At 36.9% G+C, this 72,089-nt stretch overlaps 4 protein-coding genes across 6 annotated transcripts; 2 read left to right on the top strand and 2 right to left on the bottom strand.

Annotated features, from left to right (window-relative positions):
- Positions 1–376: 376 nt before the first annotated feature.
- Positions 377–2,528, bottom strand: LOC121050945. 2 transcript variants are annotated; one of them, XR_005804507.1, is made up of 3 exons: positions 2,387–2,528; positions 757–1,589; positions 377–616 (listed from the first exon to the last, which is right to left on the bottom strand). XR_005804507.1 is itself a non-coding variant. In XM_040512546.1 (2 exons), exons 1-2 carry the CDS (start codon positions 1,205–1,207, stop codon positions 582–584), a joined length of 486 nt encoding a protein of 161 aa, XP_040368480.1. In that variant the 5' UTR covers positions 1,208–1,978; the 3' UTR covers positions 377–581. The 2 variants fall into 2 exon arrangements, 1 of the variants encoding a protein (XP_040368480.1); XM_040512546.1 differs by lacking the exon at positions 2,387–2,528 and having other exon boundaries at positions 757–1,978.
- A 23,968-nt stretch (positions 2,529–26,496) lies between these two features.
- On the top strand, positions 26,497–36,803 carry LOC112194688 (protein TIC 40, chloroplastic). Of its 2 annotated transcripts, none has more exons than XM_024334911.2 (14): positions 26,497–26,833; positions 28,097–28,211; positions 28,314–28,371; positions 28,475–28,492; positions 29,305–29,596; positions 30,971–31,077; positions 31,162–31,225; positions 32,268–32,346; positions 32,714–32,754; positions 32,960–33,005; positions 34,151–34,245; positions 35,276–35,379; positions 35,903–35,950; positions 36,460–36,803. In XM_024334911.2, exons 1-14 carry the CDS (start codon positions 26,653–26,655, stop codon positions 36,517–36,519), a joined length of 1,308 nt encoding a protein of 435 aa, XP_024190679.1. In that variant the 5' UTR covers positions 26,497–26,652; the 3' UTR covers positions 36,520–36,803. The 2 variants fall into 2 exon arrangements, with proteins under 2 accessions (XP_024190679.1, XP_040364255.1); XM_040508321.1 differs by having other exon boundaries at positions 35,882–35,950.
- A 525-nt stretch (positions 36,804–37,328) lies between these two features.
- LOC112194695 (exosome complex component RRP41-like) lies at positions 37,329–41,055 on the bottom strand. The gene is made up of 7 exons (XM_024334916.2): positions 40,788–41,055; positions 40,015–40,093; positions 39,728–39,830; positions 39,514–39,634; positions 38,724–38,812; positions 37,909–38,058; positions 37,329–37,600 (listed from the first exon to the last, which is right to left on the bottom strand). Exons 1-7 carry the CDS (start codon positions 40,927–40,929, stop codon positions 37,511–37,513), a joined length of 774 nt encoding a protein of 257 aa, XP_024190684.1. The 5' UTR covers positions 40,930–41,055; the 3' UTR covers positions 37,329–37,510.
- Positions 41,056–55,259: 14,204 nt separating this feature from the next.
- Positions 55,260–60,923, top strand: LOC112182362 (cinnamoyl-CoA reductase 1). Its single transcript, XM_024320846.2, has 5 exons — positions 55,260–55,483; positions 56,374–56,528; positions 56,990–57,175; positions 59,301–59,653; positions 60,723–60,923. The coding sequence occupies exons 1-5, from the start codon at positions 55,342–55,344 to the stop codon at positions 60,898–60,900; spliced, it is 1,014 nt and encodes a 337-aa protein (XP_024176614.2). The 5' UTR covers positions 55,260–55,341; the 3' UTR covers positions 60,901–60,923.
- Positions 60,924–72,089: the final 11,166 nt, after the last annotated feature.

Below are 72,089 nucleotides of genomic sequence, written 5' to 3'. Positions count from 1 at the left end.
CACAAATTGTTTTGACAGAAAAAGGACCACATATATCTGTATGAATAATTTCTAAAAGATGAGAACTCCGAGTGGATCCTTGCTTTCTTAACTTGGCAAATTTTCCTTTGATGCAACCAAGACAAATATTTAAATCAGAAAAATCTAAATCTTTAATAAGGTCTTGTCTTTGAAGTTGCTGAATTCTTTCTTTTGAAATATGACCAAGTCTTTTGTGCCAAAGAAACAAAGATTTTGGTTGTTGAAACTGCCCCTTTTTTGAAATAGATGGAGATTTAAAACCTGAATTTTCAACAACCATGGTTTCTGTAGAAAAAGTACAATTTAAACACCAATGATCATATAAAAGATACGCAGCTCCCAATAAATGATTGTCTTTATAAAATTTTATTTCATCATCAATGACAAAAGTAAAACCAGAATCTCTACGAAGTTTGACAACCGAAATTAAATTTATCCTCATAGAGGGAATAAAAGCAACATCCTTTAAATCAAAAGAAAATCCTGACTCTAATTTTATCCTAACAGTGCCTATGAAATCCACTTGAACTTTGTTTCCATTGCCCACGAACACTTGCAGCTCATCCCTTCTTGGTTTCCTCTTTGTTTTGTAACCCTGTAAAGAGTTGGTAATATAAATTGGTGAGCCGCTATCGATCCAAAAGGAGATAGTGGGAATGGAAACTAAGTTGGTTTCAAAAATAGTAAAAACAGAAATTTTATTTGATTCAAAAACAGTGAAAGCCAAAGAATTACCTTGTTTTGCAAGCCATTTTTTGTAGCGAGAGCAATCTCGCTTCATGTGTCCATCTTTCTTACAAAAGTAGCAGAGAAAAGGTTCAGATTTTGGGTTGGAAGATCCGTTAGAATTGGAAGAACTAGGCTTTGAAGGAGTAAACATTTTCTTTTGCACACCCCCTTGAGGCCCAAGATATGGCTGCTTCTTTTTTCCCTTTTGCTGCTGCTCTTGTTTCCCTTTTTGCACAAAATTAACAGATTTTCCCTTCTCCCGACGAAGACATTCCTCCTCTTGAACACAATTTGAAATAAGCTCATCAGATGTCCAGCTTTCTTTTTGGGTGTTGTAGGAAACAGTCATTTGACTAAAAGAGGGTGGTAGTGTATTTAGGATGTGAGCCACCATCACCTTCTTAGAGATGCCAAAATCTAGAGAATTAAGCTTGGCACCTAGCTCTAAAACACCCATGATGTACTCTCTGATATTTCTATTGCCATCATACTGTGATGAATTAAACTTAGATAGCAAAGCAACCCCTTCAGCCTTCTCAGACTCCTTATATTACCAATAGCATCAAGATAGTCAACAACATACTCACAATCCTCAATGCTACCACGTACGACCTCTGTCATGGATCTTTTCATAACCAGTAGAGATAACCGGTTAGACCTCTCCCACTTTTCATATGTAGCTCGTTGTTGGTTTGTCCCGGTGGCATGTGTGCTCTCTGGTTTAGGAGTCCTAAGTGCTATATCCAAATCTGCTAGTCCTAGCGAAATAATTATGTCCTCCTTCCACTTCTTAAAATTTGAACCACTTAATGGTTCAACAGAGAGAACATTGCTAGGAACTGAATTTAAACATGTAAAACAACATGAGAAAATATATATAAAACATGCTTAAATCAAGAACAATAAAACAAGTATAATTGTTCAAACCCCATTTTTCTTTAGTTTACATATTATATTTGATCCCAAAGATGCCATACAATATGTCTTTATTTTCTTTTCATACCGCAGGAATTATTAGAATGCATATCTATGAACATGTCTTGCTCACAACCAAGATGTAAGGAGACATCGCTTTATTGCACCCTAAAAGTACCCCAGCATGCTGATTTTAACGTATAATCAAATAAACAAAATCCAAGGCTCTATTTATCAATCATAATCGTTAAAACCACAAATCGACCAAATTCTTTAAGGTCCCAAGCATACTTAAACTTTTGATCAAGGTCAATTGTTTAATTTCTTTTCTTGATATGGACTCATGGTCTAACAAAACTCAACCAGTATTATGTAAGAAAATTTAAACTGATCGGTTTATGAGTTTTGTTTTTGTTATGTACCTGCATGGTTAGTGTTCTTTAGTTCGTATAGACATAAAGGTCTTCACACCAATTGTACAATCACAGCAGGCAATAGTTCATCACTTCCAGAATAAACGAAAAAAAAAAATTTCTTTAATCTGCACAAAATCCTCAATTCTTTACAATCAAGCATGCAATAAGCATCAAGAAACAATATAAACAACTACCCATAAGCAAACGATGAATCAAGGTTACCCGAATTTGAAAAACTCACCAACTCTAGAAACTCCAAATTTTGAGAATTCTCAAAAAATTAAACCATAAGATGCTAAACATACCTCAATGGAATCGTGATGCAAAGAGTAGTAAAAACCCAGAAGGATTCGCATCAATTTAGTTTCTAACTCCATGAAAAGAAGCTTGAAAATTGCAAAAATGGAGGAAAAAAAAATTCTCCAGGTGCTGTCGTCCACGTAGGGAAGAGAGAGAAATTCTCTTACCAATGAAAAATAAACGACGTTGTTTTGTGTAAAGGGTTCTGACCTCCTTTTTTTTTGTTTTTTTGTTCTTTTCTTTAAAAACAAGATCCAGCAAAAAATAAAATTAAAATTGAACTGTTCAATTTTGAAAACCTAAGATTTAATCAAAACAACCTTCACGATTTCTAGATGCATATGACCCGCTCTGATACCACATGTAGTCTTTATTCTGAATTATCCTTATACATATGCACACATAGAAACATATTATACCATAAGTTTTGATTAACCAAATAGCATACTAACCTTGTCCGGATGCCATTGCTTCGGTTGATGTCGTTGTAGAACACACGATCTTCTAGTCTCTCCAGTCTCCTTATGCTATATCTTAATGGGGCAGAATGTTTAGCGTATCGACTGTGAGCCTAGGGACCCTGTATTTATATGGTTATATGTCTTAAAGTCCTAACCCATCGAGGATACCATAAGACACAACTTTACGACTAAGCAACCTTAATAGCATATCTTTAGGATTACATAAATCCTTTATTTGTTAAGTCTCCAACCAATATATTATATCACATAAACAATATATCGTAACCGGATAATCATTATTATATTCTCAACTATTTAATCATTGACTAATTGGTTTCCTTAGTATCATTACAATACATGATGTGTCCAATAAAGATATCTTGTATATATATATATATATATATATATAACACTAGCAATGATCTCAAATTCACATTTTTGTTTTATATAAGTATAAACTAGATATTCAAGTTAAAGACTTGCAGTGATAACTGTCCATGTATCATCGATCATGTCACATACTCGCTCCCTTACAGATGATAAATTTACATATTCTGAATGTGTTGTTTATGAAATTCTTAGAACCATAAGTTATACGGTATAGTTTTGAATCTCAAGCAAAGAAGACTCACACAACATAAACATTAAAGTTTTTATTTTTATTTCTGAAGGAGCTAAATTAAAGTTATGTAAATCGACTCCAGATTTCTATGTAACTCCATAATCTGAAAATAATCCATTGCAACAATATGATCAAAATCACTGTTTCAGTTGTCTCGAGTGGGGTCTGATCCAGCTAAACACGGGGTGTCTTAGTCTGCCACTATCGCTATCATTCTCGCTTATCTACAGAACAGACAAAGATCAGAGGGAAGACCGAGTGTGCCGGCCTTCGATCAACGCTATGATGCCTAAGCCAGTCTCGTTTTAAGATAATGATAATGGAAAGCGATAGTAAACAGTTACCTCTTTGGGTTGTTGGAGATGACCTTAATGTAGCAGATTTGTGGGAGCTTGGTTCCGTTTCTTTTTGTGTGGGATGCTCGGGGTTCCCGATATCGCCCCCGAGGGGTATTGGGACTCTCAGCTGGGAGCTTTCCTTGCTTATGAATTGGCGATAAGAGTCTTGTGCTTCCGATACTTGTGCCTAGGAGATATGTGTATACCAACAATCACGAAAGAAATATTTCATACCGATTCAAAATTAAGCATCCAAGCTACCAGCATGGATGCAAACTTCCACAAACCTGCATTCAGTATTTTATATGAACATCCTGTTAGGTAACGGCGTTATAGATTTATATTCCCAAGATGCTCGGACTTAAAATTTTTGCCAAATTCCTACATGTTACATGATCATGCACAAAATCGAAAGTAGATTAATTCCTCAATTTACACATAATCTCATCTAACATGCCCTCAAGTATGTGAGAAAAAATTGATTGGGTCATTTCAAGAATGTTGGGACGCTAGACGATGAAGAGAAAACAAATATACATGGAAACGATTAGCGGTTGTAAATAATTTCAAAAGGAATTACATTAGTGGTTATGTGATTATTAGTTCTTTCAATGATTGAAAGTCCTTATAATGATGGGGGTGTTAATTATATTACATTTAGTTGAGATAAAAGTGTGAAAATTATTGTAATTGATAAAATAATTTAAATAGTCAAAATATTGTTTTGGTCAAAGTCAAATACTAAAGATCGTTTGAAAATAAATATTCAAATCAAAGAGTCTCTCTCTAACTCCATCTCTATGAGTGAGACATGGACTCTTCGCTGACATTAGCCAAATATCTTCTGAATAAGGACAAAAGGATTACAACAGTACAACTAGGATCAGAAATTCGATCTCCACCTACAGCGAAGCAGGAGTGGTGCGGTCTTCTAGACTTCCTCCTCCTCCTCCTCTCTGTCTCTGTCTCTGTCTGTCTGTCTGTCTGTCTGTCTCTCTCTCTCTCTCTCTCTCTCTCTCTCTCTCTCTCTCTCTCTCTCTCTCTCTGTGCAATTGGATCTATTCTCTCTCTCCATGGGAAAATCATCTGTCTCTGAATGTCGTCAATGGCCTTGAGGTCGGCTTCGAGGATGAACTGGACCACGAACAAGAAGACGTTGCCTTAGGCCTGGGCACGGTCCCAGCCCGAGGGTCAATATGCTGAGCTCGGGACCGAGCCCAAAGTTTTCGGGTCGGTCTCAGATGAAGTTTTCCGGCAGTCGGGACCGGAGAGAGCCTGGACCGATGTTTTCCAGGTCGGGTTTCTCGGGTTTTCGGGCCTTTTGCACCATCTCAAGATTTGAAAAATCCGGTGAAGATCCACCACCGATCCGGTTAGAAACAGATCAACCGATGAAGGAACTTGAAGAATTTGAGGAGATCAAGGAATTTGACGAAGAAATCCGGCCAAAAACACATTCGTCGTGGTTTAGATGGAGGAATTTGAGGAGGTCGACTGGTTGAGGTTGTCGCTGTAGTGGCAACAGTAGCCGACTAGCCGTGCTCTGGAGAAAGGCATAGTTGACGAACCTCGTTGAAGGAGACGGGGCTGAGGAAGCGAGAGGGAGAATAAGTGGGTCATGATGGTGTTGATATATGTGGGTTGCCGGAGGTGGGTATATCTGGGAAGAGAAGAATTGAAGAGAAGAAGAAAGAAGGAAGAAAATCTGGAGGAGAAAACGTGTGGAGAGAGGAGGAAAAGAGAGAAGGGCCCAACGTGGAGAGAGAAGGAGGAGACTAATAAAATATATTTATTAATTGAAGGAGAGGACGTGTGGAGAGAGGGGGAGGAAAAGAGGGAACGTGGAGAGAGAAGGAGGAAGACTAAAAAAAAATATAAAAAAATATTTATTAATTGAAAGAAGGCTCAACGTGGAGCCTATAAGAGAAAGGCATGTGGCATAATGACATATATAACATATTCGGGCTTTTATCCGGGCTTTCATGGTGGTGTATTCTCAGGCCCGGGACCGGCCCGTTTTATTCTTAAACGGTCCGGGCCTCAAATTTTTGTGTTTTTTTTCCTTAAAGCCCGGCCCGAACCCGGCGGTCCGGGCCGGTCCAGGCCGATTTTTCGGGTTTTCGGGTCAAAACGCCCAGCCCTACGTTGCCTTGTGATTGGGCTGCCTTGCCGGCACTATGAGGATTTTTTTATAAAAAAAAAAAATTGCAGCGCCTAGGCAGCCGCTTAAGAACAAGACTCCTAAAACCATTTACTAGCCCATAATTGGAACGGTGACCTGACGCCCAGCGCCTAGGTGCCGCCTAGGCCGTTTTTTAGAACCATGAGCAGCTCTAACCAGCGCAGCAGATGAATGACTTGTCTCTGGATCATAACCTTTAAAGTGCATATGCATCCTATCAACCACCTTGAAAAACAGCATTGCTTAGGCGGGTGAAAAAATTTGGTTCTAATTTGGCCATGGTAAATGAATGATAAGAACCCCAAATTTGAGAAAAGAAATGAATGAAAGAGAGAGAAAAAGGTTTTCAATGATCCCGATACGAATGAAAGACCTAATATCAAAAAGGGAATGAAATGAGACTTGGCCAAAGAGATCAGGATGAATGACAACAGTTAATGAGCAAGTGTTGATCTATGATTCGAGAGACTTAGCTAGCTAACTAATAAACGACTACGTCTAATGGTTATATAATACAAAATGAGAATAAAAGAATGTGACTTTTTTTTTTTTTCATTTACCTTTTGTAAAAGAGGATTAAAGGGTTTCACTCCTGCCCCCATGGTGACTCGAACTCATGACTTCGTACATAGGTAGTGGGTGCTCTAACCACTGAGCTAACACCACTTCGTCAAAAGAATGTGACTTTATTTTAACCGACATTCATATGTTATAAAGATTTTGAAAACAAATATATAGAAGAAAAGATTTTAGAAGACGACCACTATTTGCCATTGATTGCATTCATCCACATAGGGTTTCGCAAAATAGGTTAATTTAGGTTTGAAAAATATGGATCTGCGGCATAGTTCTTTGCTAGAATGAATTTGTCTTTGTTAAAAATTAGAGCATAGTTCTTGAACTTGTCCTTAAGTGCAAATTGACATACAAATTCGAGTAAATGACATAGCCAATATGAACTATGACAAATCCAAACGTAAAAGTCAAGAACATAAGCGAATGTGTTGCCTGATCACAATCACAGGAAGAGAATAAACATCCAAGTGTTTAAAAACTAGAAAATAATAATTTTACAAAGGCCAGTAAAGCCCTATCAGTAGCCTAGCTTTCATCATTTGAATTAAGTGAATCCACCATCTCCTTAGCATCCATTTTAGCATCACATGAGACTAGCCACCATTTCTAGCCAAATTGAGTCCCAAAGAAGCAGCACAAAGCTTCATTGTGTTAGAATTACACTAATCTAATGTTGTAAATCTATCTTGGAAAGAGCACATGTAAACAATGTTATATGTGTGAACTATATTTAGGATTGCAGTAGTAAACGCAGAGTATATTAAAATTGCAGAAGCATATCTATCCTAATATTTGAGTGAACTATTTTAGGAGTGCTATAGTAGTCATATCCCAATATAGGAATGAAACATCATATCTATCATGATATCTGCAATGTATATAAACTGTGCAATAGATGAAGGCATCTTACATGATGCACTCGAATCATTTATCTTCGTCTTCTCCTAACTTCACCTCCAGTGTTCTCTTAGTATGATGACACTAATTTACGAGAACAGATAGTGTATCACAAGGGACCAAAACGTTATATATATATATATGACTTTTTGCAACTATCTTAATTTGATTTTAAATCAATTCAAATAATTTAACCCTGCAAAATGTAGTTGTCAGTATAGAATAAGTAGAGATCGTTCAAGCTAGGGATTCCTGTAATTGCATAAATAAACAAAGAATTAATATAAGTATGAAGTATTAAATTTAAGAAAAATGTACAAAATTACATGAGATCGAAATTAGAGGTTTTTAAGATTAAAGTCGAAAATTAAAATAAATAAAATTAAAAATGTAAAAACACATATATAAGGGTGGAACGCAAGGAACAAATATCAAAACCATATCTATATGAAAGAAATCCAATTACAAATCCTATAGTTGATTTTCTATGTCATGAGAAAGATGTTGACCATGTGAAACGTTAAAAAACAAATGATTTCCCATTTTTTACTTTCCTTGAATAATTAATCTAACTAAAAACACCTAAATTAATCATATTGAACATGCAATTATAGTCTAGAAAGCTAGCTACTCAAGAACACATTCAACGCATAACGAACAAAGAAAGAATGTCAACTAAAGTGCACAACCTAGTATGAAAAAGTTAATCTATTTGCAATTCTCCTTAATTGATTTCGACTTTTGTCCAAAACCTTTACTACTTATGATTTAGGTTCACAAAATTATTAGGTGAATTGTTAAACTAAATCTAGCACTAATTACATGCATATATCCTAAGTTGGCCACCAAAGAACACATACATATAAAAATTTTCTGTAAAGCAAAATCAATGAAGCAAGCCCACATAAGCAATATAGAAACCACAAATTATTATTCAAACATATAAACGGGCTTTGAACTTTGCCCATAACACCATGTTAACTAGAATCCATAGTTTTACGAAATAAAACAAAAGAAACAACAGAAAAGGATGAAATACACTGTGAAAGATGAATAACAAAGCCTTGAGACGAAGAACTTGAAGATCCTTGAAAGAAAACAATCTTTTAGGGACGACACAAGGGTGGATGGAGGCTAGGATCTTGATGTATTGCATGACTTCTTCTCCTCCTTCCTTGAAGATGCAGAACTAGAAGACTAGAAAATGGAATCTGATTTTTGGTGTATGAAAGAATGAAACAATTGGTGTTGAAGTGGTATGTGAAACATCTCAATGATGCTCCTATTTATAGGAGGATGACAACTTAGTCTCCAAGTCTTCAAAATTCTTCTTTTTTATTTTATAGGATTTATTTGATTTAGCCACACAACATTAGCCAACGAGATAATTCCACATCATCCTTCCTGTGTCATCCAACCAATAAGAAGCCTTCAAATTAGCACCTTGATTCTAGGGAAATTATTTTTACATTAATTACATGATTATTTGCTGATTTATCTCCTCAATTTCAGCCAAGGATGGAGTGTGGAGCTCAAGGAATGTATCTGGACCTGCTTTCAACCTTATTGTTTGATGTAATTCCTTGAATTTTTCCAGGATAAATTCAAAACTTCACCTTCTTGAATCTTCTTTTATTATCACGGCAAATCATGTATTTGTCCCCCCAAAAAATACTCCTTTTCACATCCCAAAAGCCCTAAAGTAATTAGGTTACTTCAATTGCTGAAAATCCCAAAATATTCTAGAAGAATCTTGAGCTTTTTTGAGTAATCTTGAAGCCACATGGTCTCCTAATGCTCTCAGATTTCCTAGCCTTATCAGGACTCTCATGTGAAATGTTCTTGAACCTTCCAGAATCTTCTTTTGCTTTCCTAGTCGGACTAGGATTTCCTGGCTGGACCAGGAAAACTTCATTTCTTCATTTCAGCTCATTTCTGCATCCTTGTGCCTTGCCTTTGTCATCTCCAACTTCTCATATCCTTCTCATGTGTCTTTAAGCTCATTTCCTTGTCATTTTCTCCGATGTACCTAGAAAATATAAACGAAATTAAAAATGATTAAGTAAAAGAAATAACTAAGTAAAATATGGAGAGTTAGATATTAAAACATTGCATTAAAATGCTCCTATCATTTACTATAGAGAGAAGAAGTTAGAGGTGCTCTCCTGATTTTGTTTTTTTGTGTTACTTTTATCGTTTATTAATTTTGAATGTATTCAAATTGTTGTTATTATTTAAAAAATTTCTTTGCGTGGAATTTATTAATTCACATAAGCATAAAAGGTGAAGCTAAGTGCATATACACTGGTTGGTGTATTTGCTGACCCATTGACCAGCAATCAATAAAAAGATAATGCAGCAATCATAATTGGCTAATACCAATTCATGGGTCCCACCAGTCATACCAATTCACTGACAAAAAATTGGTTTTAGCCTGACCTATTCAGTGGGCTCCACAACATGTGGCTGCTGCCAAGAGTAATGACCATTTAGGCCCAGTTTGGGATTGATTCTGGACCTGCTTCTGCTTTTGGGTTTATGTTATGCTGTTTGGTAAATTGTCTAGGAAGTGCTTTTGGTTCAATTTGCTTCTCCTAGAATCTGAAATTGAGAAGCACCCAAGTACCAGCTTTGGGAAGTTGCTTCTGTCAAAACACGGAGTGAACAGTATTGATTAAATGAAAGTTTCTCCTTTTTCCTATTATGTCCTCATCTTTTCTATAGGGTTTCGTTTCTTCCTTCTCTCGTCCCAGATCTCTCTTCCCAGCCTCCTCCTCAAAACCATCGATCTATTTTGTTAAGAGCATATCTCTTCCCAGCCTCTTCCTCAAAACCATCGATCTCAAAACCATTGGTTTCTATAGAAATCGATCTCTCAAGAGGATTCAAAACCCAATTCGGTCGCTCCTCCACCACACGCCCCAAACCCAAAGCAAACCATCTATCGATCTCTCAAGAGGATTCAAAACCCAACTTCGTCACTCCTCCTCCACACGCCCCAAACCCAAAGCATTCCCGGATCGATCTCTCTGTCTCTTCAAAACCCAACTCCTCATGGATGGTTTTTGGGACATGAGTGCAAGAGATCGAGGTAGGAACTTTTCATATGATAAATTAGTATGATTTGATTCTTGAAAGAGAATGTTTGTTATGACCATCAGTAATTAGTTGTTTGATAGAGATCTGATTGTTAATTCTTGAAAGAGAATGTTTGTGATGATTATCAATAATTAGTTGTTTGATAGGATTGAGGTTAATTATAGTCAATAGACATACTTCAAATGCTGATTGATTGATTTAGTTTATGTAATTCATGATGGCCAGAGTTTTGTCTTAAACCAAAAAGTCACGTCTGACCGATAAAAAGACTTAACTCACTGTAAGTCCTCTTGGTCCTAGAATCACCGATACCACTATGAGCCAATTGAAATTATGGGATGGAGCCAATTGAAAATGGGTTTGTTCCTAGAATCCCATATGGAGACAATCTGTGGGTTTTCTTAAAGCATCAGCTGTGAGTCATTCTCTACTCATTGAAATACACCAAATTTGTGGGAATTTGAATGTTCAAGTGAATTGCATTGTAAGCTTCATCCACTATGCATAGTTTAAATCTGTCACTAATTTTTTTAGTGAAATCATCTGCAGCGAAAGCTGTATGTACATGATCAGTTTCTATGATATGCATGGACACAAATCAGACTCGCTCATGATCATAGTTTTTTTACACTGCAATACTTGTCTGGTTTAATTTCCATTGACCACTTACTTTTCTGTGGCTTGATACAGATATTGTGAAGGTGCTGGGTGTATTTATCATTCCGTTCATAAAAACTGTTCAACAGGTACTTCTTTTAAGTTCCACATGCACACATATATGTAGTAGAGACTCTTGTGTCTCTTTGTGCGAGTTCAGTTTTTCTAAGAAACACGTGCATAATAATCTCCATATTGAACATGATTGTGCAGGGTGCAGCAACCACATGATTTGTGGCACTCCATCCACAAGTTAAGGGAGTAAGCGGCGAATATTTTGCAGACTGTAACATTGCCAAACCGAGCAATCAGGCCAAAGATGCAGATTTGGCTTCCAAACTTTGGGATTTTAGCTTGAGCATGACTAATCTCAAGTAGTATATATATGTATAAGGTCTTAATGTTAACTTGTTGCACTGTTTCTCATTGAATCAAATTGTAAAGAAACTATTGCTTCTCTTCCCATGTAATTGTTGTGCGTTGAACATGAATGAAAATAGAACATATATATGTTTTGTTGTTGTATGTTCTTCACAATTTACCTGTTCTGTGTAATTAAAAGTTCAAAACCTCTGAATGAATTTCCAAATCCAGCCTATCAAGTAGTCTTCCTCAGGTCAACACTCATAGTAAGGAGGAGAAACTTCTGATTGCTTCCTTGCTTGCTTAATTGTTGGAAGAGCAGTGAAATTGTTAGCCCCTTCGCCAATGGCAGCTAAGGCCTTGGCAATCAGGGAGGCAATTTACCTAGCAAGCTCCTTTTCCAATGTAGACATGGTTCAAGGAGGATAATAAACATGAAGGAGATGATTCGGGAAGACAAGAAATGGAGGTGTTAAGAAATATAATTGCACAAAGTCTAATGAATGCGTCTACTTAATTAGTATTTAGTTGCAATTTTCAAGTGACTTCAATATATTTTGTGTAATGGTTCCCGTTGAACTATGGTCGGGAAATTAATCCAAATATTCTTGATTTATTTTGTATAATATTAAAACATAATATGCATATTGAAGGGTTTAAAGTAAATCTTTTATTCGGTCCAAGCAAAGGTACAAGGATAATATATGAGAATTTTTTTATTTGGTATGGTTACATAATCAAAAAACAAAATTATGCATTTTAGTAGCATATCTTAGCATATATGACCATTTTGGTAATTATACTCAGCTAAAGCACTTTTGCCTTCAACTTACCAAACACCTAGAAATTGTTTTTTGCTCTCATAGCACTTTTAAAAACAGTTTACCAAACACCTCAGCTGCTTCCTCTCACAGCAAGTTCAGAAGTGCTTCCTCTTACAGCACAGCTGTGATGCCCTGGAAATTCATAATTATTTTCCGAGGAATTTCTGGAATCTAATTTATGGTTGTTGGACGGTTTTGTGGCTCGTGGACGGAGCGGAAGTGTTTCGGACGAATTAATTATTTGAAAAGTATGACTTTAGGGGGGGTTCAAGGTTGACTTTTGATACGTTGAGATTCTCCAAAAACTTTCTTCACGAAAGTTGTAGAGCGCGTCGATACGAGTTTGTGGATATGTGGAATGCGTAAATCGGAGTTCGTATGAGAAAGTTATGAGCGTTTGAAAAAGTTGGAAAGTTACTATATATAGGGGTTTCCCTTTCGGGAAAGTTACTATTTTCATTATTTCCAATTCTGGAAATACCTCTTTCTCTCTCCTCTCTCGGCTGCACCTTCAGTATCGAAGATTTCAGACTGACCCAACCCGAACCCGGTATTCCGACCCGGTCGGAACTTGCATCTCCGGCGACCTCTTCTGGTGAAACCAGCCTAGAACGACTCGCCTCCTTGCTCCGGTCGTCTCTGTGGTGGCCTCTTACGGCGATTCTCCTTCACTATGGCGCTGCAAGGCGGCACAGGTTGTGGAAATCGGACCCGACCGGAAATCGTAGCTCCGGCGACGGCACGGCTTCAAGTTTCCTTCCTTGGCTTCGTGGGGGTCGTCTGAGTTGATCTATGGTGTTTGTTTTGATCGGTTTACGTGGAAATCGGTTCAACTCAGTTGGGATTACTGTTCACAGCTTGTGAGGTAGTTTTCGATCCCTTAAACTTGTTTTCTGACTTCGAGCCAGTTATGAAAGTTCACAAGCATGCTTAGATGAAGAACTTTGATGTTGGGAGTTTTGTGAAATATTGAGTTTTGGCCGGCGACGGTGCGCCACCGTCTGTGGCGGCGTTCCGGCGGTGTTCTGGCCACTTAAGGAACTGTTTTTGGTATTATATATGTTCTACTCGTTGTTGCGAGCGTTTCGATATATAACATGCAAGTTTTGGAGTTCGTTTGCAATTGTTATGATTTTTGCAGTTTTATACCGATTGATTTATTCTATCCGTGAGGATTTGAGCGTCCGATCGACTTGTGGTTTGGTCACATCGATCGTGGACGTATTCCGGAGACTTTGGGAGGTCTCGGAAGTGGTTTTGCCTCGATTGGAGCCACTTTGGGGATTTTAGTTCAAAACAGGGGTTTCGGACTTAAATCGTTTGTGAATTATTACTAAGTGGAAACCGTTTGTGATTAGGTACTTAACGAAGTATTTGGACGGCTATTTTGTGGGTTGGTAGCATTGTTCTGTATTGAAGATGCAGCAGAAGTTTCGAGGTGAGTAATCTCACGAAGCTCATTCACGAACGGGTTGACCTTATTGTTTTGAGAGTTATTTAGTTAACTGCAAACTATAGTTGGTATTAGTGGCCTTCCTGAGTGAATGACCACTTATATATATATATATATATATATATTTACGTGGAATATGTATATTCTTGTGGGTTGATGAGTGAATTGAAGCAATAGGTATTGATGGGTTTCATTCTATTGTTTTGGGGCTTGACTTTTCGGGAAACATTTTGTGGGAATTGGGAATTTCTATTGTTTTGAAAAGTGTCAAGATTTGGTGTGAGTTGCTTTGATGTGATTTGAATGTTTTGATCTAACGACCGGGGGTCGGAAGATCTGAGAGTCATAGGTTGTGATTTCTCCTTTCAGTTTGATTTAACGTTTTGATCCGACGACCGGTGGTCTGAGGATGTGAGAGTCACAGGTTGTGATTTCTCCTTTTGGTTTGATTTAATGTTTTGATCTGATGACCGGGGAGGTCTGATGATTGGAGGTCACGGGGTGACATCTCCTTTTGTGTGAGTTGAGTAACTTTTGGGTCCTGAGTGACCATTTTGAAAGGTTTTGATCTGACGACCGGGGAGGTCTGAGGATTTGGGGTTGCTGGGAGTAACCTCAGGCATATATATCGGGACTTCACGCCTTTGGCCGGGTTTGTGGATACTATCAGTTAGAGCTCTAGTCTGTTGCCATAGTACATCATGGGGGGTAGCGGGGAGCTATCTGATGCTCATGAGTACGTGTTTTTAAAAGGGAGTTTCGGGGATTCTTTCTTTTAAATGTCCAGGGAGGACTTGTTTATCATATTTAATTGTCAGAGTTTCAATTATTATGATTTTGTCACGGGGTGACTTGTGTTGATTTGGGAATGTGTTTTTAAAAGGGAGTTTCGGGAATTCTTTCTTTTAATTGTCCTAGGAGGACTTGTGTATCATATTTAATTGTCAGAGTTTCAATTTATATGATTTGGTCACGGTGTGACCTTTATTGTGATTTTTGGGAAATACATATTGAATTGTCAGAGTTTTCAATTAATATGGCTTTGTCACAGGGTGACTTGTATTCGTTTCTTTTGGGAAAAGAATGTGCTGTTTTGGGAAAACAGGGTGTGTGTTTCTTTTATGAGTTGATGAGCTTTCTCGTTAGGCGAGTTGTGCATGTGTGGTTTTGAGTTACTCATACGGGCTTGCAAAAGCTTACCGGGTTTGTTGTGTGGCAACCCGGTACACCATTCAAACGGTGTAGGGGTTAATCCTGCAGGTTAGGGTAATCGTGGCTGAAACCGAGGCAGCGAGCTAGCAGTTTTACGGTAGGAAGCCAATTTTGTGACATTACCATTATTTGGACTTCCGTTGTAGTGAGCTCTGAGGAGCATTTACGTTTTATCTTGTTGTTGACAATTTAATTCGTAAGCTTGTGTAATATATAACTCTTTGGGGCGAGTGTATATTAACTTTGAGGGTTCAGGGATCAATATGTGTGTAAGTTTAAGGGAAAAAGATTTCAGGTATTTTGTATTGATGACTGAACGTTCACGCATGTATAATTATGGGATTATATATATATCGATTTTCATGTGTGTAAAATCAGGGGCGTGACAACAGCAATCCCAAACTAAGCCTTAATCTCCAACAGTCATTCAATTGCAACAGTTGGATCTTCAATCTGATGGCTGCAATTAATGACAACGGTAACTATTTTTTTTTTGGATTAAATAATTGTTACTCCTCAAACTTTTCCCTGAAAAACAGTTTAGTCCCTCGCCTTTCAAATAAAACTGGATAGTCCTTATTCTTTCTAATTCTCATACAATAGATCCAAAACATGTCTAAAATGACTATTCTACCCCCAATATCCCTTTTAAATTTTTTTCTCTCTTTTTCTAATTTTTCTCTTTTTTTTTTCTCTCTGGTTCTCTCTCTCTCTCTCTCTCCAAGCTCGTATCCGACCTCGAGTTTATCCACTTGATCCACCGCACTTACTACCACTCTGCAGCACTTGGTGGGCCCCCTCCACCCCTTATGGAAGCTCCGCCGCCACAATTCCATCTCTACCTCCGTCGTCGTCCCCACTAAGCTCAGCCACCTCTCCTCCTCCTCATCCTCCACCACTCCCACCAATAAGCCCTGGCAAAATTGCAGCTTCCCAACCTAAAACGGCTCTGTGACGCCACGCCATCTGCCGCTGGAGCTAGACCTGGAGCTTATGTCCCTCAAAAGCTCGAGTCCTACACTTCCCTCAAGGACCTCCTCCCCTCCTCCTCCTTTTTCGTCATCGTCCAGTCCCTGATGTCCAACTTAACCACCAACTCCGGCTACGAGATCTCCAACCTGTGTCCTCTACTTGCGGCCCACACTTGCTCCACCTCCTCTGGCTCAAGTGCCCCTGCCTCTCCTTCATCACCCCTACCTCCTCTCCTTTCTCTCCCATTTAATTCCATGTCCTCGATTTAATGGCCTCCGACTGCATACCTGACGACTCCTACTGTCCCTCCCAGGCCCAAAACCGGACTCCGACTCCGACTCTTCCCCCGGCCCAGCTGTTCAACCTCTACTTCAGCCAGGACCACAGCTACTTTGCCACCGGCATCGACCTCGGCTTCCGCATCTACAACTACGACCCCTTCCGTGAGATATTCTGCCACGACTTCGGCCCACGCGGCTCCATCGGATTGGTCCAGATGCTCTTCCACTGCAACATCCTCACCATCGTCGGCGACGGCCCCGACCCCCTCTACTCCCCCAACAAGGTTATGATTTGGGACGGCCACCAGTCCCGCTGCATCAGCGAGCTCTCCTTCTGCTCCGAGGTCAAAGCCGTCAAGCTCCTCCTTGACTGCATCGTCGTCGTTCTGGTCCAAAAGATCTTCCTCTACAATTTCGCCGATTTGAAGCTTCTCCAGGTAAAGCGCCGCCATCATTTTGGGAATTTATGGTGAAGAGAAGAAGCTAGAAAGAGATGGGAAATTATAGAGAATAGTGAGGAGGACAAGATCGATCTGTGGATAGGGAGAGAGAGAAAAGCAGAAAAAATAAATCAAAAAGAGAGAGAAAAAATAAAAAAAGGAACTTGGGGGTAGAATAGTCATTTTAGACCTGTTGTGTGAGAATTAGAAAGAATAAGGATTATCCAGTTTAATTTGAAAGGCGAAGGACTAAATTGTTTTTCAGGGAAAAACTTGAGGAGTAACAAGTATTTAATCCTTTTTTTTTCTTTTTTCTTTTTACATAAAAAATTACCTGGAGGATAAAAAAATCTAAATTAATATTTTTTCTAAAGCTCATCTTAATTTCTCACACCAAAGTTTTTAAACATTTACCCTCTCCTCATCTTCTTCCTCCATCATTTAGTTCTTCATTTCCTTCTATTGTTATCCAACAATGGGAGATCAGGGTTCTAATTGGTAAGTTGATGAAGAAATTCAATTATGCGATTTGTGGGCACGTACGACTGTATGCCCCATCACCGGCAAAGCTATAACCACCACTGAGTTATGGGAAAAAGTTCACGCCAATTACATGAATAATTGGGTAGGTCCACCGAGCATCCAAACTCCTCAAGCTCTCTAATCTCATTTTCAAGGGTTGAAAAAAAAATGCACAAAGATTGGCACAATGCACAAATGACTTCATGTAACTGTATAGCAAGTGGCACCAATCAAATAAATGAGGTTCACATTTTTCCGCCAGTACTATTAATTTTTATATTATGGTTATTATTATTATTATTATTTATGTTTTTAAGTTATATTTTTCCTTACAAATGTTGGATTTATATTGTTTCATTCTCCTTCTTTAGGAAAATCAAACTCAAAGGATCTTCATGAAAAAAATATCCCAAGCCCTTTGATAAATTTGGATGTTGGAATGTAATTAAGCACCACCTGTGTTTCAAAGATCCACCATCAAATCCTCAACCACCGGAGTCATATTCGACAGCTAGTGCTTCTCAAAATGAGTTGTGATGACCTGGATTTTCGTTATTAAATTTTGGTAGTTAATAATGGACCAATTGTATGAATATTTGGTATTGTGCTTTATTCGTAAGTTGTATGTGAGGTGGAATGGTTTTCGTACGTATAAATATTCGAATTTCACAATTTAGGGGGTCGTGTGAAGTTTGACTTTTTATATGTTGGGATTCTTCGAAAACTTCCTCATGAAAGTTGTAGAGTGTGTCGATACGAGTTTGTGGACATGTGGAACGCGAGAATCAGAGTTCCTATGAGAAAGTTATGGCCATTGGAAAGAATTTCCATTTCGGTATAAATAGAAGTTTGAAACTTACTATTTTCATTTCTTCCATTTCCGGAAGCTCACTTTTCTCTCTCTTCTCTCTCGGTCGACACCTTCATTATCGAAGTAATCCGACTGACCCGACCCGGCTTTTCCGGCGACCTGCAGCGGTCTCCGGCGACGAAACTTTCCAGATAGGATCGTCTCCTCCATCTGGTCGTCCCTGTGGTGTCCTCTAGCACCGATTCTCGGTGGTGGCGGCGGTAGAAGGCGGCGTAGTTAGGTGTTTTCGGACCCGATCGGTTCTCCGATCTCCGACATCGGCGGGACTTCAAGTTGAGCTTGGGGAGCTCAGAGCAGCCTCCTTGATCGATCATTGGTGGTTGTTTGGATCGATTCACGTAAAACTTGGTTCAACTCAGTTTGGATTACTGTTCACAGCTTGTGAGGTAGTTTTCGACCCTTTATGCTTGTTTTCTGACTTCGAGCTAGTTATAAAAGTTCACAAGCATGCTTAGATGAAGAACTTTGATGTTGGGAGTTTTGTGAAATATTGAGTTTTGTCCGGCAGCGGTGCGCCACTGCCTGTGGCTGCATTCCGGCGGTGTTCCGGCCATGTATGGGGCTGTTTCTAGTATTATATGTTTTCTACTCGTCGATACGAGCGTTTTGATATATAATACGCATATTTTGAAGTTCGTATGAAATTGTTATGATTTTTACGATTTCATACCGGTTGATTTATTTGATCCGTGAGGATTCGAGCATCCGATCGACTTGTGGTTTGGTCATATCGATCGTGGACGTATTCCAAAGACTTTGGGAGGTCTCGGATGTGGTTTTGCCTCGATTGGTGCCACTTTGGGGGATTTTAGTTCAAAACAGGGGTTTCAGACTTAAATCGGTTGTGAATTGTTATTGAGTGGAAACCGTATGTGATTAGGTACTTGACGAAGTATTTTGGATGGTTGTTTTGGGGATTGGCTGCTTTGTTCTTGGTTGAAGACACAGCGGGAGTTTCGAGGTGAGTAATCTCACAAGGTTCATTAATGAACGGAATACCTTTATTTTGAGAGTTATTTAGTAACTGGAAAATATAGTTGGTATTAGTAGGCATTCCTGAGCGGATGACTACGTATATATATATATTTACGTGAAATATATATGTTTTGGTGGTTTGTGGATTGAGGAAAACAATAGGCATGAATTGATGCATTTTATTGTATTGTTTTGTGGCTTTTGGAAAACAAATGATTGTGGAAATGATTGATTTCGATTTGTTTTGAAAAGCGTTGAGATATGGGTATGAAAACAATATCCATGAAATGATGCTTTTTATTGTTTTGTGGCTTTTCGGAAAACAATGATTATGGAAATGTTGATTTCGATTGTTTTCAAAAGCGTTGAAATTTGTTTAATGATTTTGAGTCCAATGCGACTGCTTAATGATTTGCTCCAAGGGACTGTGCGGCCCGAGGACTGAAGGTCTATGACCTTGGGCAGAATATCAGGTAATCACGTCTTTGCCGGACGAGTGGTTACGTTTCAGTTAGAGCTCTAGTCTGTTTGCCATATAGGTAATTCATGGGGTAACGGGAATTGGTTATTGATAACTCATGACATTATGTGTTTTTAGGGAATAGGATGTGAGTTGTTTCCTTATTAACGATTTGGTACGATTGATAGAAATCAAGGTGTGAGTTGCTTTCTATGTTATATTGATAGAATTCAAGTGTGAGTTGCTTTCTATGGTACGATTTGGTACGATTGATAGAAATAAAAAAGTGAGTTGTTTTCTATGCTTCGATTTGAAAGAAACTAAGGTTTAAGTTGCTTTCTTTTATTTCGATTTTGAAGGAAATTAAAGTGTGAGTTGTTCTCCTTTATTTCATGCTTTAAAAGAATAAAATGTGATTGGTTTCTCAATTGAAACGTGCGGGGTTCATCCCGTGATTCTGGTGTGAGTTGTTTTGAGTTACTCATACGGGCTTGCAAAAGCTTACCTGGTTTGTTGTGTGATAACCCGGTGCACCATTCAAACGGTGTAAGGGTTAATCCTGCAGGTCAGGATAATCGTGGCTGAAGTTGGGGTTGCATACTTGCAGCTAAACGGTAGGAAGCAAATTTTGTGACTTTACCGTTATTTAGACTTCCATTGTAGTAAGCTCTGAGGAGTATTTACATTTTATCTTGTTGTTGACAATTTAATTCGTAAGCTTATGTAATATATGACTTTGTGGTGTGGGTCAATATTGACATAGTAGGTTTAGTGCATCAATATGTGTGTAGTTAAAGCGAAAAAGTTTCCAGGTATTTTGTATTGATGGCAGAACAATCGCGCATGTATCATTATGGGATTATATATCCATTTTTATTTGTGTTAAAAATCAGGGGCGTGACATGAGTCTCCAATTAACTTGATGATGATATAGTTTTGGAGACTCCCTGAAGCTACGAGCCAAGACCTATGGGACAAAAGAGATCCAAAAAAGGAAAGAAGGGGCAAGATGCCGCAGAAAGTATTGTCCTTGCCATCAAAGCCATGGCCGAATCAACCCAAGCTTCTGTTGACCTAGTGAAGAGAAGAAACGAGGAAATGACTACTCACACATAGAAAGTATTTGAATTTGAAAAGGTGAAAGAAGATGCAAAAATTATGGCCATGGATATTAATTCCATGACCCTACAATCAAAGGTTTGGTGAAAAAAGAGGAACAGTGATATAGTGAAAAACTGAAAATAATGTGCGATGATGGTGGTAGCGGTTGCTACATATCCCAATTCGACTAATTTTATTTTGTAGATACTAAATAATAAAATGTTTATTAGGAAATTAAGTTTCTATTTATGTAATCTAAATTTCACTTCTTTAATTTTGATTTCATGAAATAAAAATTTTATGCTTTGAATAAATTAATAAATAAACATGACAAGAATAATAATGATAACAAATATGAAATTCCAATCACAGTAATGTTATTGATGTCAAACCAAACCATATCATCAAACATAAATAAACATCGATTAAAATTACAAATAATATAAAACATATATTAATTAAAATTACAAACCACCATTTATTCAGGTCTAGCTAAGTCCTAAATCGTGGTGATTCATACTCAATTACCATCCATGTTCCAATTGTACTTCACCAAATCATCTTGTAGGCATTTATGGAGGTAGGCTGACTCTACCTGAAATTCACGATCCATGAATGCAGGAAGGTTCTGTCCATATCTCCCCATCGGTTTGAAAGGAATACGTTCTCTAGTATCGGGATCCACAGGCCGATTATAGACTGTTGCCATTGCTGGATTCATTAGATCATCTTCTTGAGACTTGACAAATTCTTCCTCAACAAACTCATCATCCACAATCATGTTATGAAGAATGATACAACTTAGCATGATGGTTCAAATATCCCTAATTTAAACAATGTACCTAGCACCGTGAAGGAGTATGGCTCATCGAGATTGGATGATACTAAAACACCTTTCTACATCTTTGCGATAAGCCTGTTGTTATTTTGAAAATTGTTTCTCCTCTTTTGTTCTGGGGTTCGATATTGTTTTGGCAAAAGGCAACTACCACTAGTATATTCCATTAGCGAAGTAGTAATCATTGGGTGTACTTTTTGTTATTGACCTCAAATTCAACCAGAGAAGCAGTTTCACGTATGACACACTTGAACATATTGGATGCACCAAGAATGTATGTGTGTTGAACACACTTGAACATATTGAGGTCATTTTGAGCTCCAGGGGTTCCGATGAACACGTGCCATATATGTGTGTTGTAAGACGCCACTGCTTCAAGAATGATAATTGGTCTACCCTTTTGACTTGTGAAAGCTCTAGCCCAGCCGGTTGGGCAGTTCTTCGACTCCCAATGCATGTAGTCGATATTCTCAATCATGCCTGAAAAACTGTGGTGTTGTCCTATGTTGAGAAGCTTATATAAGTCAACGAGATTAGGAGGACAAAGGAACCACCCAGCGTAAAGAAACTCGATTTGTCTACAAAATTTCTCAAGACTTTCAATGTTGTAGAGGCCCCCATTCTAGCAATTTCATCACATTGATTAGCAATTGCACCATATGCAAGCATTCTTATGCACCTATCATTTTTGTTAGGGAAACAATCTCATTTTGCCAATAGCATCTGCTTTTTGCACCCAGAAACTATCGAGGTTGCAAAGGTCCTCCATTATACATTAGAAGATATGTTTTTGCATTACGTGTCGCTTCCGAAAGCCTGCTTCATCTTACATGGACATTCGACAAAATAATCCTCCAGAAGAAATTGATCTCAGACTTCTTTATGTCTTTTAACATTTAGGGCACCACTAGGTCGTGAATTACACCCTCTAGGTGTCTCTGATAATTGATTTTGCACCACCATTGCATCTGCTTGAGAGTTTGTAGCTTGAATCCGGTCGAGCTCTTCCATATTTTCATGCTCCTATCTAACAACCATTTGTTCAATTCTTCTATCAGAAAGAGGAGAAATGAGATGGATGATAAGATTTCAAAAGAAATATAGGTGTAGAATGAGAGGAATGTGTGAGTAAATCATGAAGTCTGAAGCTTATTTATTACCAATCTTGAAAGATAAAAAATTAGGATATTTACACATGTTAGATATATATAGGTCAAAAATCTTATCAGATACCCTAGATATATTTTTAGAAGATAACGATGTCCATAGTAGACATGTGTCAATGAAGAATCGGCGATTATCTTATCAGAAATCAAATTTTTTTTATGTAAGATAAAGATATCTTTATCTAAAATCGACACATAGCAAATAAAGATTGGTCGATAATCTTATCAAGTGTCATAATTTTTTTTCTTCTTCTAAGGATGATGATATCTATACTTGATATAGAATTTGATTTGGTATGAAAAATTATTCATTATTTTTTAAAAAATTAATCTTGTATGGTTAATCCCATTATTAACTAATTAATTAATTAATTAATTAATCAAATTATAAGTTTAACGTTATTTTGCCCAGTTCATTTGGTCTAGTGACATAGTTTCCCCTTCGTAAATGGGAGGTTGTGAGTTCAACTCACGAAAGACTAGTTATAGCATTTGAGTTGTTTATCTAATAAAAAAAAAGAAAAAGTTTAACATTATTTTGAATTAATGAATTTGAAATGTGAATGGTAGAGTGACACTCAAATTGCCCTTTTATTTTATTTTATTTTATTATTTTTTTAATAAGGGGTTTGGAACCCAGTCAAGCTAGGAAACTCATCCCCATGACTAAATTATTATTAATATGAATTTGTCGCATCGAGGGGGACATAGTATCAATACCTCGAGCACTCATAGAAATATTACATAAATCTTCATAGAGGACATCCTGAATAAATCCTTGTAAGACCTCAGAAATTCGTTATTAATTTCCTGGAATTAATAAAGTGTTCGTTAGTAGGATTTTGGGGATTGAGGGTGAAGCGGAAGTGTTTTGGACGAATAATTACTCGAAACGTTTTATTTTTGAGGAGTCAAAGGGTTGATTTTTTTATTCGTTGAGTTTCTCCAAAATCTTCCTTCATGAAAGTCGTAGAGTAGATCGATATGAGTTAGTGGACATGTGAAATGCGAAAATCGGAGTTCGTACAAGAAAGATATGGGCGACGGAATTTTTTTTTTTTTTGGAAATTTTCCTATAAATATGAAATTTCAGAATTTTTTTTCATAATTCCAAAAATTTCAGAATTTGGAAATTTTTTTTTTTCTCTCTTGGATAAAACCCTCACTATCCAAGTTTTTCGACTGACCCGATCCGTACCCGGCCGACCCGACCCTACTTTTTCTGCCAATTCCAGCCACCTCCGGTGACAGGACCAGCCAAGAACGACTCAGACTAGCCTCGCCGTCTTCCTTATGGTGGTAGCGTGCTTCATATCTCACCCACGACAACACATCAAGGCGGCGAAGGTAGAGGCAGTCGGACCCGACCGAAACTTCCTCATGCGGCAATGGCAGCGGCTCAAACCAGTCTTGTTAGGTACGTGCAAGCTTCCTCTTTCAATCCATGGTAGTGGTTGTGGACGATTTTCACTAGAAAATAGTCAACTCGAAGTGAACAATAAACTCCGGCTTGCGGGCTTGATCCCAGTCGATCTCGGTCAAACTAGCCAAAATCTCAGGTATTAAAGTTGATTCTCGTAGTATAAACTCCATTTTGGACAGTTGGATTGTTGTGATTTTGAGTTTGGCCACCGGTGGTGTTCCGGCCAGGTCGGGGGCAGTTTCTGGTTTTATTTATCATCTACTCATCGATACGAGCATTTCGATATATAATACGTAATTTTCGGCGTTCAGATGAATTTGTTAGGGTTTTTACTGTTTTTGATTGTCTCGGTTTTCGATTTGTGAGGATACGGCCTCCGATTGACTTATAGCTTTGTTATATTAACCGTAGAAGTGTTCAGGAGACTTTGGGTGGTCTCGGATGAAGTTTCTCCTCGATTGGTGTCACTTTCGGATTTTAGATTGTTTCGGGAGTTTCGGAATTTAATTATTTTGGTGATTCGTGTACTGAATAGAGGCTGTATTTTCCTTAGGTGCTTAACAGAGTACGTTCTGTAATTACCTAAGTAGTGTGAAGAAGCGGCAGGAATTTTGAGGTAAGTAAATCTCACGAAGTTCATTTATGAATAAAATTACTTTATTAGTCGGAATTATTTGTTTAATTGGTAAATCATTTTCATAGATAATATTTGCTTTAAATTATATGGACTTGATCATCTACGGTTCATAGGTAAGTAAAAATGAAATTTTATTATAAAATAATTTTTTACGGGTTTTGTAATTGTGAACTATAGTTGGTATTAGTGGCATCCCTGAGTGAATGACTCTGTGTGTGTGTGTGTGTATATATATTTTTTTTTTGGAAGAATATCATGTCTATATATATTAATCCTCAGGCCAGAAAGGACCATTACATATCCTCCCTCTACTATCTCTGGGGAGATAAAGAATTTGTGGAAAACCACAGCGATACATAGATTATGTCCAATCATTTGACGGTACCCATGCTCACTTATTTAAGCAAGCCTACAGACTATGAAATAACATAGTAAATAAGCAAGCCTAAAAATAAAACTTATAGTTGCCCTAAAAACAAAAGCAATAGAGTTCCCTAAAACAAAGGGAATTATTGTAACTAGACTTACTAAAACATAAAAAGGACTAGGGCAGAAACTGCAGCCCAAGAGGGCAGCCCCATGACAAGAGGCCCAAACTCAGGCCCAGCAAAGATTGGCTTGACCCAGCCCAAACTTCATCTTCCACTCCACTAGCCAGAAGTACAATTATGGTGCAGTTCCATCAGTCCCTCTGCCGCGACCTAAAGCTGTCCCGCCTACGCCCCCGTGACCTTCATCGCCTCGTCTCAAGCCGCCCCGCCCCAAGCCGCCAACACCTCAAGCAGCAACGCCATCTCGATACACACTGCGAGCCGCGTCTCCACGAACCAGCTTCACCACACCGTCGTGCCCTCCGATCCATCATCCTTAAGCCTTGCCCAGATCTGGAAGACGCGCAAGTACACACAACCACTGCAAGGAAGATGGCATCTGAGACTTGTTGCCAAACCCATCCAGCCCAAAACCCGATTCAACCCCTCTCCAAGGAGCCCTCAGGCATGTAGTATTCAAATTTCCGTCCGGCAGCAGCTCCTGACCGACGAGGCGGACCAAACGCAGACCATGAGCGCCGTCGGACAAGAAGAAAGTTGCAAGCTTTAGATGCCGAGAGATCTGAGTTTCGTGGAGCAAAACCCTTATTTGCAACCCTTATTTTTACCCATGATGACTATACGTGTGTGTGTGTGTGTGTGTGTGTATCTTGGTGGAATTGTGTGTTCAGTTTACAATTGTTGTGCAAAACACACAGGCCTCATCCTCCAGATGAATTTTCTTGCTAAGCGCCTCCTTCACTCCAAATCTTTTTCCAAAGTAGATGCAAATCATTATTAGTAGAAGAGGACGATGGCTGGGAGACTTGAGCCACAAAATTCCTAGCAACATGATAGCCATTATTGACACTAAATATTCCAGATTTATCAAATGCCTTTTATTGGTGCATTGTGTATACTAGAGGCAATTGCCAATTTTGGATGAACCGTGAATTGGTAGTACCAATTTAGTTAGTAGATTAGCAATTATCCTTTAAAAAAAAAACACAAAAAAGAATTACCCTTACTCTATGGATATATAGTTGCTCTAAAATGCCATCTAGTCACATATGGTAGACCTTTGAGTAAATTGTATGATATCCTAAGCTTTAGGAACTTTTCTAAAACTTTTTAAAACTTTTTATTTATTTATTTTTTCATACTAACGAACTGTGTAAATATATCGATATCGTCACCGCTACAAAAGACAAAAGAACAAAAGAGAAAACCCAAAGAAAAAACAGAGGGGGGATTTGGGTTTAGCCATTAAGGTTCTTCTTGTTCGGAAAACCCTACTAGTGTACTGGAAGCCTTAGGTTTAACACTAGCCGATACAATTACAGAGCTCCTTTGCTGAAGGCGGTGGTGGTCATGATGTCACTCTCTCTTCCTCACTCACTCCCTCGCTCTCCTCCTCTCCAGTTAAACCCGCCCAGAATCGTTCCCTCGTCTCATCGCTTCACTCTTTTCCGATGCTCCGCCAGTCTCAGAGCCTCTCTCAATTCCCAAAATTCCAGAGTCAGTGTTCGACTCCCTGCCGCGAATCAACCAGGTACTTTTGGCTTCTGCGTACTTAGTTTTTGCTATCGGATAGATAATTGCTACTGCACTATGCGTTGCATTGGGTTCCAATAGTCAATAGTGTGTGTGTGTGTGTGTGTGAAGTGAATTCTATAGGTTTCTGAATGCGCAACTACAACCTTGGGAGAAGTCAATTCCATAATCTTTCCATAGTAAATCAATCACTTTCGAATTAGCAAAATAAGAACTTGGGTCTTTTTTTTTTTTTTTTTTGAATTGCTAATGAACTGGGAAGAAAAAGCTCTTCAAGATTAGCTATAAGATAATAGTATTGGTGGCTCCGCCGGAGACTTTCAGCTTTAGTTTAGTTTTTGGCTTTTTTTTTTTTTTTGCTTTTCATGAGTAGAAGCAGAGATTTTGTTAGAACAAAAGAAGTATTTAAAGAAGGTGGATAAGGAATCCAAATGCTAACATAAACAACTACAAAATCTCAGAGACTAACAAAGAATGGGAATAGACTGAAAAACAGTAGTAACCATTGCCCATGGAGCAGGCTGAAATTGCACCCAATCCCAAAACTCTTGCATTCCCATCACATAGAATATTAGTCGATTGTGCTCCGTCAATGTAACCCGTTAAGCTGCTATCAATAGGCAGCCCCACATGGTTTTGGCTTTCTTTCCTTTTTTAAAGCCTGGAAAGACAGAACACGCCAGAGTCAATTTCCCTAACCAGCTTCACGCGACAGTTGGTAAGAAAACAGGAAGTAGATAAAGAATTCATCTACACTTCTCCCCAGCTTTACATAGAAATATAGAATACACCAATGAGGTGAAAAGCAAACAAAGGCCGCCTCTATTGAACATGACCACAGATTTTGACCCTCCCAGTAGCGAGTAACCAATCCAAAATCCTATGTTATGAAGTGTCCTTTGAGTTCCGGATCTGAGAAGAAGGTTACGAAGTAGAAAGATTTTCTTTAAGCATCAGGTCCTTTTTTATTCCCCCTACTTTTGAAGGAATAAAGATGACCCTCTTGCACATTCATTCTTTGATGCTGAACCTGGCTGCTTGATCTTAACAAGAGATGATCTTAGCTTACTGATATGTATTCTTGATGTAGTTAATACTTAATAACAAGATTTACTATTTTAGGTATTAGAAACTTTTGGAATTTTTAATCCATCTGTAATACTGGTTCATGAGGATAATCATTCTTTAACCTGTAATTTTAGAAGTACTTTTTTGTACATATTTACTGACATGGTTCTTTTGTTGTATGTTTTTAATACAGTTGCAACAAAGTTACAAGTGGAACGTTTTGCAAGCATTTCTTCCTCGAACAGTCAAGAAACATCTTCTGTTGGTGTCAACCCACAATTCTCAGTACCTCCCCCACCCTCCAATACGTAATCATTTCTTCTTAATTTTCTCAGATATTTTGTGTTTAACCCTTGTGCCCAAACAGTCATAACCTAATAATCTTTTCACCTGTTTGTTCGTTTGTTTAGAGGATCACCTCTATTTTGGATTGGCGTTGGTGTTGCGTTTTCTGCAGTATTTTCATGGGTGAGGACAACAATTATTTGCATGTTTTCTGTTTGATAAGTTATACATTCATTAGACCAACTCATCTGTACTGTATTTTTGACAAGTTGATTTGTAATAACAGGCTGCTGGAAGGTTAAAGGTGCGTGTTTCCCTCCTACAAATTATGGATCTACTATTGCATTTTTTGAACTTTTAAGCTTTTGGTGTTGGGAAAAGTCACTATTAGAGTTGCCTTTAACATGTTTAACAATTGTGATAAGATTGAAGGCCCTTGTTTTGTCCTTTTTGATAATTGTACAACTTCAACTCTTAACATGAAGCAATTGAACCATATCACCGATCACTCCCAATTACATGTAGCCTATGTTTTGGGTGATGACATTTGCCTTCAAAGTTCTAGATATAGACAGTAAGACAAAATTTTCACTAATTTCAGTGTTAATCGAACTTACACACACACACTATCTATTTGGCCTCCTATTTGATTTGTGCTTTGGTGATTAGAAAGGACTTTGTTTTACTTGGGACATATTTCTCCTGGTTTAATTATGTCACTTGCCTGTTAGAATATGCTTACTACTTGGGAAAGCATTCACTAGATGAGGGACTTCTACTGATTTTATTATGCTAGTTAGGGGCATCTAAATGGCTTTTAGATAGGCGGAGCAGGTTAGTTCTTCATGTATTCCTCTTCAAGTATTCATTTCCTAGATCTTGAAACACTCAGAGTGGAAATCTTAGTGGCTTGTCCGTTCAAAGAGTACTGATGATTTTACAAAAAATTGACATGGTAAAACAGATATAGAAATGCTATGGCCCAATTTGCGAATTAGGTCACCTGCGATCCAAACAAGACTGGTCCATTTCATTTAACTTCTAAATCCAAACAATACTGGTCTATTTTCATTTTTATTATGTTTCTTCCCTGAACAATCGTGAATCAATTTTCAGAATTATGCAATGCAACAAGCTTTTAAGACTGTGATGGGCCAGATGAATTCACAAAATGACCAGTTCAGTAATGCTGCATTTTCTCCGGGATCACCTTTTCCATTTCCAGCAGCTCCAGGATCGCCGTCTGCCTCACCATTTTCAGCATCTGCTCAACCTTCTTTCACAGATGTATCTGCAACCAGAGTAGATGAATCACCACCAGCCTCATCAGCCTCGTCAGCCACTCCTTCCACACCTGCTACTGATGTCAAAGACGAAGAAAAACCAAAGAAAGAACAGAAAAGTTATGGTATGAATTATCATTCTAACCAGTCTCTACTTTATGTTGCATACATAATTTTGTATAGCTCAGTTTCTCAATCTTAGATTGTTTCTATTATAGCTAAATATCATTGTCTCTTCCATGGAAGGTTTCAAGTCTGATAATGGTTCTTATGCCCTTTAATGTGTGTTCTATTACTTATTATTTAAACATGAAAACTATTATAAAAGAATTCACTTTTTCTTGGGCTCCTAATCCATCATATGAAATTCTCTTTTCATATGTTACTATATTGGGTTAATGGTTAGTACGATTGAATCTTATTATAAGATGGTAATTGCTTTTAACTTTCCCAAACAGCCATAAAAGAGTGAATTCTCTTCTATAGAACTTTGAAGCTTTTGTTCTCTTCTAACCGATGAGGATTTTGCAAGAAGCAATAAATTTCCTTTTTTTTATATGAGAAAACCAATATGACCAAAATGATGTGAAAATGGAGATCAATGATCGACTGACTCCGTACTTTGTCTTTTAGTTGTTTTTACATATTTTGTTGACTGTTGGGTAATACTTCTGCATTGTCATTGGTTTCAGTGGACTTGTTGTCTTAGTCTATTTTAAGAAACATTTTCAAAGGAAGTTCTCTTAAAGTATATATTTACTTTTTTTCCTAATTTCTTTTCTCATGCAAAAGTGTCGAGAATAATTTTGAAATTGAAAACAATGTTATTCAGTTTTCCAAACTGCTTTCTGATAAAGAGGTACTACTTTTGATGTCCTCTCACAATTCTGTTGTCATTATCATGAATTTATTAGAAAAAGTTTTACTATCTTTATGTTTTGACTGCATGCCTTTTGATCATGATCAGTCAACTAGTAGCCCATACATGGACCTCATATAGTTTTAAAGAGAGAAGTCCTGAGCTGATTTTGAGGTAGCCTGCTGTTTGTGGGGGATGTAATGTAAAAAGTATGGTTGACAGAGATCAGGGATTGCTATTTAAGTATTTGTGATGTGATGTTTGATTTAAAATCTTTGTGAGAATGATATCGTGGGCTTTGCATTGAAACATAAGTTTTATGAGTTTTGTGAAGTTGCGAGCCTCACCAAGCTTATTTTCCTGCTTGTTTGCATTCGTGTTTGTGTTTCTGCGTACACGTGTATGTCGGTGCTTCTGCCTTGGCTGCATGCAAGCGTGATGGCTTATGATATTAATTTTCTTACAGTGAATCTTTCAGAATATTGCCAATTTCTTAATCTTTTACTGCATTATTGGATTGGATATTTTCATTACAAATGATGGCCATCAATATTGCAATAAACTGTTCACAAGCTACCTTGTTTGGAATTGAAATTATTACTTTCAAAAGAACTGAGAGAATTGCTGCTTCTGCTTACAGCTTTTGTAGATGTTACTCCAGAAGAAACTGTGCAGCAGAGTCCTTTTGAAAGTAGCTTACGAGATACTGAAATAGGTTCATCTAAGGAAGCCAAGAATAATGTGGAAGTAAGTATCTCCTAGTTATATTTCTCAAGATGATGCAGTTTTCAAATAATATCCCGATTTTAATAGTTGGCAAATGTTATAAAGGGTTCTCAGAATGGAGCTGCTTTTAAGCAGGGGACAGATGCTCCCATGGGGTCTCAAAATACTGGTAAGTAACTTTGGCAGTTCCTTGAAATTTTGTGAGCTTTGCTTCTAGATCTAAAAGTCAAGCTTCTGGTAACATTTTGTGACAAAGACCATTTATCTAAAACTGCTGACCTGCTGATGTTTAACTTCAGCCTGCTCTGCTTGGGGTAGTGGTTCTGAGCTTCCTAGATATATATACTCTGCCCTAGTCCAGTCAATTAGGCCATGATAGGACAGGGTTCTGTGCTTCCTTATTTATTTGTGTGTATAAATAAAAGACTCATGCATCTCTCAGAAAGATAATTGATTGTATTCATATTTGCTTTGAGCAGAGCCTGCCTGGCCTGATATTAAAGACTAGGCCAGGCTTCAAGATACAGGCAAATATATACGCTAAGACAACAGGATAGATAATGAAAAGAAAATAGTTAATAGTTACTATCAGCTGCTACTTGTAAAAGGTTGGTAACTTAGATTAAGGAGCCTACATACAAGGTCTTATTACTCACTCCTAACTCGTATGGAAATAATATTCTAGCCTGAGAATTCATATCTAATGCATCAATATATTTGGAGGTAATATATAATTAGGATGTGATGAACTTGCAACAACTTGACAATGTGAAACTTTGCAAATTAAGACATTACACATCAGAAAGGTATAATTTTGGGCATATTTATTAATCGTCCACATGGAGCCCTTTTATTACTTGGGTTGCATTTACAATTTTGAGGCAGGGATTTCATGTTGGGTGGAAAAATGAGATATCATTCAATATTGTTTGTGAATTAACATGATATGTATTAAGTCATGTTTTTCCAGTTCTTAGTCAACTATTTTGTAAATAGATGCAACAAGTCCTCATTGCATAACTGTGTAAGTTTATTCAGTGTGATTTGAGTTGCTTGTCACTTGGTGTATCATAGTCTGTTGCTTTCAACGTGTCAAATGTGGCTATGGTTAAATTGCTGTGGATCATAAATACCTCTCTGTTTTTCTAAATTTTGCATCTTTAGAATATATACCAGGCAGTTTAATTGTGGTTTCATTTCTTAATGGATAGGAAAAGAAAATTCTGTTCTATCAGTGGAAGCATTGGAGAAAATGTTGGAAGATCCGACTGTACAGAAGATGGTTTACCCGTAATATATCTTCTATTATTTACCTTTTGTCATCTCTTTGTGCTATCTTATTGAAATGAATGATTTTGCCTAAACATGCTGTTATGGTTCAAGATGAAAAATTAGCTATATCATTATTATGATTTACAGTTGACACATTAAGATAGAATTTATATTTTTTTGTAAGTTGTAGATTATAAGACAATAAAAGTAATTAGAGATTGCATAAAATTTCCCAGTATATGTAATTTGCATGCAGCTTGGTCTTGTATATACTGTTTGTGTAATATCAACATCCTGTGCAATTTGTGGTTGTTTATTTGTGTGTGTAAATAAAAGATTCATGCATCCATTGGAAAGAAGGTTAATTGTGTTCATATCTATGCAGCTATTTACCTGAGGAGATGAGGAATCCCACTACTTTCAAATGTAAGTCCATTTATGCAGCTTTATCTAAGAATTTACCCCATTCATTAATCTGTACCTAGAACTTTTTCTTCTTTAAAATATTTTTGTTTTTTTTTGTTTTGTTTTATCCACTTGCTGGGGAAGTGGGGAGGGGTGGTTTGTTTACTGTTATATGTTTAACTCATAGCATTTGATTCATTAAACTAATTAGATGCTGTTTTGATAGGGATGCTACAAAATCCACAATATCGCCAACAGCTAGAAGACATGTTGTAAGTCCTATTGCTTTTGCTTTATATACATATCCCAATTTCTGTTCTCACTTGGTATTTTTTCAGCTTATGAGTTTGACCCAAATTATGACTTTGTCCTCAATTATAATTCTCAACCTAATCCCGATGTTTTCAAGGTGGGGGAAGACTACCCATCAATAAAAAAAAGTAAAAGAATTATCTGCTAAAAGCTAGATGGTTCTGAATCGAATTCAAAGAGAGAAATTTTAAAGTCTTTGATCTTTCAACTGTGTGGAAATAGTAAAGGGTGGGAATCATATGAATTGTCAACGCTCTATGCCTCACCTTTGAGTCTTTGACATCACTATAATATAAAATGCCATGCAAGCACAAAATTCTAAGAGTCAGCACATTAGCACACTTTCTGTAACAAAACCTTGACCATGGTTGACAGGACAAATCATCCCTGCACCTTGAAAATAAATAAAGCAGCTTGTTTTAGGGTTCTTGCTCCTTTTGTTGCCAAAGTGTTCAATATATCGGTTCAGTTGTTCATTCTGAACATGTTAGAGTCAGCACGTTAGCACACTTTCTGTAACAAAACCTTGACCATGGTTGACAGGACACATCATTTCTTCACCTTGAAAATAAATAAAGCAGCTTGTTTTAGTTAGGGATCTTGCTTCTTTTATTGCAATATTTTTCAATATATCTGTTCGATTGTTTATTCTGAACATGATTGTTATTGGGCCATGCATCTATTCATTATACCTTTCAGTGTCTATTTCTGATATGTTAACTTATATGGATTTATATTAATTTACTGGTACTTTGATCTTTTCTGTTCATCTAAGTCTTTAAATCTTGTATTTGAATAGGCACAATGTTATTATTGTGTATATTGCCCTTCAACTTTGCCATGCCTGCAGACTGCAGAATTGTTACTTTTAAAATTTATGGGGTTTAAAGTTTAGGATGATGAACGTTTGGTTTGATTTGTATTGCATTCTACCTGCATCTTTATTTATTTATTTATTTTTTGTTTAGTTATCATTTGCGGATGGGTTGGGTGCTGTTCATTTGTTGCAATGCTGCAGCAGCATGATTTTTAGTGTTTTTTTTTTTGTCATTATTTTCCCTTGGCAAGATTTCAATTTAATTTTTGTGTTTGACATATCTCTCAGACGTAATATGGCTGGAAGCAGTGAATGGGACAATCGAATGATGGATTCTTTGAAAAATTTTGATCTTAGCAGTCCAGAGGTCAAGCAGCAGTTTGGTAAGTTTGAAGTAAAAAGTAGGTTAGTTTGTGTTGGGTTTTCAATTTAGTTGGGATTATTTCTTAATGGCTCTCACGAATGTCATTCTTTCCAAAACTCTTATCTTAATCTTCTGTATACTTCTTCATTTACTGATTAAATTTGATATTGGCGCAAATCTGCAATTTGGATCAGTTCCATCTTGCCAGATCGGTGTGCTCTAATTACATTGTTGACTTGGTCATTTCAGTATAAACCTTAGTTCAAAATTGTCTAATTGAGTAATTTCATCAATATTTGATCTTGCAACTAAAAGCAAGGTCAAACATTGACTTGATGTGTGTGTTTTTCCATTTTTTTCCATTAATATTTGATGACTAAAAGGAAGATCAAACATTGAATATGTATGTGTTTCCCATTTTGACGTGGGTGTTGGTCATGAAGCTGGCCAACAAACTAAAAAGTAACATGAATGGAAAAGTCCATCAAATCCATTTACCCAGCCAACAAAATATAAGTACAGCCACATTGGGTGAGTCAAGAATCTGGTTTCATTTGGAAGGTTGAGATGTTGAACGGAAGGTTGAGGTCTTCAAATGTTGGTGACACAACATGCAAACAACTTTCACTTTTGAGCATAATTATGAAAATAAAATGGGCTACTCTGTAACGTATAAGTATGTCTTCATTGCAATGCTATTAGTTATATTACAAACTTTAAACACTTGAACATCGAGTATCAAATTTGCCAAAGGTTGCCCTATTATTAAGAGCTATCATTTGACTGTTCAGATTTCATCATCTCACTCAAGGAATTCTAAGATTTGATACCGCTGATTTAAAGTCATAAGATTGGTTCTTGATTTTTATTTTTGTACTGAGGTTAAGGTTGGTGTGTGAGAGCTTGAAATGAATAAGAATTTGGGGATTTCAGATATGACATCTATAGAATAGAACAAGGTTTTTTTTTTTTTTTTTTTTAAACAGGATAGAATAGAACAAGTTATGCTGTCTGTATTTTGTTAATTCATGTTTGCTTATGTTATACAGATCAGATTGGGCTTACACCTGAGGAAGTTATTTCAAAAATAATGGACAATCCTGACGTTGCTAGGGCATTTCAAAATCCAAGAGTTCAAGCTGCCATAATGGATGTATGTGTTGCCAGACTACTTGGAATTAATTTAGAATGCCAACTACTTGGAATTAATTTAGAATGCCTCTCCTTTCTTTTCTAAAACACCGGTTTTCAAAATGTACCTTTAAGCAAATTTATCATTCTGTAAAGTTACATTCAAGGATGATGTTGACAAAACACAAACTAAAAGAAAAAAAAAAAAAGTAGCTGTCTTCATAAATCCCACTTTCAAAAAGGCTAGTCCAAGTGGCTTTCCATTTTGGGGTGTGTCCTCACCATGGGTTGCTTAAAGAGGCACCCAAGCACTCCTATTGGAAGGCGAGACATGTCCCCTGCCCTAGAGCGTGGTGAACTGGTGAAGTGGGTGGGAGGAGTAAATTAATTTTTTTTAACTTTTCTTTTTAAAAGTCGGTGGGTGTGGGAAAATAAGATGGGTGGGTAAATAGGAATGATGGCTTGTGATAGCCAGAGTTGCTTTTAATTTATGACGAGAGTCGCACAACATACTAATTTTCAAGATTATTTTGTGTCTTGTGCAGTGTTCGCAGAATCCAATGAGTATTGCAAAATATCAAAATGATAAGGAGGTATGGTAGATTTCTTTTTCATTGTTTTGCTTTGTTATTATATCTACAATTTAGAGCTGGACAAACTTTTGGATAACTAGGGGAAGTATAATAGTATATATAGATAGCAAGGTTATTGAGGTTCTACATATATACAATTTATTTCTTGTACAATCAATTTCCTGTACTACATATAATCATATATAGATAGCATTGTTATGATATGTGTTGGGACCAACACCTCCCTCAACTCAACACATGTATAACTTTTGAGACCTAAATCCCATATGTAAATCCCTCAACTGTCATTTGTACAATCAGATACGACTTTTGGCTATGTTCAAGTGTTGCTCTGTTTCTTATCTGCTTTTGTTTTTGAAGATTGTGCAAAATGATTTGCATGCAATTTGACTTCAAATTGATGCTTGAGGTTTCAAACTTTGGAACAAGTCGATGTAATTTTAGAGGGTGGTATATCATATAAGATATTATTGTATATAATGACATCTTCTGTTTTCTTTTTGTCTCAGGTGATGGATGTCTTCAATAAGATATCAGAACTTTTCCCCGGAGTGTCTGGATCACCTTGAAACTATGAAAGCTTTCCCAAACCACTGAGCATGGCACTCATTATCATGAGTTCATGACCATGCATTGCATGGGGTGTCATATTAGTGCACTGTTTTGAGATAGTAGTTAGATGTCCTTGGTGTAATCTATTGGATGAACTGAAAGCGAAATGTTGCTATGGGAGTAGATTGTATATTGAGTTCTGAAAATCTTTCTAGCATTCTTTTGTGATGTGGGTTTTTGTAGCTGTATTTGAAATGTTATGTAGCAAATTCTACCCAATAAAATTGATAGGATTTACAAAGACTTGCCTATTGTAGAACTGAGAAGTTCCAAGCAAATGTGTACTAGGCCGTGCCATAGACACCATTTGATACATACCTCAAGCGATTTAATTTGTGAGTTGCGTTGATATAAAAATGATTGTATCAGTGAATCATAAGTCATGTACATATGAAGAGATGAATAGGACCAAAATTCTAAAGCAGAGATGAGAGAAATTAGGAGGTCATTGAAGCAAAGCCTTCAGAGGTTATCAAGAATCCCAATGCTTTATTGGTCATCAAGGCTCGTTGCTTCTCGAACTGTTCAGGTGTGCATTGATGGAAGCGTCCAAAGGGTCTGGAGCTTATTGGGGATGAGGGCAGATCAATAATGGGAGATTGGGAGGAAGCTAGACGTTTGCAGTGATGAAAAGTATTCCAGATATAGAATTACTAGATGTCCAGCTGTTTATTAAAGCCTCTATAACTTCTCAGAAGAATCTGAAGCTGATGCAGTTGTACAGGAGCTTTAAGTTTTGGCTCATGCATTTCCACGAAGGAAAGTGTGACAGCTTGGAGGTAAAATCTGTATTCAAAATTGGACCAAATAATATACAAGCATCTGACCGAACATTAGGAAGAAACAGAAAATAGCAATTCAAATATCTCGAAGTTCAATTTTAAAGGGAAAGGAAAAAAAGTACAGTAATCAAGACCTAATGCTTTCTCATGTATAATTAGTCAAAATCTATTCTTCCAAAGCAGAATCAGGTCCTTTTAAGCATTCCCTCATGATTGTTGCAAGCTTTGCACTGGCATCGAGGCATATCTGCATTCCCTGCTTATTGGAAACCATTTTGGTATTGTGAGCCCACATCCAACTTTCTCAGATCATATGATAAACTTGCCACCATCAAATAAACTTCCGGTGGGACTTTAGCATATACCAAGCATGCAACTTTGACAAGCATATCAACCTAATTGACTTCGAATTAAAGTGTTACATCAACTACAAATACAATCTTGGAATCATAACCCACAGCACAACTCAAAGATGACTTTCATGCATTGCATTCTCCCCCTCTGAATGGTAAGATAATAGAACAGCATATAATAGAACAAGGAATAAATCAGCTGATTGCATACCTCATTAATTTTTGGGGTTGACCATTCCCCCGTTATAGTTAGCTGAGTGACTTCATAGCGAGAAGGCATGCAAGCAAGCATTAAGCTTCCATCTTGGTAACTTTCTTCCTCCAAAACAGGATCAATGACTAGGTTCTTTCCGAGACAAGACTAGGCACCACAAACAGAAATCACATGTTAAAAAACAAAGAAAAAAAATCAACAAAAGAATCAAACCTGCATAAAAGTGACTGATATGGGAAGGCATTATTATAACAGCACGCAAATTCCACCGTAGATCTAAGGAAATATATGCTATTGTACTTATATAAATTTGATTTATTTATTTTCTAAGAACTTCTATAAATGCATTAGCAGCTTATATCACAAAATGTATAAGTAACTGCCCACATGCTATAGATATTTGAGTAGCTCAATATTTCCCTTACAGGTAAGGAGTGTAAGAGAGTGAGTTCAGACCATGTGGTACTAAAGAGAAGAAAGATCTTACAAGAAAGCATGACATTATTCCTAGTACAGTATTAATGTATATGGTTTCTCCAAAAGGTATAGTTTATAAGTTAAGGGAGGCAACTTACTAGTAAACTTGATATGAAGTTGCCATGCCAAAGGAACAGAACAAATATAATATGATGATCAGAAATCACAATTTTCATTCTTTCATGTGCAATGTGCTAAGTTTCAATTCTCTATAGGTGCATTCCTTCCAGGTTATGCATGAACAAACATCATGTTTGCAAACTAAATAACAAGCCAAATCTTTGTTCCATGCTTAATGTCAAGAGAAAGTCAAAAAGACTGGGCTAGATGAATACCACAGAGACTGAGGCGACAAGGTCATACACCATTATCCCTGCATCTGCTAGGGCAAGACTAGCACATGATATTACTACAGGAAGATCACCTGCAACCGAAAGGAAATAGTTCATTAGCAAGCAAAATAGAAATATTACTGCCTTGCACTCAACTTGAATCATTTTAGGTTGTTTATGACACAACTAACAACAGAATCAATGACTGATATGCACTGCTAATGCTAACATTAAATTGTTGACATATCTCCGTTCTATTCTTAAAAGACTTCTCTCTTCAGTAGAATTGCTTATGAACATTATACGTCTTTTTCTATCTGATTACATTATTGCACTCCAAGTAACAAAAGGAAGCTGTGGAACTCTTGAAGTGCCACTGACATTTCCACATATACGACACAATTGTCCAACTGAAAAACCAAGACGATTTTCTAAGGACGCCAAAGTTGAGTCTAAGGAATACCAAGAAAGTATCAGTACATATCATAATTTAGGGGACAAATGCAGCACCTCTGTATACAAGTATCTAGCCAGTGGCAGCGATCTTGTATATTGGAGAAAATCAAAGCCAAAGGTTTCACAAAAGCGGTTAAGGAATAATCTGGAAGCACCAATACATGAACAAAAACATTCATATGTACATAGCAGGAGAATATTCTTATATGAACCAATCTAAATTCTTTTCTCTGGGCTTTACATTCTTTTCTTCATGATTGTCTTTTCTTGGTAACCAAAACTTGCAATAGTTGAAATAAAACAGGTTTAAGTTCTACAAACGGAATTGAAAACTTACTGCCCCCAGATTCCAATACCAATGCAAAAACATCCACAGTAGTCTTGGGGAAAGTTTCCAATATTATTGCACCCTCCAAAGCTTTATGAAGCATTGAAGAAAACTCTTTGTGGTCTGACCCCTAAGAGAAATGAGTCTCAACATGGTCATAATAATTTCACTGACCAACAACACTAAGAAAAGAAGATGGGAAAATGCATTTACACTCATATACCTGTCCACGAGCTGGAGTGGCAAAAGTTGTATAGCTGACATTGCAATTCAACCGCCCTATATCACTGTACATCATTGCCTTTTTACTCTCTCTTGGACCAAATCTAAACATATTAAGAAAAGTAAGATTGAAAACACGTTTCACATATCTATTTGCATCTTGGATCAATGCTAAACAATAATAAGTAAAAAATAAATGGAAAGAAACTGTCTGAAAAATCAAATATGTCTATATGTTTATGGATCATGAAGTCGGTGAAAGTTTGAATTTCTGAGAGATATACTCACACAGAAACAATGACCTTGGTATTTCCAAATTCTGCATATGCAGAGCCTGCAGCAGCGTTTACAGCACCAGTCTTGAAAACTGTAAGTTACCACAAGCTTGAGTTTCTTTATGCACGTAATAATGCAAGATTTCAGCACACTTTTCAGTAAAAAATTTATGAACAATAACAAAATTTGTACAAGACCCGGTCAGTTTTATAAGAGTATCACTTGCTGAACATCCACCATCTTATTAGTTTTAGATAGAAACTCTAATTAGAAGGAACAAGGCAACATGAACAAGGTCCATGACCACAATTTTTGGCTATTTCAAACATCAACAGCTTATAAATAGGCATTGGAAGTCTATCAAGGAAGGTTGATCACCATCATCAACCGAAAATGCGTGCTATTTCTCTCTCTCTAGCCCACATTATCAACCAAAACTTCAGATTCACAAGAGCTTCAAGCATACATTTCTTCCGGGGTTAGTAAAACACGTCTCCCCCATATACCACCAATCATCTAAACACATACAAAAACTTCGACATTCAACAGCAAATATAGCCTAGTAATAAGAAAGCTTTAAACTAAAACTGCAAGCTCAGTTCTTTGCGTCCAAAACAGTTTCAATTTCACAATTGGTGAGCTGAAACCAATTCAATAAGTCCCACATTCAACATGGAGAAGAGTTATAAGTAGCATCAAATCAAAACAAAACGAAAAGCAAGAGAATTGAAGACTGAGAGAATAAAAGGAAGGAACTTTGGGTGGTGAAACAGAGAAGGGCTTACATGCAGGTCTGCATTGGTGGAATTCACGGCCATCGGTTCGGACCCAGTCGACGTCGTCGTTTCGGAAGATGAGTGACTTGGTTTTCCGGGTCGTGGGGGACGGCGAGTACGTACTCGGAGCTCCTCCAGGTTGTCCGGCCATTCGGGCTCGCTTTGGAATTTGAGAGAGGCGAAGGTGGTAGAGAGAGGTTTAGACTAAACAGAGGCAAAGACAGGAAGCTCTCTGTATTTTGCACAATACTTTGGTCTTTTCCTTCGGGTTTTTCTTTTTCTTTTCTTTCTTTCTTTTTTCCGCAACGGGTCCAAACTTTTATACACCGAATAAAATGGTACCTAATTTTTAAGGGCACGTTTACTTACTTAGAATGAGAGATAATGATTACGGGGTAAAACTATTCCTACGTTTACTAACACATAAAGGAATCGGAATGATTCCGAGTAAAAATATTTATTCGTTAGTGAATCGGAATGAGTGTATGTCTCATCTCCTTATAAGGAATCGATTCCTGAATATTCAGGAATTTGATTACAAATGAGGGAGATGAGTTTATGAATCAACTCATCCGGAATCAATACCGATTCATTTCTTCTCCCATTCTAATTGTCTCCGATTCATGATTATTTTCATTCAAAGTAAGTAAACGTGCCATAAAAGTAATCAAAGAGGTACATAAACTATTTAAAAACAGATCAACGTCATACCTCCGTCTAATCTCGGTTATGTATCTTTTTACTTCTTTCACTTTCTCATTTTCCTTCTCATCCATCGTTCCTTCTTCCTCTTGAATATTTGCATATTCAATTTCAACCCAAGATTCTTCCTCCTTAGGAGATTAACCATAGAATGAAAATCCATTCATTGTAAGATTCTAGATCTAAGGAAGGAGTATGAAGCAGTAAAAGAATGCCAATTGATTATGAAGAAACAACCAAGTGGCCGAATGAAACAACAAGTTTGAATCACGAACCACCATTCCACTCAATTTCAATTCCAACTCCAAACACACACAGAAACCCAGTTAATTATTAAGTAATAGTTCTTAAAATAGCAAATAACAGACTCGTCAACTCATTTAATCCCTTCTTGTATTTTCTGTCTCTGAACAATTAGGTTGCGGTGGGTCTTCATCGAACCTCAAATTTACAAGTGATTTCAGTGCTGGGTTTTGGAATCTAATATATTGCAACGAGGAATAGTTCCAGTAAACCAAATAATGGGACCAATTGCAAATAATTCTTGGCTGGGTGGGTGGGTTTTATTACTACTCGTCATCAAATGGATTGCATCTTTGATCTTCTCTACATGGGTTGCATCCATTTCATTGTGCAGCATGTGCTGCGCCCCTAATGTAAACTACAAGAGCCTGCAAACTTCCCAAATTTCTTGATTGGTACCTAAATTTTGAATGAAGCATAAAAATACGATCGATTTGTCGACATCTAAACCAACTCCTCCTCCTCCTCAAATTGGGTGTTTTTGAGATGAAAATCTGAGGGTGGTTTTCTAGAGAAAACACTAATTAGATGGTTATGCCATGCCACATTCGATTCACTAATTTCTCGGAATTTCAATTGTATAATTTGAGGTCCGGCCCACCTTAATTTTTAGCAAATTACTACTAACTACACTTTTAGTCCATTTTTCACTATTAGCAGGTTTTTTTTAATTCCCCTTGCAGTACTGTTTCCGATCCATGCGCAAGGCCCAAACCTTGTGCGGCCTTATTTCCTGACGAAAATGTCCCTAAATATATTAATATAGGAAGATAAGTGATAAAGAGAGAGATAGAGATGGAGAGTGAGAACAGATCTAGATCAAAATCAAGATGATGAATTTGAAATTCTTGTTCAAACTAGGGGGGGGAAGAAATCTAGATCGATATCCAAATTCTTATTGAGATCGAGATGTATTAAGGCAATAAATATGAAATTCACATTCAAAAAACAAAGTTTGATTTGTAAATCTAACAATTTGAGGTGTGTTTTTAGGTATCTTGAATTTCTTAATTGTATTTCTATTGAAATTTACAATTGATTGTTCTATACTTGAATTTTGTTCTTATTTTTGATTTTGTTCATGGAGTTGTCATCAAGTTCTAGCTGATATGTATAATCTGATTGTTGTGTTTTTTCTAGCAAATACATTTGATTTTGCTCAATCGATCGTTGAAAAAATTGTTGCTCTAGTTTTTGGTGATTGAATTTTCACAATTGTGTTTTCATGAAGTAGTTGGTTAATTCATGTCTCCTTCTTGGTGGGGTTTTTAATTTGTATTGGGTGGCCAAGGTAGTTGTTTTGTTTCCTATTACCTAATTTGTTACCATTACATCCACTACTAAAAAAAATTGCAATTGCTTCGCCTTTTTATTTCGGCAATAGTTGCCGTCGCAATTGACACCCTATTGCTACGGAAAATGTTCGTCGCGATTAAACCTTATCATTTGCGACGAAAAATTAATAATAATTTTCTGGGTTATTATAATTTGTCTTTTGTCCTTTTCAATTTTCTTTCCTACGAACGGCAAGACTTTGACCTCAACTAGAGAGTAAGATTTTGTTATACCTTGTTCATAAATCACTTCAATTAAAGATTTTTTTTCAAATCATTACAAATTTTAAATTTAAATTTTTTTAGAGATGAGCTAATTTAATTTATTCTATCTTGAAGATCATAAACAATGATTTCCGAAACCGAATGAGAGCTCTGTGGATGAATGACAGTATGATTACATACATTGGAGAAGATATATTTGGTTGTATTGATAATGAAACCACCATGTATAGATTTCAAAATAATTAAGAGTAATCTTCGCAAACAATTATAATTGGTTTGGAGATATCTATTATGTTTAAGTATTGTAATAATTTATGAATTTTCTTTTATCAAAAGAATAATATATAAACTAGTATATTTAATTTTTTTTCTTTAACAATCAATATATGTGATTTTATGTTATTTGATGAAATTATATTTTTGTTTAATATAATCGTTATGATTTCAAATTCATATTTCTGGCTATGCCATTGATAGAATCGAGTAGTGTTTATTGAAGAAAATACTCAACTTCAACATTCTCAACATATAGAACACAGACCCATTAAGGATCCAATCAATTGAAGAAAAATTATATTGAGTTACTAACATTTATCCCCATGAATGTAATTGATTAAATGAATATTTTGATTCACATGAAGATGCGACCTATGAAGATGCTTGAATTTGTCAAAAAGAAATACACCTCAATAATTTTACATTAGAAACACCTTAATTGTATTGGGTTTGCGTGGGTTTGCAATCAATTGATAGTTTTGCATTAGAAATCAAAAGTCATGGAGGTTAATAAAAAAAGGAGAATTGGTGTTGGAAGCATCACCTAACTTATATTATGTGCAATTGTGTGTGATGTTACGTACTTCCAACATTAGTAAAGGAAAAAAGTAGAGTATCATACGCAAAGAATTGGGGGAACTCAATCTAACTAAATTATCGTGAAAATAAACCTAAAAAACACATGCAAGTCATTGTGACAAAATTTAGTTTACCACCTTGTGCTTTATACCCAATATCATGGTAGTCCATCACCCTTAAATTTCATTAGTAATACCCCTGTATTTTCAATTTCAATCAACCGTCTTCAATAGTCCTGGAGTCACCCAAAATTGCCGTTAATTGATGACATGGCAGTGTCCAGCTGGTCGCCGCTCTGCAGCCAGCTTGACGTACGTTTCAAAGAACTGGGGCGCTCTCTCTCCTTCGTCGCCGCTCTGCAACCACTGCCGCGATTCCCCTTGTCTACTACCATTGACCTCTCGGTTGTCCGACGACTTAATCCCAGCCACCACGTCGTCCGGTGGGACCTAGAAGTGCATTCACTAACTTTTAATTCAAGCTTCGTTTTTCTCGATTGAACAATTTAATTCATACTTTTGCCTATCGAATTTATTCAGTACCTAGAAATCAAGAAGAGAGAAATCTGTTCTCCTCATCTTGGCTGCTATAGAAAAGCAGAAGATTGCAAGGAGCTTTATGATCCAAGGCTTTGGTTGCTGAAAATGTCCCAAGCATTAGTTAGATCTCATCAGATGACTTAAACCCCGGAAACTATTGTGTAATTGGCATTTTGGGAAGAACCCAATTAGTACCAAGTGCAATTTTCGTTATCATCAAAAGCAAGAAAAAAGTGCTCCCAAGTTTTAATCTTTACCAGCTTTCCTTGGCAGGACAAGAACCGATCAAAATAATTGACAGCAAGGTAGGATAAGAAGTTATCAGAGTTGCAGCAAAAACATAATTTCTGGGTCACTAAATTAGCAAATAGGATCAAATTTAAGAATTCATGTATCTGTTCTTTCAAGAATTGTACCTATGACGTTGAATACATGGCTTCCCTTCGATCAGATATGTTAAAGTCTCCAGCTTGAAGGGTTTGAAAGTAATTCTCAGATGGCATGTGATCATATTTAATGGAGAACAGAGAAGTGAACGAGTCAGAGAGGATATCATGGCAAATTGTTGGTGGGTTTTCATGGTCGAAATCCATGGATTTTAGTCACCCAAGTTTTCAAGACATGTCTGGGAATAAAGAGCAAAGCAGTGAGATAAGAATTTGGTGGTTCATTTTTCTTTCATTTTAATTCTATCATGCATGATCGACTTTGGAAATTGGGAGCAATGCAATGTAACCCGTGGGTAGAAATATTGAACACCATCTTGTGATCATTTGCTAAATGAGGCCATTGTACGAATTTTGAGGTGGAGGATTACTCGTATGCTCAGCAAAAGGATTCCCAAAAGTGGTTAATGGACTTGGTGGATTTTGGTAAGGAGCGAGGACTTGGTTGACTTGTATGTTTAATTTAGTCATTCCTCTGAAATGTCAAATTTAGCCTTTCATTTGGGCCTCCTTGACTAGCTCGACACTATCACATCATTAGTTGACGGCAATTTGGATGGCTCTAAAAAAATTGGACACTGTTGATCGCAATTGAGAGTGTAAAGGTGTGGATGATGAAATTTAAAGGTGAAGAACTAACATGATGTTTGGTGTAAAGTACATAGTGGTAAACAGAATTCAATCATACAAATTAATGGTCTAGGGGCTTTTGGAAGCCAACACCATCAAAATGATGATATTAACATTGATAGTAGTTGGTCGAATTTGTGTCGATTAATTTAAAACTAGATTAAAGTAAAGTGCTAAAAAGTAAACTAAACTAAACTACACTAACCTAACAAACAGAGAGTTTTGATGAAATGATATAAAAGGGTGCCAAGGCATCTCACTTAGTCTCATTCGTGCCAAACTTTGTGACAAAATGCAAATTGGACAAATTTTGATGAAATCCCCCTTGTGTGGCACCCCATGGGAGGGGTCCCACAGTGCCGCGACCCCGAGTCAATGAGAAACCAACATGTTACGAATGACATCCCGATAACTCATTAACCCGAAACTGCAAGGCCTTTTGGGTTTAGGTTGTTGGTTCACAAAACATTTTCTTTGAGCAAATTAATCATTCTAGCAACCGAACAACAAATTTTCAAAGCGGAATTTAAAATGGGCTATAAGCTTTGGGCTTACAATCGGAGCCCAACTTGGAAAACAATTTACTATGTATATACAAGTATGAGAGACACGTCCCAGGGTTACGAGTCTCTCGAATTTTTAAATAAGCGAGTAGGAAATAAATAAATAAATAATTTATAAATAAGCGGCTTCAAAGTCCTATAAACGACTAAACCTTAATTTGATGAAATCAAAGAGAAATACGTCAAGCCAGACCATGTGCATTCTTGCATGCTCCTCGACCACATGCTCGAAACCTGCACACTATTGTAGGGGTGAGGTTTCGTCCTCGCTTGCCCAATAAGGGCCGACCCTACCATGCTAGGTTTGAAAATAATAATAATAAAAAATATTTACTACATAATCTTGTGCATGATTTATGAAAGCTTCAAAAAGGTGGCAACAACAAACATTTATCATCTTTTATAAATCATATGCAGTATGCTAAATCAACCTGAGCTTAGAGATACTCACCTGCAGGGTTTCCAACTCACCTGTGATTGAAACCCTGGTTTCCTGTACCCGGTAAACCAGGTGAACTGTCGATCATAGCCAAATCCATCAATATCACTCATTCACTTTTCTTACCAGCTATGGGCAGCGAGAGTGTCCATTTACTGGCCCAATACCATATGACGTCACTGTCGATTCCCTACATACACTATTAAGGTGACACGGGCTCGACACAACATATGATCACATCGCCCCTCCGAAGGTTTACGGTTTCAACTAGGCCTCATCAAAAAGCCCGTGGATCAAGTGGGCCGATGGAGGCCCGCCGGCCCGCAGGGCTTTTGGCTCGGCCCGGCCCGTCAAAAAACCCGCTAAAGCCCGCCTTGGTGGGTCGATGGAGGCCCGCAAAAAAGCCCGCAAAAACCCGGCCCGGCCCATAGGCGCGGCCCTCCAAAAGCCCTCTAGGCCCTGCCCGTAAAAGCCCGCAAAATATTATATATATATATATATATATATGTGTGTGTGTGTGTGTGTTTATATATATATATATATATATATATTTATATATATATATGTGTGTGTGTGTGTGTTATATATAGATATATCTATATGTGTGTGTGTGTTTATATATATATATGTGTGTGTGTGTATAGAGAGAGAGAGAGATATAGATATATATATATATATATCAATATATCATATATGTGTGTGTATGTGTTTATATATATATATAGAGATATATATATATATATATATATGTGTGTGTGTGTGTGTGTGTGTGTTTATATATATATATATATTAATATATATGTGTGTGTGTATATATATAGAGAGAGAGAGAGAGAGATATATATATATATATATATATATGTGTGTGTGTGTGTGTGTGTGTGTGTGTAGAAATTCTTATACTATTATACTTCTATATAAAATATGTGCATATATATATTCTACATATCGGTTGACCAATCCGATCAGATTCGAAAATATGGTGAAATTGGCTAAATTTTTTACCACACTCATAATTTATTGTAATAAACTCATCCAACGGTCTGTTTTTCCATTTTCTTTGAATTGATAGGGGTTTCTCTTTGGAGTGTATGATATATAAATATAGGTTTATAAGAGTAACTACGTTTGACCTAGTTGATCGAATTCGAAATGAGAACCAAATTGGCTGGATTTTCTACAACCACCATAAAACATTACAATCTCTCCATCGAGCGGTTGGTTTCTCTGAATTCATTTTCTACTTCATGGTTGCTTTAGAATGAACCTAAACAATTTAAATGCAATGTATAAGTCATATAACTATAGGAATAAAATTGGTATAGACCAATGTGTTTGTAATTAAAATTAATTTTTTTTTATCTTATGTCCACGCACATCCATTGATGGAATATATACAAACGTGATGTGAAAAAATAAGCACGTTTCGCAGTTGTCACGGCATCGGTCAACCAATAAAACATATAAATGACTACGGTTGACCAATCCGATCGGTGAAATTGGCTAAATTTTTTACCACACTCATAATTTATTGTAATAAACTCATCCAACGGTCGGTTTTTCCATTTTCTTTGAATTGATAGGGGTTGCTCTTTGGAGTGTATGATATATAAATATAGATTTATATGAGTAACTACGTTTGATCTAGTTGATCGAATTCGAAACGATAACCAAATTGGCTGGATTTTCTACAATCACCATAAAACATTACAATCTCTCCATCGAGCGGTTGGTTTCTCCGAATTCATTTTCTACTTCATGGTTGCTTTAGAATGAACCTAAACAATTTAAATGCAATGTATAAGTCATACAACTTTAGGAATAAAATTGGTACAAACCAATGTGTTTGTAATTAAAATTAATTTTTTTTATCTTATGTCCACGCACATCCATTGATGGAATATATACAAAAGTGATGTGAAAAAATAACCACGTTTCGCGGTTGTCACCGCATCGGTCAACCAATAAAACATATAAGTGTCTATGGTTGACCAATCCGATAGGATTCGAAAATATGGTGAAATTGGCTAAATTTTTTACCACACTCATAATTTATTGTAACAAACTCATCCAACGATCGGTTTTTCCATTTTCTTTGAATTGATAGGGGTTGCTCTTTGGAGTGTATGATATATAAATATAGGTTTATAAGAGTAATTACGTTTGACCTAGTTGATCGAATTCGAAACGTGAACCAAATTGGCTGGATTTTCTACAACCACCATAAAACATTACAATCTCTCCATCAAGCGGTTGGTTTCTCCGAATTCATTTTCCACTTCATGGTTGCTTTAGAATGAACCTAAACAATTTAAATGCAATGTATAAGTCATATAACTCTAGGAATAAAATTGGTATAGTCTAATGTGTTTGTAATTAAAATTAATTTTTTTTATCTTATGTCCATGCACATCCATCGATGGAATATATACAAACGTGATGTGAAAAAATAAGCACGTTTCGCGGTTGTCACGGCATCGGTCAACCAATAAAACATATAAGTGACTACGGTTGACCAATCCGATCGGATTCAAAAATATGGTGAAATTGGCTAAATTTTTTACCACATTCATAATTGATTGTAATAAACTCATCCAATGGTCGGTTTCTCATTTCCTTTGAATTGCTATATGTAGCTCTTTGGAGTGTATGATGTATAAATATAGATTTATAAAAATTAGTGTCTTTAAAAATTTATTTATCAACAAATTAGTATCTATATATAAATATAGATTTTTTTGGGTACAATATAGTTATATAGATTGTTATCTTTGGTTGTATTTGATCATTATCCATTGCATTTCCAAAGCTTGATTAAAAAAAAATATATACTTGTGTCTTTAAATATTTATTTATAAATAAAGCCCGCAAGGCCCGGCCCAAAAAAGCCCGCAAGGCCAAGCCCGGCCCGGCCTGAAAAGCCCGCTTTATATGGACGGGCTTGGATCCTTTGATTTTTAATAAAGCCCGGCCCGGCCCGGCCCAAGCCCGCTATGAATGGGTCGGGCCGGGCCCGGCCCGGCCCGTTGACGACCCCTAGTTTCAACACCATAGGAAGCATTGCTCCTATCACTCTCAGGTCATAACAATCATATCATATCTCATCATAACAAGTAGTGTCTTTCGACAATTAACAATTAATGCAATAAAAATCATTGAGGCATTAACTATGGCATCCATAAATATTTTTGCAAGCATCATTATATATATAAGCATATACACACACAAGAAAACCACAAACAAGATTGGGATGGCTTACCCTACCTGGAATTGGAGTGCTCGTCCACATTTGGGTTCACTTTCGACTTTCGATCCTTTGTCCAAATTCGAGTACACACGCTCGAGTCCTTTTAAATCAAACCAATGAGTAACTTGATATTGTTATAACTCGATCTAACCAAATCATTCATTTTATTTCCTTGAAGTCCATTGAATTATCCTTTAATCGAAACAATTATCTAGAAGAATTTGCTTTTAGTAGATAAAACCTATTATCCATTCCAAAATAATCCAAGTGATATGGCATTTGAACTATTGGGGATATGGTGATCATACTTAGCACTTTGACCGTCATTTCTTTACCCTTTTCACTTAAAAAAACAAATGACAATTTCCATTCCCGAACACTCCATTAAATAAATTTCTCTCAATTTTCGGGACATAGAGAATTTAACAAACCTATGATCTGAATTTAAATTTTAAGTAAACTCGTTAGACCTTTCTATTTTCTTGGTACACCTTAGCTTCCTTAATTTCCCTTTTAAACGTCAAAGTACTTACTAAACAAATTTCTTATTAAGTTCGTTCCAATAATTATTAATCAATATAACTTCATTTCGGATACCAATTTCTTATGAACTTGAGTAGTTTACACTTTCTTTAACAATAACCAACTCACTTCTTTTCTTACAGCTGTAGTATCCAGAATGATAGTTATAGACATTGTCATTGCTTACAGTCTTGAACAAATTACTCTTATTCATCACCAATCCAACATTAATCTCTTTCATAAATCAAATTAACCAAGGACAGTTTCGTATCTAACCCATTCCATTCAACACATATCAATATCACCTTCAACTCAATATTTCGATTAACTACAGCATTATAAGATCACCAGACCCAAGCAGTTACCATTCTTCATTTCTAGACTAGTAGTCGATTTAACATGGTCGCACTTCACCACCATCAACCATTCGAACCCTTAGCAGACATTATAAGATTAACAATAAACCTATCACCAATTTTGTATCCAAAACAGAAACTGCAAAATGTCCATACCATATCTAATATCAATCAAAGCTATCCCAATAGCTCATCTTCTCCGAAACTCCAAATCACAGAAATCCAAAAAACCTCATTTCCAAATTAAGTGATAGTGAGTTAGGGTTTTCTGTCCAAATCAAACTAGAGGTCTCAAGTATGAAGAGAGGTGACAAAATTACCTAGTAGAGAAGTTCTGGAAGTTCGGTGGTGGCGCTAGGTCGGCTCATGCCCCAACCTAGTGCCGCAGCGTGTGTAGATCGTGCGGTAGCTCTGGTTAGAGTCAGAGGTCAAGAGTCAGGGGGTTTGGGAGGTCGTGAAGCAATGATTGTATCCATGCCTGTATTGTATTCCAATTCTGACCGAAAATTGGAGATAAGCAGTGGCGGTACTCCAACATAAAGCACGTTCGGTGGTCTTCCGGCGTCAGACGGTGCAAAGGCTTCTGGTTTTGGGTGAGTGGTCTAGTTTGAATCGATTGGTGATGGCAGTGAGTGCAAAAAGCGATCAAAAGTATCCTTTCTGGCTAGGATGGCGGCGAAAGCTGTGGTGGTCGCATGCAGTGGCTGGAAGCAGTGCATGTCGTCAAGTTGGGTTGGGTTTTGGTCGGAAATTGGTCCTGGTTCGACTGGTGGTGGCAGTGTCTCAATGTGGTAGCCGAAATTTGTAATTTCCTATGATGGCAAAGAGAGTGAGAGAGAGAAAGAAGAGAGCACAGCCGGGAGAAAGGAAGAAAGGATTTAGGGTGTTAGGATTTCTCCTAACCTATTTTATTCTATCTCATGTGAAATGACAATCTCGCCCTTGTGACAAATTACGTAATACTCCCAGTTAATCTCTTTCTGATTTTCGGGCTCGTTTCTTTACTCGTTTTTCATCAATGACTTCTTTAGTAATTTCTGGACTTCGCCTAGAGTCCAAACTCGATTTCGTTAAAACTCGATTTCTGGACTTCACTACAACTCAATTCGCCTTCTTTTCAAATTTGCTTCGATGATCTTTTGCTTCAATAAACTTTAGTAACCTTCTAAGCCCAAATGAAAGAAATTCGGCTCAAACTTAAATTATAAGGCTCAAATTGTGATCTTGAGACAAAAATAATCTCCAAAGTCAATTCTTTCACTTAATTCACCTTGCAAAAAACCTTATTGGTGAAAATTTACCTTTGAAAATTAAATAAAATTTTCGGGGCCTCACACCTTGGCTCTAACAAGTAGATGCCGTGAAACATTATACTTTTACATGTGTTCTAAACTAGCCTTGGTTATAGGAAATACCCATTCCACATGCTCATTATATTTATCCATCGATTGGTTATCGGTTAAAGGTAAAATCTACGTAAATGCGAACTTAGGTTCCTTGGTTATCGGTTTATCAAAGTTCACACATACAGGCATCAAGATTAATTTGTAAGGAAATCAAGCAATTCCCTTGGTTACCATATAATCACCATTTATATATACTAAGTCCATGACTCCTAGCAACCGTTTCATGAGATATCAACATTCATATACATGGATCATGACTTCTAATGCTATAAATGAAGAGAAAATTAAACTAGCAACATAGAAATTCAAAAGTATGCTCAAAACTACATCAAATCATATCACATTTTTCACACACAAGTTTGGCTAGGGCTTAGACTTTATTCTACTCACAACCCATAGTTACATACATCAAAGCCATAAACATAATAAACATCAAGCCAAAGAGAGGAAGAGTGGAGAAATTGGTTGGCTACCAAACTGAAACCTCAAGACCTCTATGTAGCTCCCTTTGATGCAAAGATAGTGAGAGATGTTTCAAAGTATAAAAATTTTGGTTCTTACAAACCCAAATTGCCATATGAATCAACAAAACTCTTAGAAACTTGAAGAAAAAAGGCTTGAAATACTGAAACTAAGGTGTGATTGATCAAAGATGTAAAGGGTCTTCGGTTCTTGATAAAAATCCAAGACACTTTACACTTTTCTCTACACAAAACCTCTAAAACTATGAACTAAAAGATGAAGAGCTTGAAAGAAAATGGAGTAGAAAAGTGGTAGAAATAAAAATGGAGATAGAAGGAAGGAAAATTATTCTTGGAAAGGAGGAAAAGGGAGGTATTCGTAGGCCAAGGCAATTTGAATGAAGGGCGGAGATGAAAAGAAATGAAGGGTTAGATGTAATGAACAAAGGTGTAGGCATAAAAGGTGGATCTAGTCTTTAATTTCACATAAAAATGACTTAAAAGGCCAAAGATAATTTTGGTGGAGGAGATAAATTAAGGGTAGAAGGGTCATTGCGCAAGAGAACAAGGCAATAAATGGTAGACAAATGTACAAGATGTAAGAGGGTGATCACTTGTCATCTTACAAGTTTGGAATTTCAAAACAACCTACATCACATCTTCCCACCTAAAGTCTCTAAGCCTAATCAATAGCCTTTCCTTGCCCGCCACACATGTTCTTGGTCGGCCAACTTGGTCGGAATCCTGCATTGACCCCCTTTTTGTCCTTTTGCGCACTTTAGTAGAATTTTCTCCTTTAATTCAATATCCAACAAAACTTCGGAATTGGCCTTTGCTTTCTTCATACCAAATGTTCCTCCATGAATGTAGATCATCTTGGTAAAATTTTAGGGCTTAGTTCACCTTTTTTTTGGCCAGAAATGCTGGCAGAATTTGTATAGGTCCGGTTTTCTAGTTGTCGTCTTCTATTGTTGAAACTTTCACTGATTTTTGAAAGCCTTCCATTCCAAACTAGCTCTTATGATGTTAATAAGAAATGATTCTCAGGATGCCTAGAATATCTCTATAAAATTTTAGCTCCTTTGGAGTTCATTGCTTCAGGTTGCTACTCCTCCTTTCTTACCTATCTCGGTTTCTCCTAGCCAGAGTAGTAAAAAGTGCTAATGTTGACTTTTAGTGCATTTTCAGGCTTCTCCATCATTTTCTAGCATGATAAGGAAAATACAATAAATGTATACAACTAAACACAAATGTTAAGCAAAAGCACAATATAAGGGGAATGATTTGTAGGTAATTGTGGACCTAACAATATATTGGCAAAAGAAAACGAAGAAGGAATATTTAGAAAGAAAAATTAATGATTAAAATTATTGTGAGTAAATTCACCTCAAGTTTCTATATATTATAAAGATTCAATATATCATATATGAACTATATAAGGTTATCTTAGTAATTTAAGGGAGGTATAATGAGCGAATTTGTTATTTAAAAAAGAAAAAAGAGGTGTAAAGAACATGAGAGGTCTAGAGAGAAAATTTGGAGATCCCAAAAGAAACTCTCTTGCTAAAAATGCTCTAACAAAGATAAAATGAGGTCTTTTATTGATGAGAAATTAAGGTCAAAAATGGAGGTAGTAGTAAATATATGCCGCCAATATTAATTGCCTCATTTCACATTATTAATTGCCTCACTAATGTTAATTGTGTTCAACAGATCTGTGTCTCTTCTTTTAGGCCTTGTTTGGTTCACGGAAGGGAAATAAGTTCCCTTATCTTTCCCATGGGGATGAGAAATTAAAATTCCTGTTAGGTTCCCTTTCTAGTGTTTGGTACGGGGAAAATATTCTAGAAAGACTTTTTTTTTTTTGAGGAAAGACGTCAATATTTATTAGCTAACAATAATTAGAGCATACAATGTGACGCAACAAAGCGCCTGATCATTAACTTGACTAAAAATAGCTAGTCTAGCAAGCCTATATGCAGCAGAATTGGACTCCCTATATTCAAGAAAGACTATTTGATTTCTCTTCTAGTGTTTGGTTAGTTTAGGAAATGAAAAAAAAAAAATATCAATGTTTTAATAATACCTTTTTTTTTTTTTTTTTTTAATTTATCAACATGGGTCAAATTGGCAATATATAACACATTTGAGTAGGGATAGTGTAGTCCTAAATTTTCGTAATAAATGCTGGGAAAAAGGGAAAATCAATCCCATGGGTTCTGAAAGCAACCATGTTCCCCTCTGTCAGAAAAATAGTTCCCAAGTTTGTGCCTACCAAACAAAGGAAATGAACGATTTTCCTTTCCTAATTCCTCAAATTTTTGAACCAAACATGGCCTTAGACTTTTTTTCACCGTGGTAGGTGAGTGTGGTACGTTAGGCTTATAAAAAGCACTCTTCGCTATTCTTCGATTCATACCAATTCTATTATAACATAAACTTCAAATCAAATCTCCCCTTATCTTTTTATTTTTATTATTTTTTATTATAGAGTCCAGATCTTTATCTCTCTGGAAAAACACCTATTAAGCTAAGATGTCTGATGATCAGAGATCCTCACTTTCTGGCAACGGCCAAACTGTGTGTGTTACTGGGGCCGGAGGCTACATCGCTTCTTGGATTGTCAAGCTCCTTCTGGAGAGAGGCTATCATGTGAGAGGAACTTCGAGAAACCTAGGTAATTAGCGACTTTACATTAGAGGTGGCAAATGCGCCGACCCTGCATGACTCATTTATTATTAGGCTCGGTTTGTGCCTGCCCATTTATTCAAATGTTAAGTCCGACTCAACCCATAACCTGAGCATATATTGTGTCAAATTTTGCCCGTGTTTGGTCAATAAATGAGCCGTGCTCCGGCTGTCTCGAAATTAAGAATAATTTTAAATTTCAATTTGAGTACTGTTTTTAGTGATTTATAATTGAAATTTATTTATCTAATTACTAAGGAAAACAAAATAAACAAAACTCTAAAATGTTTTTCCTAATGCTTTTTTTACATTCCACTGTAAGAAATTAAGAAAAAACTAAGAAGTTTATTGCTTTTAATTTTTATAGAATGGAATTTTAGTAAATTTTCTTCTTCATTTTATAGTTGTATTATAGTGAGATTAATCTTATTTCATAAACACACCTATATTTTTTAAGAAAAATATTTATGTCAAAATAAGTATAAAAATATTTTATTTTAATATTTTGACATATCAACGGAATAACATGGGTGAAATTGTATAATTTATAATGGATCGACTCACAATAAGTTGTGCTTGGGTCATGACAAGTCCATAACAGGCTTAGGCCGATCCACCCCGTGGACTAATATACCTCAGCCCAATCCGGCTCACAAAATTGGGTATGGCTTCGCATCATGAAAGGTGTCTAGTAATTTTTTCATTCTGTCAACCCAATCTTGATGTAATTGCTCTCGGATATTCATAATCAAATTCTCCGTTTCTGATTCTGAACGAATGTGTGCATACTAATTATATACATAAACAGTTATCAACTTTCTTTCATAAACCGCATACATTGAACTCTCATTTTTATGTCATTTTGGTTTTTGCTCATAGATGACCCAAAGAATGCTCATTTGAGAGAGCTGGAAGGAGCCAGAGAGAGGCTGAGCTTGAGAAAAGTCGATCTTCTCAATTTAGAGAGCCTTAAAGATGCCATTGCCGGCTGCGATGGCATTTTCCACACAGCATCCCCTATAACTAATGATCCGGTGACTATCTGGCCTTTGTTTCCCTTGCATTATAACCATCTAAACGAGCATTAATTCTAAAAATGATGTCAAAAACCAAAAAAATATTAAAAAAAAATCCTTCTTCACCGTTAGTCTTGGTTGTATTTTATCATGAGACTTTGGAAAACACCCTAAACCGTAAACCAACCATGCTAAAACATTACACAAATTTGTCTTTCCCTCTATCGTAATAGGTCTAACAATTTATGTGGTAAAATGTATTTAATATAACACTACTGTTTTCAAGATTTTCTATTATTCTCTACCAAAGAAAAAAATAGATTTTCTGTTATTAATTTCTAATCTGTTTTCTTCTTGAGCATTAATAGTTTGACTTTTCAGTTTTATCAGCACAATAAAGCCATGAAATCTACAAGTGATTATTAGTGCTTAATCTTTGTGATTAGAGAATCTTAAAATAATAATATTTGTATATACAGGAAGAAATGGTGTCGCCAGCTGTGAATGGAACAAAGAATGTGATCGTTGCCGCTTCTGAAGCTAAGGTTAAACGCGTGGTCTTCACATCTTCAATCGGTGCCGTCTACATGAACCCCACCAGAGGTCCCGATGTGGTTGTCGATGAGTCCTGTTGGAGCGACCTGGAGTTTTGCAAGAACACCAAGGTTCTTTATTTTTTATGTTTATTTTATTTACTATTTTTTAGGGGGAAAAAAATACAAACAGTACTCCAACTAAGGCCCGTTCTAAATTTCTATACCCAAGTTTTTGAAACTATCACAATGGTACCCAAAATTGTCAGCCCGACCCAACATTCGTACCTGCCGTCCATGACGGCGTTAAACTATTATACCAGGTGACATATTTTGAGGGGTAATTCCGTCCCAACGTTTTTTTTTTCACTTAATTAATAACCACTCTGGTTACTTTCTCCTTTCCCACTCTTGCGGCATAACTGCGATGATCATCTCGAACAATTGATCTTCAGAAATGCAAGACTCATTGGAATCAAACCCAGACTTCAAACTCAGGCAGCGAGTCCACTCCACGGGTGACCCCCGTCGAATCAAGACAGTGGAGGTACTTGGGACACGTTGAAGGCTATTCGGCCACATGGGTCGGAGTCGATTAGGACAACAGAGATGGCAAGCATGATGGGTCGATCAATGGGGTCAAGTATTTCTAGGAAAGCTTTAAAAGATTTGGCTTTTTTGTTCGAGCCCACAATAAGCTCTGGAATTTCATTGCTGCAAGCTCTTGAGCTTGTGTAAAATGTTCAACTTGTTGGTAAAGACTGGAGACAAAATTCAAGACAAGCCAAGTTGCTTCGAAGAGAGAGAGGTGGTGTTGTGAAGTTGGTGCTGCTGTGCCAAATTTGAAGATCATGATGAGATTCCTCTACCCAAGAAAGCTATGGCTTCAGAGCCACCAATTTTTGAAGAAGAAGATCATGATTGGATTAAGCCTCCCAATGAAAGGTAGTTACTTAGACTCTTTATGATGGATTCTCTGTACTTTGAGAAACGACACAATTGAGAGGTTGGAGGAGGTGGATGCAATATAATAGAACAAGAATGCAAACGGAGAAACGACAATTGAGGTCGCAATCGGCACCTCCTGGTGTTCGGAATTAAGGTCACAATCGGCACCTCCCAAGCCTTACAACCCTGATCTGATGGTGTTTCTGCTTGGTGGCTTGGGTGGTGGCGTCTTGTCTCCGGTTGTGGCTTGGGTGGTTATGGCTCAAAGAGCCTTGGAATTTGTTTTCTGTATGGGTTTCTTTTTGTTGTTTGGGTTTGGCTTTTGGCCATTCTTTTTCTGTGTTTAGATTAAGGTTTGTTTGCTTCTGCATTTCCTACCCAGTTGCTGGGTTTTGCTGCCAAAACCCGATATTAAGCCCAGAAGAAAAAAGCACCCAACTGCTTTCTTCTTTTCCGATCACTACGCTGCTATCTCTGGTCTCCTCCGGTCAAAATTTTTACACCATTTTCTTCCTCTCTTAAAGAGAAACACACTCATATAACTTTCTTTATCTAACACCCACGGTATACAACAAATCGAAGAGAGAGAATCAGAGACCAGAGAGGCGACAAGAGGAGGGAGATGATCTGCGACTTTGCTTTGGTGAAGGAGACAAATAAGAAATGACCCAAATATCCCTCTAAAATTAGCACGTGGCATGATAGTTAACACCGTCATGGACGGCAGGTACGAATGTTGGGTCGGGCTGACAATTTTGGATACCATTGTGATAGTTTCAAAAACTTGGGTATAGAAATTTAGAACGGACCTTAGTTGGAGCACTGTTTGTATTTTTTTCCCTTTTTTAGGCAAGCGACATAAAAGCTAACTCCTCGTCCTTAGCTAAAATCTTATTAATATGAAATAAAGTACAAAAGGGAGGGAGGATTAGGTTAAATCCACTCCCTAAAACACTCAGCAACAAAGAAAATGTCGAACTAACTATACATCCAAAGAACATTTCACAGTAGCAAATTGAAGAAATAAGAACACCAAGGTAACATAACATTACTTTTGATCTTGATGGTAATTAAGAAGGATGATTTGTAAGCACTCACAAGAACTATCATGCATGTTTGAGGTTGCGGAATTTTAAATTGTTAGATCTACTTTATGATTATGTTCAGCTATAAATTTTTTTTTATTAGATTTAGTTGTAAAAAACTTTTTAACATACATTACATGTCAGAGAAATTTGCATGTATTGAACGGAAAAGTTTCAAAAAACCCTAAACACTTAACTTGATTCCTGTACAACTGAATTTTCAGAACTGGTACTGCTATGGGAAAACTGTGGCAGAGCTAGCAGCTTGGGATGAAGCCAAAGAGAGAGGGGTGGACTTGGTTGTGGTGAACCCAGTTTATGTGCTTGGACCACTGCTCCAACCCACCATCAACATTAGCACTGTCCACATCCTCCAGTACTTGACTGGCTCGGCCAAGACTTATGCCAATGCAATTCAGGCCTATGTGCATGTTAAGGATGTGGCGTTAGCACACATACTAGTGTATGAAACTCCCTCTGCCTCCGGTCGTTATCTTTGCGGCGAGAGCGTCCTTCACCGTGGAGATGTGGTTGAAATCCTTGCCAAGTACTTCCCTGAATACCCAATACCCACCAAGTAAGTAGTGATGCTCATCATTATGACACGGTACTTTTGTTTATCTAGTCAAACACATAGCCTTGATATTTTAAGGTAGACCTAACGAAAGATTTTGTCAATTGTTGTGAAACACAGAGCAAACCGTAAATTGATAGATTTTACACATTCGACCAAAAAAAAAGAAGATAGATTTTACATAATAAATTTTCTTGGATAAACAATATAGAAAAGATCATAGGTTATTATTTTTTTTATCGATCAAGTTGGTTTCATTATGTGAGTGACATTCGACCAGAAGGCTTAGGAAATGCCTAATGTTGCAGATGCAAATTTGAAGGAGTTTAGTTTTTTATGCATATATGACGACTACTTTGTGCATGCATGCCCTGGTTTTTTTATAATGAGTTTTTGACTAATAAGTGATTTTGGTATAACTTCCTTATTTTTAAATATTTTAATATATAATATATGTATTTTGAGTAGGGTTGTCAATGGGTCGTGTTGTATTTGTCGTGTCATATGAGACAAACCCACACGCAACCCATTTAATATTCATGTCAAAAATATAACTCAAACCCAACTTATTTGTTAAACAGGTTACCCTTTTCCAACCCGACCCTTTTAATAAATAGGTCGTTCGTTTTGGACAAAATGATCAATTTAAGGAGTAAATTGCGACCTATGTACTAAAAAAATGTATAAATTGATTAAATTCACTAAAAAAATTCACAAACGAGGAATATAAATAATTATATATAATTCATGAAAAATTAAATCTAATAATGATGAAGGAAAATATTTCAAGTTCTCCAATCGTAGAATCAAATATTCCCAACGTCCAAAATTTCAAGAAAAAATATAGCATAACTCATTTAATAAACGGTTTATACGGGTTCACTTCATGTTAGAGGGCTGACCCGCGGCTGACCTGCTTTTTAATTGTGCGGGCCGGTTCAACTCGTTTATTTCGTGCGAGTTTTGAGTCATGTTATCAGTCGTGTCGGGATTGACAACCCTAATTTTGAGATTATATATCTACATGCTAGTGGATTCCAATTAATAAGTGTGTCATATTCTACTTTTGCAGGGTTAAAGAAGATGGGAAACCTAGAGCAAAACCATACAAGTTCTCAAACCAGAAGCTTAAAGACTTGGGTTTGCAGTTCACCCCAGTGAAGCAGAGCCTATATGACACTGTCAAGAGCTTGCAGGACAAGGGGCACCTTAAATTTCCTACAAAACAAAAACACTCCGCCAAATTATGAATATTAGGAAAGGATAAAGAAAGTGGCTAAGTGTTTTGACGTCTGTATCAAAGCCCTTTTGATTGATGTTTTTTTTTTTTTTTTTTTCTCCTGTAACAATTATCCTCGAGTATTTATTTTCTATCTCTTGCACACCATATCAACATACCAAAGCTCGTGCCTGGGTTCATGGCTTTTATATATGTACTATCCTAACTTAAGACAATAAGACTAGTTATTGGGTGGCATTAAAACTAGTGCTCTTTCGTTTTGTTGACTCGTCTATTGTTGAAACTATATATTTTGATTTACTTGGATTCAGATTAAACCACATATGTGATAGATTCCCTAATCTTAAGGGGGAAAAAAAACTATACTAATAAGGTTTTCAATTTATTTACCTTGAACTATGAACATGATAAGACATGCCCAGATTTCACCCTTAAATATGAAATGGCCTTGTGGGCAGACCTGTAAATTGATCGAATTTGGAGCGGATCGACTTAATCTGAATCCGTTTAGTAGTAAAAATGTTTCTTAAAATGACAAACTAAGATAACCAAAATACTAAATTTCCAAAGCAATACTTCATTAATATTTTTGGATAAGAGAACAAAAAGCACAGACATCAACATTGGAAAGCACAGGATATTGAAAAGGTGATTAGTGATTATTACAAAGGGATGTTTCAGACTGAAGGGATCAATACAAGAGCATTGGAGATTATCATCAACACTGTGTAGCAGAAAGTAATGAGGAGTATGAATGACAGGTTACTAGCTCCATATTCTGATGAAGAAATCCGTATAGTCTATTTCACATGAATCCATCAAAGGCCTCTGGTCCTGATGGAATGTCACCTTTCTTCTTTCAGAAGTACTGGAACACAGTAGGGCAGGATGTTTGTATGCATGGCAGTGAGACATTTCCTTTCTTCTGGAGAGCTGCTCAAGGAGGTAAACTTTACACATATTACACTCATCCCAAAGGTCAAAAATCCAAAACATATGATGGATCTTAGACCTATAGCTCTATGTAATGTGTTATATTGAATATGCTCAAAAGTGATGGCAAACAGGTTAAAAGAATCTTGGGAGATATTATCACTACTAGAATTTTGTTAATAGACATCAGTCCGAAACCGATGTAAAACTAAATTCTGACTGATCTCTTAGTGGGTGATGTAAAAGATCCAGACATCAGTTTAAGCGCGTCAAAAACCGATGTCCCGGACAATGACCAACATGCTTCTAAAACACAAATCGATGTATAATCATTACAATCATCATCATTTTGTATGTTAACTAGATTTAATTCTTCATATTTTCACATTTTATGCCTAATAAAGTATATCTCGAACAATACCTAAGTGAATATTTAAATCGATTACAATTTCAGAAATGACGTCTAGACCCCTTCTAGACATCGCTTGTTGTTTCTAAAACTGACGTGTTGTTTCATTATATACATCGCTTTTGTTTTATAAAACCGATGTTCTCTGTTTAATGATACATCAGTTTAATTATGGTAGGTGATTTGTGCGTCGACAATAGATTACGTTTTGGTGTTTAGAAATCGATGTGCACTGGTTTTGGGTACATCTGTTCTGTGGACACAATTCGATATATTGATAACATAAGACCTCGATTTTCATTTTGGTACTGATTTCTAATCTCTCAACTGACATCGTTTTCCTTGACATTACTGTTTTGTTATGCTTTTATATACTTCACTTCATTTTGACAAGCATAATGTGCAAAGTCTGCATCTAGCTGCTGTTGGGAAAAGAAATGCATTCCCATCATCCAAAAATTGTGACTTTCCATTAATTTCTTTTCAAATTCATGATTCAACATAATTCACAAAATAAACCCTCAAAACTTACAAAGGCTAGCCTAGACATTTGATCCAGCTTTAGAATTCTTATCTGTAGCCGGCCACTTTAGTAAACCCTATTGGAAATATTTCAGTGTCTGGAGCAACAACACGTACAGTACTCAGAAGGATCAGTCTCAATAACCTTGAACTTGACACTCCTCATTCCTCCTCTCACAACGAAGAGATCACCCTTCCTTACTAGGCGGTAGGCCTCCAGGAAATAAGCTGCAACATATCAAAAGAGTAAGTAAAGAATAATCAATTAGCAACTTCTGGTCTTTGCCTACTGAATGAAGTATAATCATGAAGAAATAAGTGCAAAAAGGAAGCTAAAGTAAACCTGAGCACTGAAAGACTTAAGGGGGTCCTTATCTTCCTTGAATTTTTTCTTGAATCCACGGCGACCAAGGTTGGCAAGCTTAACTCTCTTGCTGGCTTCTTTAGTTGTTGAATTCAACAGATAATCAGGCACAACTCGGTGAGAAGCGGGGGGCTTCTTGCTTAGAACCTTGTCCTGTTTCAACAGATCTGCACAAAAAAAAAAAATTAAAAAAAATTAATAATGCTCATGTCTTGCAACTTGAATTGATATAGCGAGTATAATATAAGACTCAAATACATCCAACCACAGAAGTTTGTTACCCAGATCCTTTTGTTTAACTACATATTTAAGCTGATTACTTCTCAATAAAAAAAAAATTTCTAAATCCAGATAAACTGCCAAATAAATTTCCAAGTTCAACAGATGTGTAAAACTTTTGGTTAGCTACATATTTGCCAAATATATATAAACTATGCTATGTGTAAAACTTTCTCTAAGGTAACTCCTTCACAGTGGTTGATAATAAAACCAGTATCAATAATTTGAGATTAAAACATGGTGACATATGCCAAACTAATAGTAATAAATGAACTTCATATATATATATATAGTCGTGAATATTCTTCTTGAAGTGTGTATGCAATGATCTCATCATTCTCTACATGGTTAGACAAGCAAGTATTCTTAGTGATCTGCAGAATTTAAGGCTTCAACTCTTAGTGACCTCCAATTTTTCAATACAGCAGGATTTCAGGGAAATCATCAAATACCTTAAAGCAAACAAAACTAAATGCACTAAGAAAATTGCTCCTCATGATATAGTATAAGATTTTCCATACATAAGGTCTACTGTTCTAGCTTTCAATCCCAATGATTTCCCAACTGACCTCAGATTCAACCTTCCTTTTGTCTACAAAGAAGAAAGCTGATTTTTGAGTAACTATCACAAAGGCATGAACAACTGGACTGTAATCAACATCAGTCCCACGAATAATATTATACAAGCAACAAACCTGCACAATCATGACAAAATAAAACCATATCTCTGTATCCTATGATGAAGTGATTAAAGTTATACAAAATAGAAACAAAGTAAATTCTTATGATAAGTGGTATAAAATAATGAGAAGCAAAAGCACCCTTAGACCAAAACAAAGCAAACTTACATATATATAGTCTCTTCGACTCGGATCGCGACCCGGTTTCGCCGTTGGATCTGGATTCCCATCGCTTCCTGCCTCCGGCGCATTTCCTCTCCTGCAACTCCGCCTTTTGTTTCTTTCTCACGTCCTTGCCCTCCAGAAGCCAATACGCGATCTCCGGCAGGTCCTTGAAGTAACCGAACTCGGAGAAGGACGCGAGGTTGCTGGCAAGGGTTTTGGGGTGGTGCTTGTGGAGCCAAAATGCCGCCGCATGGAAGCCTTCGTTGTCGGACTTTCTAGTACCATGCACACCGCGGAGGTTGCAGATGAGCTGAGTGTGGTGAGGGCGTCGTTGTTTCAGGCCTTGGGGAGCCGCTCGGTGAGGTAGTCAGCCGGAGTGTTTAGGACGACGTGGAAGAAGAGATCGAGGCAGGGGTTACTAGTAGAGAGAAACGTGGTGGAGGTGTTCTTCATCAGGCCCATCGGGAGGTCGTGCTTGGTTCTAACATCATTGAAATTTGCCACCATTCGGTCCATGAAGGGTTAGCTGGTGGCGGGTTTGGAGTCGAGTTGGGGTGGCGATGGAGTGGTGGTGGTAGGTGACGGTTTTTGGAGCTCAGGAGGACCGAGAAGCCTGGGAAGAGCCATGGCTCGATTTGTGTGAGCTAGCTAGCTGTGAAACTAGGGAGGGAGAGAGAGGGAAGAGAGAAGGAGAGAGAGGGAAGGTGGAAGGAGTGAGAGTTAGTAATTAGGGTTCGAAAGTTTCAGAGAACAAGCTCAGGTTAGAGAAGGAGCTCAGGTCGGGGACGCGAAGGAGGCAGTCAAAGTGAGAGTCGATCAATTAGGGTTCGAAAGTTTCAGACAAAGTGACTAAGTGTTGGGGGAAACTAAAATTTTGGACCCCGCGTTTCTCAAACTTTTTAACTTAGTCCCTTAGCATTTTTTTCGAATTTTTGAACGAAATCTTACCCATCGGTTAATTTAACGACCGATGTTTATAACCATAATAGAAATCGATATTTCATAAACCGATGTTAACACATTTTTTTAACATCGCGTGCAATTCCGACCGATTTAATAGTGGTGATGTCTATTGACATAATTCTAGTAGTGTATATCACCACTACAGAGTGCTTTTGTTCCAGATCGTCTTATTTCAGACAACATCTTGGTTGCAACCGAGGTAGCACATCATCTACACAACAATCGAAGGGGTGGTGATGGACAATTCTCACTGAAACTGGATATTAGCAAAGCTTATGATAGACTCGAATGGTCTTTCCTACAAGCTATACTATTAAAGTTGGGGTTTGCACCCGAATGGGTGGAGTTGGTTATGGCAAGCATCAAGACAGTCAAGTACTCCTTCCTTGTAAATGGAGAAGAATAAGGCAGGGTGACCAGTTGTCACTGTATTTATTCATTTTCTGTGTAGAAGGATAATCAGCTTTAATAGAGCACTTTGCATAACAACAATGGATACAGGGAATTGTCCTTGCACCAACTACACCACGCCTACATCATCTTTTATTTGCAGATGACAGCTTCTTGTTTAGTACAGCCAATGAAGAAGAATGCCAACAGTTCCGAAATATTTTGCATACATATGTGATTGCATTAGGACAAAAGATCAACCTACAGAAAAGTGAGGTAGCCTTCAGCAAAATTATTGACATTAATGTACAGTTCTAGTTATCAAATTTGCTGGGAGTCCAAATAGTTGACACGCATGAAAGATATCTTGGATTACCGACATATGTGGGAAGAACAAAAATAGCAGCTTTTAGTTACCTCAAAGAAAAACTAACAAACAAAGTGGTTAGTTGGCGAGCAAAACTACTGAGTGGAGCAGGCAAGGAGATCCTAATCAAAGTGGTGGCTCAAACAGTACCAAATTGTGTCATGAATTGTTATAAATTACCTATTGGCCTTTGTGAAGATCTACAACAACTGTGTGCAGGGTTTTGGTAGGGTGACTCGGAAGAGAAGCAGAACATACACTGGAGGTCTTGGGATAGGTTATGTGTACCAAAAAAAGAGGGTGGTATGGGTTTTAAAAACCTACACTGGTTTAACTTGGGCATGTTAGCAGAACAAGGTTGGCATATTGTGAGAAATCCAAATTCCCTAGTTGCAAAACTCTACAAAGCTATCTACTACCCAAATGATGATTTCCTGCATGCAGCATCAAGAGACCAACCCTCTTTCCCATAAAGAAGTATCTGGGAAGGTAGAGCCGTCCTTAAACAAGATTTACGGTTGCAGGTGGGAAATGGGTAGAATATTGATATATGGCGAGATTGTTGGCTACCAGACTCCTACCCTCATGGTCCTTGTACATCACAACCCAGAGATGCACCAAAAAAGGTATGTGAATTAATATGCCCGCAAACACAGACTTGGGATATACAAAAACCAGGGCAATCGTTTCCCTAGTGGATAAAGATCTGATCATGAGCATCCCTTTAAGTAAAAGAGCTCCCAGAGATAGACTAGTGTGGCATTTCAATACCAAAGGCATCTTCACAACAAAAAGTGCATACGATGTTACAAGAGATATGGCTTTGGGTATGGTACTAGCCCCCCCACGAGCTCCACATGCATGTGACAAATTATGGTCGGCTATATGGAATGCTAAGGTTCCAAACAAAGTTGCTTTACAAACTTGGAGTACGAAAGGATGCTGTTTGAGTACGAAAGGATTTACAGGGGAGCTAACATGCCCAATGTGTGCAAATGCAATTGAAGACAATATCCAAATATTTACACAATGTGAGTATGCCAAAGAAATATGGGCAGCAGCTACAGTATCTTTGCCTCAGGGAGATTTTGCAGATTTGAAAGAATGGTTGTTAACCATGATGTCCATGACTAGTAAGGAAGGGTTTGCAAAACTGATGATGTTGATATGGGGCATATGGAAGAACCGAAACACTCAAGTTTGGGAAGGAAAAAAGCAACACCCTCGAGATGTAGTGCTCATGACCATGAGCTGGTTAGAAGATTTTCCGAAAGAAAATCATAGTGGGCATATATCCATAGCAAGAAACAAAGAATGGACAAAGCCTCCAGAGCATTGGGTGAAATGCAACATAGATGGCGCTTTCATCGAACAAACGGGCCAATGTGGAGCTGGCATGGTATTCAAAGACAATAGAGGGCAATTTAAAGCAGTTGCAATGAAACCATTACAGGCCATTACCACGCCTTTCCATGCTGAACTACAGGCCATGTGAGAAGCAACTCAAATGGCATCAAGTCTGCTGTCACGCCCTGAATTTTGAATAAAGAAATTCAAAATCCGAAATGCAAAAACTCAACAATTAAAAGAAAACACTTATCTCTGTATTTTTCATTTAAATTAAGCAACTAAACAAACCGAGCTCACTAATATCAAATATGGACTCGTTCCTTATAGTCACATATTAATGTACAAAGAGTTTACAAATTAAACTGATCGACAATTCAATAAGTAAACACACTCACTACATAGCGGAAGAATAAAACTAACGTACATTTTAACGTCCAAGCTACAACAGCAACCAGCCCTCAGCTTCGATGACTGTTACTCCGACCTGCACAATATACCCTACACCATGGAATAGTGCATCGGGTTGAAACAACAAACCCGATAAGCTTTTGCAAGCTCGTGTGAGTAAATTTAAATAACCATAAAAACGTCTTTCCAACTCTAGAACAATAAATCAACACAATGATTAATTCTAACAACAAATCCTTTTCTTTTCTTTTTAAGGAACACACATGTCACACCCATGACAAAGCAAATCACACTAAGTGAAAACCGGTAATCCCTGCATAGAATTTTAGTTTAGGAAATCACTAAAAGTATACAACCAGAATCATAGTAATCCCTGCGTATAGTTTAGTTAGGAGACTACATAAAATTCAACAATAGAAGTGGAAAAGAATGAGAAATAAAGAAACCAAACAATAGAAATGAAAAAGGAAATTAATTAAAGAAATCAACAACTCACGCTAATGAACCCTTCAAAAACTCAAAACCTTTTACCAAAAGGACAATTACAAGTCACCCCGTGACAAAATCATAGGAAATGTTAACCTAACAAATCAATTTGAAAATCCGGTCCAATCTGGACACGTTGGCAGACAGACTAGAGCTCTAACTGAATCGTAACCTGTCACCTCAGCCGAGGTTCAGCCTTACGATAATAGTTGCTTGAGGTCACAACTTGCGACCCCGGATCCTTTGGTCAACCTGACCCTTAGATCAAAACATTTAAACAAGTCTCACTGGACCCAAAATGTTATTCAAATCACTAAAAGGAGAAATCACAAACTGTGACTCCCACATCTTCAAACACTTTTCAAAACAATAGAAATACTATTTCCCACAACATATTGTTTCCTGAAAAGTAATACCCCAAAACAATATATGAACTCACTCACAAATATTGTTTGCATCACAACAATTCTACCAATACATATATGTTTCCGACATAAGTAAATGTTCAAATTAATAATCTACATATCACAATGCCACACCATCCAGATATATATTTCACGTAAATATATATATACGTAGTCGTCCACTCAGGGATGTATACTAATACCAACTATAGTTCACATGCACCAAAATCGAGAAATTCATTTTATACTTAAATTCATTTTTTACCTGTGAGCCCCACCTTATGAAAACTTTTACTGAAAATTCGGCAAAATGACTCCTAAAAATAGACTACCTAAACCTGTAAATCAAATGTACTCAACACTTCTAATAATCAAATTGAACCTCAAATCTTTCAGAGCCTACCTGCTCCCCATAATAGTAATCAATCTCTAACTAAATTACATTGGGTCATAGCCCATCAAATCTCAATTATAAACATACATATCATAACACTTACTCATAATATAATATATTTCAAATCAACAATTATAACGGCGATCAGTTCATCCCCTCTCTCCTACTGCCATAACAACAACATGGCCACCAGATCATCCCTTCTCTATTGGTGCCATAATAACAATAACGAGCACCAGTTCATCCCCTCTCTTCTAACGCCACGAATCAAGAACACTAGTCCATTCCCTTGCTCCTAGTCCCTCGAACAACATAACACATCCAATTGAAACAATATTAAATTCATAAATATAAAATATCTTAGTCAATGGTCATAATATCCATAATTCAATAAAAATATGGGAATCAATAAATCACAACCAAACTTTAATCCTAACATTTATCCAAAATAACACCCAAGCTCAAATACGAGACATGCGCCAAGAATCATAATTTCAAATGAAACACAATCTAAAATAATAATAATAAAATCATGAATCAAATATTAATTCACATCCAGAGGGATCGAAAACCATAATCAACACTCAAATCCGACACTCTTGTGGAAATAAATTAATGTTTAGCTAAATTCGAATTCAAACAAAACCTCGAAACCCTAATTTAATATCATTGAAAATCTCGAGAATCCGAATTCACATTAGAATCCGCTCAAACTTCTAGGATTTCGTCAACTCAATAATTCTAACAATCAAATGAAAAATCAACACGATCTAATGGTCGGATTAACATGGATTCACACCCGAATTTTTGAAACTTCAAAAATCCCTATCGATCCTATTGTTTAAAATGTATCCAAACACTCATATCAATTAGCTCTACCTAAAAGGTTAAACGTGGAAACCAGAAGAGGCAGCATGCACCCTACACACCACCACAAGTGGCTGCGTGTCGGCCCTACGCTACTACTCTGAGCACCAATTTAGGCCGCAAGACCTATGCCAAAAGAATCATACCTACAAGCCCCACACTATCATCAATTACATCAAAGTAAAATTCTATGTGTAAAGGCAAGAAAATACCTTGAAACAATTTGAAGGACGCCAAACTTGAGTCTAAGGAATACCAAGAAAGTATCAGTACATATCATAATTTTGGGAACAATGTAGCACCTTTGTATACAAGTGTCTAGCCAGTGGCAGTGATCTTTTACATTGGAGAAAATCAAAGCCAAAGGTTTCACAAAAGCGGTTAAGGAATAATGTGGAAGCACCAATATATGAACAAAAACATTTATATGGACATAGCAGGAGAATATTCTTATATAAACCAATCCAAATTCTTTATCTAGGCTTTACATTCTTTTCTTCATGATTGTCTTCTCTTGGTAACCAAAACTTGCAATAGTTGAAATAAAATAGGTTTAAGTTATACGGAATTGAAAACTTACTGCTCCCAGATTCCAATACCAATGCAAAAACATCCACAGTAGTCTTGAGGAAAGTTTCAAATATTATTGCACCATCCAAAGCTTTATGAAGCATTGAAGAAAACACTTTGTGGTCTGACCCCTAAGAGAAATGAGTCTCAACTCGGTCATAATAATTTCACTGACCAACAACGCTAAGAAAAGAAGATGGGAAAATGCATTTACACTCATATACTTGTCCACGAGCTGGAGTGGCAAAAGTTGTATAGCAGACATTGCAATTCAACCGGCCTATATCACGGTACATCATTGCCTTTTTACTCTCTCTTGGACCAAATCTAAACATATCAAAAAAGTAAGATTGAAAACACGTTTCACATATCTATTTGCATCTTGGATCAATGCTAAACAATAATAAGTAAAAAATAAATGGAAAGACAACTGTTTGAAAAATCTAGTAAGTCTATATGCTAATGAATCGTGAAGTCAGTGAAAGTTTGGATTTCAAAGAGCCAATTTAAGCTAGGAACACCTATTTCAAACATCGACAGCTTATAAATATGCATTGGAAGTCTATCAAGGAAAGTTGATCACCATTATCAACCGAAAATGCGTGCTATTTCTCTCTCTCTCCCACATTATCAACCAAAACTTCAGATTCATATGAACTTCAAGCATACATTTCTTCCGGGGTTAGTAAAACACATCTCCTCCACATACCATCAATCATCTAGACACACACAAGAACTTCGACCCCCCTATAATATGGTTCAAGCAAGTCGACGTTCAACAGCAAATATAGCCTAGTAATAAGAAAGCTTCAAGCTCAATTCTTTGCGTCCAAAATAGTTGCTAAATTGAAAAATCCCACATGAGGTGAGCTAAAACCAATTCAACAAGTCCCACATTCGACATAGAAAAGAGTTATAAGTAGCATCAAATCAAAACAAAACGAAAAGCAAGAGAATTGAAGAATGAGATAATAAAGGAAGGAACTTTGGGTGCAACAGAGAAAGGCTTATGTGATGCCCCGGAAATTCGTAATTATATTATGAGGATTTTCCGGATTTTAATTAGTAATTATCAGATGATTTCGTGGCTCGTGGATGAAGCGGAAGTGTTTCGGACGAATTAATTATTTGAAAAGTATGACTTTAGGGGGGTTCAAGGTTGACTTTTGGAAACCAAAATAATATGCTCGACAAATATTATGATAATTAAGCTAAGCGTTAATTCGGGAAAATAAATGAATGTATCATTTCTTAAAACAAAAGTCCACTCACAGTATACAGCTAACGTAGTACCCAGGCATAAGGATCCTTGTGGAGCGATCGGTCGGTACCTCGTCCTGTACACAATTATATTCCGTAAACAACAATTCAATAATTAAATACGAATCAAACACGAAACCCGAAAACCCCCTCGTAAACCAATATCTCCAATCCTTTCCGGATTCAACCCAAACTTCACCACTAATATCAATCCTCGATTATAGTATTCCATAGGGAAAATAAGGGAAACTCGAAGGTCAGATTCCCATAAATCGACATCCGAAACTCCAAACTTCAGAAATTCTCAATTGATAACAACCTTCTCCAATTTCCACCAAAATCAAATTTACAGATTCTACAACACACAAGTAATTTATATAGCTAAAAA

The sequence above is a fragment of the Rosa chinensis genome, chromosome 1 (assembly GCF_002994745.2).
Source record: "Rosa chinensis cultivar Old Blush chromosome 1, RchiOBHm-V2, whole genome shotgun sequence".
Classification (NCBI taxonomy): domain Eukaryota; kingdom Viridiplantae; phylum Streptophyta; class Magnoliopsida; order Rosales; family Rosaceae; genus Rosa; species Rosa chinensis.
The sequence above is the reverse complement of the archived record's forward strand: the minus strand, read 5'-3'. Positions and strand labels throughout refer to the sequence as shown.

Excerpts from the sequence above, each read along its gene's own strand:
- LOC121050945 (XM_040512546.1), bottom strand. The coding sequence starts at position 1,207 with ATGGGTGTTTTAGAGCTAGGTGCCAAGCTTAATTCTCTAGATTTTGGC. Across the intron at positions 617-756 it reads AAAATGGCTTGCAAAACAAG|GGTTACAAAACAAAGAGGAA; the intron begins GTAATTCTTTGG and ends AACTCTTTACAG.
- LOC112194688 (XM_040508321.1), top strand. The coding sequence starts at position 26,653 with ATGATGTCACTCTCTCTTCCTCACTCACTCCCTCGCTCTCCTCCTCTC. Across the intron at positions 32,755-32,959 it reads GAATCCCACTACTTTCAAAT|GGATGCTACAAAATCCACAA; the intron begins GTAAGTCCATTT and ends CTGTTTTGATAG. Across the intron at positions 33,006-34,150 it reads CAACAGCTAGAAGACATGTT|ACGTAATATGGCTGGAAGCA; the intron begins GTAAGTCCTATT and ends CATATCTCTCAG.
- LOC112194695 (XM_024334916.2), bottom strand. The coding sequence starts at position 40,929 with ATGGCCGGACAACCTGGAGGAGCTCCGAGTACGTACTCGCCGTCCCCC. Across the intron at positions 40,094-40,787 it reads CCACCAATGCAGACCTGCAT|TTTTCAAGACTGGTGCTGTA; the intron begins GTAAGCCCTTCT and ends GGTAACTTACAG. Across the intron at positions 39,831-40,014 it reads ACCAAGGTCATTGTTTCTGT|ATTTGGTCCAAGAGAGAGTA; the intron begins GTGAGTATATCT and ends TAATATGTTTAG.
- LOC112182362 (XM_024320846.2), top strand. The coding sequence starts at position 55,342 with ATGTCTGATGATCAGAGATCCTCACTTTCTGGCAACGGCCAAACTGTG. Across the intron at positions 56,529-56,989 it reads CCCCTATAACTAATGATCCG|GAAGAAATGGTGTCGCCAGC; the intron begins GTGACTATCTGG and ends TTGTATATACAG. Across the intron at positions 57,176-59,300 it reads AGTTTTGCAAGAACACCAAG|AACTGGTACTGCTATGGGAA; the intron begins GTTCTTTATTTT and ends CTGAATTTTCAG.